Raw genomic sequence first — 72,089 nt, 5'->3', positions numbered from 1 at the left:
ACAGTTTTTCTGAATATTATGTGAAGTTTGGTAATTGGCCCTAAAGTTGACGCTACAAGCACAATAATTAAAAGAACTATTCAATAATTAATAGCTGGCTGACTTTTCCATTTGTTCCCCCATATTTATAAGGAAACTATTATATTAATAATTTCATATAATAAATTATCAAAAATATTGTAACTACAGTAAAATATTTTTATGGGATCTCAAAGCTTGCAGAATCTTTAGTTTTTAAAAATTTAAATGAATAGGCAATATTTTAATGACAAAATTGCATTTCATTTATTCATCAAAATAAACAGAAAATAGTACAAACTTTGCTAAAGTTCTGGGTTCTAGGTAAAGGCCCCTTTTACATTTATACGATGTTTAATCGAAAGAAACCACTTTAATTATTTATTTTATCAAAATGCGTTGACCCATCAATGTTCAATAAAAACATACACTGTCAGGCCAAGAAAAAGAGTCTCTGTGTGGATTTAAATAGGCAAAAGAAATGATAGAAGCTGTTTTATGGAAGACATCATGTACAGTAGCAGTGCCTAAGATAACAAACCCCTCGGAGTTCTCACACTACAGACCAATTGCTTTAACAGCGCAGTTGATGAAGGTCTTTGAGAGATTCGTATTAAACCATATTAAGCAGGTAATGAATGCTGCTGAGGATAAACTACAGTTTGCCTATAAAACTGGGGTTGGGGTAGATGATGCAATTATTTATCTCTTACACAAATCACTAAGTCATTTAGAGACTCATTTAGATAACATCGTCAGAATTACATTCTTTGATTTCTCGAGTGCATTTAATACTCTACAGCCTTCACTACTTAATGTAAGATGGAGAATGATGGAGAACATCAGAGTATTGTCAATTGGTTAACTGACTATCTCCTAAACAGACCACAGTATGTGAGAATGCATGACTGTGTATCTCAAGTAGTGAAGTGCAGTACTGGAGTCCCTCAAGGAAAGGCTTTAGCTCCTTTTTTGTTTACTCTTTATATATCAGACTTTCAGTGCAACTTTGAAACCTGTCACCTGCGGAAATGTTCTGATGACTCAGCAATTGTTGACTGTATAACAGACCGTGATGAGGGTGAGTATTGGGAGCTATTCGAGAGTTTTGTGGATTGGTGTGAGATAAACAGTTTTAGGCTAAATGCTAGCAAATTGAAGGAAATTGTGGTTGATTTTAGTAGATAATATAGATAATAGAGGGGCGGAAATTGAGACTGTAACATCATATAAGTAAAACTGGATTGTTCTGATAATACGATGCAAGTGTATAAGAAGGGTCAAAGTCGTATTCATCTGTTAAGACGACTAAGATCCTTTGGAGTATGTCAGGCACTAAAGACCTTCTACGATTCTGTGGTATCATCTGTGATCTTGAATGCTGTAATTTGTTGGGGAGGAGGATTGTTGGAAAAGGAAAAGAACAAATTAAACAAGCTCATGAAGACAACAGGTTCTGCTGTGGGGATTGTGTTACTCACAATAGAGGAGATTAGGCATGATAGAATGATTGATAAAATGGTCTCTATAATGAATCATGATTGTCACACCCTTCATGAAACAGTTTGAGCCATAGAGAGTTCATTTAGCTCAAGACTAATTCATCCCTGCTGTCACAAGGCGTGATTTAGAAAGTCCTTTTTACCAACTGCTATTAGACTGTACAATCAGTGCTATACGAGATGATGATGGATGATGATATATGTTGTATATGTTGTTGTATATAATCATAATGCCTTGCGGAAACTGATACTGGAAAATAATGGCTATTGTTGTGAATGTTTTTTTTAGGGGTTCAGGCACGAAGTGCTGAAAACCTATTGTAATTGTTAAGATTTGTATTATTAATATTATTATTCCGCCGAAAAACTAATCGGGCAGAAACCGTAAGGCCTAGAGACTTGAAACATCCAGGACCGATGTTGGCTACCCCTGATCTATAGATATGTTCAATTTGGATACATATTTTATTTAGCCTTTTTACAATTATTTTTAATAACTATTAGTGCAACCATACGCACACATGTGTTTGTGTGTATGTGTGAGTTATTGGCAGTGTTGTAGTTCTGGGAGCAATGGAAAAAATATATCTTGTCTAGGGCGCCAACAGAGTCCGGACTGGCCCTGAACTTTATGATACTCACACAGGGTCAATGGTCATAGCAGGTCCATCACTGAATTTAGGGGGTGCATGCATGGAGTTGTTACTCTTCATGGACACACAGCTGAATCCTGGAGATGGTCCATCACTGAATTTAGGGGGTGCATGCATGGAGTTGTTACTCTTCATGGACACACAGCTGAATCCTGAAGATTGTCCATCACTGAATTTAGGGGGTGCATGCATGGAGTTGTTACTCTTCATGGACACACAGCTGAATCCTGAAGATGGTCCATCACTGAATTTAGGGGGTGCATGCATGGAGTTGTTACTCTGCATGGACACACAGCTGAATCCTGAAGATGGTCCATCACTGAATTTAGGGGGTGCATGCATGGAGTTGTTACTCTTCATGGACACACAGCTGAATCCTGAAGATGGTCCATCACTGAATTTAGGGGGTGCATGCATGGAGTTGTTACTCTTCATGGACACACAGCTGAATCCTGAAGATGGTCCATCACTGAATTTAGGGGGTGCATGCATGGAGTTGTTACTCTGCATGGACACACAGCTGAATCCTGAAGATGGTCCATCACTGAATTTAGGGGGCGCATGCATGGAGTTGTTACTCTTCATGGACACACAGCTGAATCCTGAAGATGGTGCATCACTGAATTTAGGGGGTGCATGCATGGAGTTGTTACTCTGCATGGACACACAGCTGAATCCTGAAGATGGTCCACCACTGAATTTAGGGGGTGCATGCATGGAGTTGTTACTCTTCATGGACACACAGCTGGATACTGGAGATGCTGCTCTATGAGTGTGAAGAGGCGTCTCCTCCTCTCTCTCCTCACACACACTCATTTTACAGGTCCGGTTCTCCTCCTCTCTCTCCTCACACACACTCATTTTACAGGTACGGTTCTCCTCCTCTCTCTCCTCACACACACTCATTTTACAGGTACGGTTCTCCTCCTCCTCTCTCCTCACACACACTCATTTTACAGAAAGTTTGCTCCTTCTCTTCCTCCTTGATGAGAGACTTGATTCCAGACCTGTATGTTGACACAGAAAGCATGCACAAAACACAAATGAATTTCGACACATTTTAATTAAATGCCATTTTTTTTGTACATTTGGAGTGCTGTCAATACAGAGAACAACGACAAAAATCGGTGTTGCCTACACCGAGTTATCCTATTTTTAAAATTTGCACCCTGTTGACTTCAATGGGGCAAGTTTTAAACCTGCTTTTAGCCTCTTAACATCCTTGATGTGTCATTACAAGTGCACAGAAAATGTGAGTGATTCCTTCAGAGTGAACACGAGTGAGTCTGACTGCAGTAGATGTGAAAGATATGTATAAAAATGATGTTATTTAAGCCAGCGCAAATACCTGTGTTTACATCCTGTTTTCGGTTGAAGTCCAAAGTAGTCGATTGCCGAGTTCACGAGCGTGATCATAGGTAACTAAACCAGATTCTCTGACTAAACCCAGAGCCATAGAGAGAAAGAGTTGCGACACTCTTTGATGTCGCCGCTATGGCTGTCACGTGGTTCATGTAAGCCCCAATAGTTCCAAAACATACGCTGGCTGTCATGTTCTTCTATGGGACAGACAGCAGCGATTGCATTATTGAACGGTAAATATAAAATAAAACACACACCCAAGTACTTTTTCAGCTGTTATTGCATTTTGTTAATGTCAGTTTTGCATTTGGAGACAAGTTTTAGGCTATATTTTTGGAGGGAAAAGCTTATTGTTCATGTTCGCATGGGTAGTAACACTGGCTTTAGCGGCTCTAACTTAACTTTTCCATATCATTCATCTGATGATGTACGTCTCGTGATATTTATTTTAGCACAACTGGGCTGTATTAGGCTATTGATTCCCGTGATTTTGCTTATAAATTTTGATTCAGCCATTAGCCTACCTTCGTGATCACGCAAAGAGGTCTGCCGTGGCGGTCCGTTCAGAATTCGCTTAGAAGCTAGCTCACTTCTTCTGATGAAAGTGGCCACCCCAGGACCACAACGTGAAACATTATCATGTTAAGACTAAGAATATTATTTTAATATTAAGCCATACACATTATCAAAACTATAACAGATTAAAAACGAATTTAAGCATTGCTGATACAAATGAAGGTTTTCAAATAAAATATTTTTATTAAACAATGACAGACAACAAAAATGTGTGCTTGTGTGAGTGTGTGTGTGAACAAGAAAAACAAAAACCAGGGGCAGGTGATCCATGAAACAGACAGGACTGGTGATGGCCATAACAATCCTAGAGGTCCAGCATTGTTCTCACAAGCCGCTTCACTCAAGACAATAAAACATAATGAAAAGTTAGTATATCCCAAAAAATGTAATTAAATAAAAGTTGCTATAAAAGGTAGCAGCGATTCATTACCGAACTCTTAGCTGACGAAGTCGCGCTAGCTAACTAGCTAGCAGGCAGTGCTTGAGAATTGCTTGCAGTGCTTGAGAACATAAAATATAAATAATTACGCTGTGCATGTACAAATGAAGACCAGTATAAGCATCGCAAAGGGCCTCTGATACAAAATAGACAGTTGACAATTCAAAAGAGGTCGATATTTCAACAACTTAACTCTGGAACAACTCAACGCGCAGCAATGTAAGTGAATGGTGTCCAACGCCCAAATGACAGTGTTTGGAACTATTCCGATCTTCAAATCCCGGAAGTAGGCGGTTAAAAGCGCCGCCATTTTTTACAACGGAGGTCTATGGGAGTGTCGCAACTCTTTCTCTCTATGGCTCTGACTAAACCTATGCGCGTGAACTCGGCAATCGACTACTTTGGACTTCAACCGAAAACAGGATGTAAACACAGGTATTTGCGCTGGCTTAAATAACATCATTTTTATACATATCTTTCACATCTACTGCAGTCAGATTCACTCGTGTTCACTCTGAAGGAATCACTCACATTTTCTGTGCACTTGTAATGACACATCAAGGATGTTAAGAGGCTAAAAGCAGGTTTAAAACTTGCCCCATTGAAGTCAACAGGGTGCACATTTTAAAAATAGAATAACTCGGTGTTGGCAACACCGATTTTTGTCGTTGTTCTCTGTATTGACAGCACTCCAAATGTACAAAAAAATGAGCTCAATGTTAAAATTGACCGGAGTTCTCCTTTAACAGTTTTTCTCCAGTTAAAGGTGCTGTATGTAACTTTTTTTTATAAAATGAATCCTTTTTTTATTGCCCGTCTGTGAAGGGGTTGTAATCACACATTACAATGATCCACTTTTCGTGTTTTGCTATTACCTCTGAAGGCCAGTATTCCTATTTTTATGTGAAGTCTCCGGGTCGGATTTAGTGATGTGTCGTTCATGAACGATTCGTTCATTTTGAACAAATCTTTAATATGACTCGGGACTACCGAGTTGTCTCGGAGAATGATTCGTTCATTTTGTGTTGACCGCGCATGCGCATTACGCAACATATGGGTCAGTGACTCGTCAGTGTCTGACTCTGATCTGTCTGCTTGACCGGAAGCAGAAAAGATTAGTTCATCTTTCGAGTCTCGAGTTCGGGTTCGGGTCCGAGTCTTTCGTTCTTCCTGTCAGTCCCATAGAGGCTATGCTGTCAATACCGGAAACAGAAATGATTAGTTCATCTCTCGAGTCTCGAGTCTTCGGGTTCGAGTCCGAGTCTTTCGTTCTTCCTGTCAGTCCCATAGAGGCTATGCTGTCAGTACCGGAAGCAGAAAAGATTAGTTCATCTTTCGAGTCTCGAGTTCGGGTTCGGGTCCGAGTCTTTCGTTCTTCCTGTCAGTCCCATAGAGGCTATGCTGTCAGTACCGGAAACAGAAATGATTAGTTCATCTCTCGAGTCTCGAGTCTTCGGGTTCGAGTCCGAGTCTTTCGTTCTTCCTGTCAGTCCCATAGAGGCTATGCTGTCAGTACCGGAAACAGAAATGATTAGTTCATCTCTCGAGTCTTCGGGTTCGAGTCCGAGTCTTTCGTTCTTCCTGTCAGTCCCATAGAGGCTATGCTGTCAGTAGCGGAAACAGAAATGATTAGTTCATCTCTCGAGTCTTCGGGTTCGGGTCCGAGTCTTTCGTTCTTCCTGTCAGTCCCATAGAGGCTATGCTGTCAGTACCGGAAACAGAAATGATTAGTTCATCTCTCGAGTCTCGAGTCTTCGGGTTCGAGTCCGAGTCTTTCGTTCTTCCTGTCAGTCCCATAGAGGCTATGCTGTCAGTAACGGAAACAGAAATGATTAGTTCATCTCTCGAGTCTTCGGGTTCGAGTCCGAGTCTTTCGTTCTTCCTGTCAGTCCCATAGAGGCTATGCTGTCAGTAGCGGAAACAGAAATGATTAGTTCATCTCTCGAGTCTTCGGGTTCGGGTCCGAGTCTTTCGTTCTTCCTGTCAGACCCATAGAGGCTATGCTGTCAGTAGCGGAAACAGAAAAGATTAGTTCATCTCTCGAGTCTCGAGTCTTCGGGTTCGAGTCCGAGTCTTTCGTTCTTCCTGTCAGTCCCATAGAGGCTATGCTGTCAGTAGCGGAAACAGAAATGATTAGTTCATCTCTCGAGTCTCGAGTCTTCGGGTTCGAGTCCGAGTCTTTCGTTCTTCCTGTCAGACCCATAGAGGCTATGCTGTCAGTAGCGGAAACAGAAATGATTAGTTCATCTCTCGAGTCTTCGGGTTTGAGTCCGAGTCTTTCGTTCTTCCTGTCAGACCCATAGAGGCTATGCTGTCAGTAATGGAAACAGAAATGATTAGTTCATCTCTCGAGTCTTCGGGTTCGGGTTCGAGTCCGAGTCTTTCGTTCTTCCTGTCAGTCCCATAGAGGCTATGCTGTCAGTAACGGAAACAGAAATGATTAGTTCATCTCTCGAGTCTTCGGGTTCGGGTCCGAGTCTTTCGTTCTTCCTGTCAGTCCCATAGAGGCTATGCTGTCAGTACCGGAAACAGAAATGATTAGTTCATCTCTCGAGTCTCGAGTCTTCGGGTTCGAGTCCGAGTCTTTCGTTCTTCCTGTCAGTCCCATAGAGGCTATGCTGTCAGTAACGGAAACAGAAATGATTAGTTCATCTCTCGAGTCTTCGGGTTCGAGTCCGAGTCTTTCGTTCTTCCTGTCAGACCCATAGAGGCTATGCTGTCAGTAGCGGAAACAGAAAAGATTAGTTCATCTCTCGAGTCTCGAGTCTTCGGGTTCGAGTCCGAGTCTTTCGTTCTTCCTGTCAGTCCCATAGAGGCTATGCTGTCAGTAGCGGAAACAGAAATGATTAGTTCATCTCTCGAGTCTCGAGTCTTCGGGTTCGAGTCCGAGTCTTTCGTTCTTCCTGTCAGACCCATAGAGGCTATGCTGTCAGTAACAGAAACAGAAATGATTAGTTCATCTCTCGAGTCTCGAGTCTTCGGGTTCGAGTCCGAGTCTTTCGTTCTTCCTGTCAGACCCATAGAGGCTATGCTGTCAGTAGCGGAAACAGAAATGATTAGTTCATCTCTCGAGTCTTCGGGTTCGAGTCCGAGTCTTTCGTTCTTCCTGTCAGACCCATAGAGGCTATGCTGTCAGTAGCGGAAACAGAAATGATTAGTTCATCTCTCGAGTCTTCGGGTTCGGGTTCGAGTCCGAGTCTTTCGTTCTTCCTGTCAGTCCCATAGAGGCTATGCTGTCAGTAACGGAAACAGAAATGATTAGTTCATCTCTCGAGTCTTCGGGTTCGAGTCCGAGTCTTTCATTCTTCCTGTCAGTCCCATAGAGGCTATGCTGTCAGTAGCGGAAACAGAAATGATTAGTTCATCTCTCGAGTCTTCGGGTTCGGGTCCGAGTCTTTCGTTCTTCCTGTCAGACCCATAGAGGCTATGCTGTCAGTAACGGAAACAGAAATGATTAGTTCATCTCTCGAGTCTTCGGGTTCGAGTCCGAGTCTTTCATTCTTCCTGTCAGTCCCATAGAGGCTATGCTGTCAGTAACGGAAACAGAAATGATTAGTTCATCTCTCGAGTCTCGAGTCTTCGGGTTCGAGTCCGAGTCTTTCGTTCTTCCTGTCAGACCCATAGAGGCTATGCTGTCAGTAACGGAAACAGAAATGATTAGTTCATCTCTCGAGTCTTCGGGTTCGAGTCCGAGTCTTTCGTTCTTCCTGTCAGTCCCATAGAGGCTATGCTGTCAGTAGCGGAAACAGAAATGATTAGTTCATCTCTCGAGTCTTCGGGTTTGAGTCCTTCGTTCTTTTGTCACGTGACTTGTAACCGTATTGAACACTAATTCACAACCTTTTTACAAACAAGCGCGTAGTTATTTTTTTATTTTTGTTTTACTCTACAGTTACGTGATGCGTTTCTGTTCTGTTTTTAGGTGATTTATTATGGACAAAAAACATAGTGAATGACTCAAAAATATACATGAATCCAAAATACATAGGCCTAACACTTAATTTCAATTTTTTAAACTGATTTTTATTCATTAATAACACAAGGACAACAAAATAATATAACAACTCAATAGAGAAAAATAAAATACAGATGATATAAAATTAGTAATAGTCTAATTGACTTGAATTTGTGAAGTTAGATTTGAATAGTCAATATATTTCCCATATTTGTATATGTTTATGAAATTAACTGAAAATTATAATCCACATACAAGTCTCATCAAAGTGGTTTCCCCTATATTATATGGATAAAGCTTTGTATTAACCAACTCTTAAATATCACATTTAATGTTATAGAAAATAATCTTGAGAACAGAAACGCATCACGTAACTGTAAGAGTAAAAAAAAATATATAAAAAAAATAAATAACTACGCGCTTGTTTGTAAAAAGGTTGTGAATTAGTGTTCAATACGGTTACAAGTCACGTGACAAAAGAACGACTATGGGACTGACAGGAAGAACGAAAGACTCGGACTCGAACCCGAAGACTCGAGACTCGAGAGATGAACTAATCATTTCTGTTTCCGGTACTGACAGCATAGCCTCTATGGGACTGACAGGAAGAACGAAAGACTCGGACTCGAACCCGAAGACTCGAGAGATGAACTAATCATTTCTGTTTCCGGAGTCCGGACCGGACCTGTGTCACACGGCCCGGCCCGGCCCGGCCCGGCCCGGATCAGAGTCAGACACAAACGAGTCGACAACTAAAGTCTCGACACGAACCCGAAAACACGAGAGGAGGAGAACAAACGTGATAAATATGAAGTTGCAAAAGAAAGAACGTCTCGGATCAGGAGGTGAGGTCAAATGAACTAAAACTGCAATAGCCTGAACTTAAGACTCAACAACTAATCAATTAATTAAACATTTCAGTTTCTTATAATTCTTCTTATTATTTTTTACAAATGTAATCAACATTTTCACAAGTACTATATGTATTGGGCTATTTAACATGTAATTTTAATTATATTCTGCTGAAATGAACGAAATGAACGAAATGACTCGAAAAAAGATTCGTTCATTTTGCTGAACGAGACTCAAAGATCCGAGTCAGTAAAATGATCCGAACTTCCCACTACTAGCACTCGGATTTTCTGCGAAATCCACCGGATGTGACGTGAATGCGCGCTCCCGAGCCTCTCCGTTTTATATATACAGTCGGACAACGTTTGAGCACGAGCACGAGCGCTGTTGTTGCAATCTGAAACATCACCGCTAGAGGCCGCTGGATCCTACATACAGCACCTTTAATAGTGTTTGTTTGTAGAGCAACATGTCCGACATGTCGGCGACACTTTCAAACACAGCAGCCTCGTTTAAACGCTGGATTCACCTTCACTTTAATGACACTGCTGAACTCTAGCAGTTTTTCACAATCCATTTTTTCGTCTCGCATTAAGAAAATATGATGTTATTTATGTGTTGATTATCCCTCGACTACACTTCCTTTCCCCAGTCTCACTGCGCCACTGAACATTACAATAGGCTATCGATCATTTTAATAATAAAATAGTTTAAAGCCAACCAAGTATTTCAACATTAAACTAAAATTCTCCTGCTAAAGAAAAGAATAAGTGTAAGTTTAACCATTTTCGGCCAATTAATCAGTGTTACAGTTGACGTGAAGTAAGTTAGGCCTATCACGAAAATAACTTTCAACTTTATCATTTATTTGAGTTTGAGTTCGTCATAAGGTCTGTTTAGACACAAATACTCTATCGATATTACAGCTATACAAAGTTTAACGAACTTACTGTCACATGTGAAGCGATTGCTGATTTTCTATCTTCCGAAATGGCGTCTTTACAGTCATCGACTGCTTTCGGTTTCACTGTGAGCTCTCGTGAGAAGTGCTAGTAGTATCAGCTCCTCCTCGAATGGGTTCTTTTCATCTTCCGGGTTTGAAACGAGGAAATAAATTACAGCAGGGCCAATTGTATTGCGGTAAATGCGAGGCCATAATTATTGTTTGCATTCTCACTTGCACAATTTTTGTAAGAAGAGTTTGAAACAGCATTTGGAGATTGATTTGTTAATGGAAAGTATACACAAACAAAAATACTACAATTTAGAATTTCGGTAACAATTTGTTTTAATGGTCCCATTCTGTTGACTAAGTAACTTTGCAACTTCATGCCAACTATCAGGCATTAGAGTATTAGTTGACAGTCTGCTTAATATCTGCTAACACGTGTGCTATTATGTAATAGAATTCACTGTTGTCAACACTTCTATCGTAAGTTAAAAATAAACAAATCTGCATAAAGTAACTAAACATAAGTTATCTATTTTATTCGCCGATTAGTACTGTTGATATTGAGGAACATGTTGGATAAAAAGTGAGTTAAAATCAGCAACAACCTCAACATGTAAATGTATAATTCACAGAGGAAAGGTGAATCTTGTCTGGATGTTGCAGGAACAGATGAATGTGTGTGTGTTTATCCGGTGGAGAGTGGCTCATGAAGGCTTTGAGTGAGTATACTACAGAAATTAATAAAAAAAAATACATTTAAATCTTAGGTAGTAGTTTATTTAAATTACTGTATTTTAAACAGAGTTATTACAACACTCTTCCCTTACGAGCCCCTCCATCACTCCACCTGCTCTTTTGACACCCTCCATCACTCCACCTGCCCTTATGAGCCCCTCCATCACTCCACCTGCCCTTATGAGACCCTCCATCACTCCACCTGCCCTTATGAGCCCCTCCATCACTGATCTTATGAGACCCTCCATCACTCCACCTGCCCTTACGAGACCATCCATCACTCCACCTGCCCTTATGAGACCCTCCATCACTCCACCTGCCCTTATGCGTCCCTCCATCACTCCACCTCCCCTTATGAGTCCCTCCATCACTCCACCTGCCCTTATGAGCCCCTCCATCACTCCACCTCCCCTTATGAGTCCCTCCATCACTCCACCTGCCCTTACGAGACCATCCATAACTCCACCTGCCCTTATGAGCCCCTACATAACTCCACCTGCCCTTATGAGTCCCTCCATCACTCCACCTGCCCTTATGCGACCCTCCATCACTCCACCTGCCCTTATGAGCCCCTCCATCACTCCACCTGCCCTTATGAGACCATTAATCACTCCACCTGCCCTTATGAGCCCCTACATCACTCCACCTGCCCTTATGAGCTGCTACATCACTCCACCTGGCCTTATGAGCCCCTACATCACTCCACCTGCCCTTATGAGACCCTCCATCACTCCACCTGCCCTTATGAGACCTTCCATCACTCCACCTGCTCTTATGAGACCCTACATCACTCCACCTGCCCTTATGAGCCCCTACATCACTCCACCTGCCCTTATGAGCCCCTACATCACTCCACCTGCCCTTATGAGCCCCTCCATCACTCCACCTGCCCTTATGAGCCCCTCCATCACTCCACCTGCCCTTATGAGCCCCTACATCACTCCAACTGCCCTTATGAGCCCCTACATCACTCCACCTGCCCTTATGAGACCCTACATCACTCCACCTGCCCTTATGAGACCCTCCATCACTCCACCTGCCCTTATGAGACCCTCCATCACTCCACCTGCTCTTATGAGACCCTCCATCACTCCACCTGCCCTTATGAGACCCTCCATCACTCCACCTGCTCTTATGAGACCCTCCATCACTCCACCTGCTCTTATGAGACCCTCCATCACTCCACCTGCTCTTATGAGACCCTCCATAACTCCACCTGCCCTTATGAGCCCCTACATCACTCCACCTGCCCTTATGAGTCCCTCCATCACTCCACCTGCCCTTATGCGACCCTCCATCACTCCACCTGCCCTTATGAGCCCCTCCATCACTCCACCTGCCCTTATGAGCCCCTCCATCACTCCACCTGCCCTTATGCGACCCTCCATCACTCCACCTGCCCTTATGAGCCCCTCCATCACTCCACCTGCCCTTATGAGACCATTAATCACTCCACCTGCCCTTATGAGCCCCTACATCACTCCACCTGCCCTTATGAGCCCCTACATCACTCCACCTGGCCTTATGAGCCCCTACATCACTCCACCTGGCCTTATGAGCCCCTACATCACTCCACCTGCCCTTACGAGACCATCCATCACTCCACCTGCCCTTATGAGCTCCTACATCACTCCACCTGCCCTTATGAGTCCCTCCATCACTCCACCTGCCCTTACGAGACCATCCATCACTCCACCTGCCCTTTCATCACTCCACCTGCCCTTATGAGACCCTCCATCACTCCACCTGCCCTTATGAGTCCCTCCATCACTCCACCTGCCCTTACGAGACCATCCATCACTCCACCTGCCCTTCCATCACTCCACCTGCCCTTATGAGACCCTCCATCACTCCACCTGCCCTTATGAGTCCCTCCATCACTCCACCTGCCCTTACGAGACCATCCATCACTCCACCTGCCCTTTTGAGACCCTTCATCACTCCACCTGCCCTTATGAGACCCTCCATCACTCCACCTGCCCTTGTGAGACCCTCCATCACTCCACCTGCCCTTTTGAGACCCTTCATCACTCCACCTGCCCTTTTGGGACCCTCCATCACTCCACCTGGCCTCATGAGACCCTCCATCACTCCACCTGCCCTCATGAGACCCTCCATCACTCCACCTGCCCTTATGAGACCCTCCATCACTCCACCTGCCCTTATAAGTCCCTCCATCACTCCACCTGCCCTTATGAGACCCTCCATCACTCCACCTGCCCTTTTGGGACCCTCCATCACTCCACCTGGCCTCATGAGACCCTCCATCACTCCACCTGCCCTCATGAGACCCTCCATCACTCCACCTGCCCTTATGAGACCCTCCATCACTCCACCTGCCCTTATAAGTCCCTCCATCACTCCACCTGCCCTTATGAGCCCCTACATCACTCCACCTGGCCACATGAGACCCTCCATCACTCCAACTGCCCTTATGAGCCCCTCCATCACTCCACCTGCCCTTATGAGCCCCTCCATCACTCCACCTGCCCTTATGAGCCCCTCCATCACTCCAACTGCCCTTATGAGTCCCTCCATCACTCCACCTGCCCTTATGAGCCCCTCCATCACTCCACCTGCCCTTATAAGTCCCTCCATCACTCCACCTGCCCTTATGAGCCCCTACATCACTCCACCTGGCCTCATGAGACCCTCCTTCACTCCACCTGCCCTTATGAGTCCCTCCGTCACTCCAACTGCCCTTATGAGCCCCTCCATCACTCCACCTGCCCTTATGAGCCCCTCCATCACTCCAACTGCCCTTATGAGTCCCTCCGTCACTCCACCTGCCCTTATGAGCCCCTCCATCACTCCACCTGCCCTTATAAGTCCCTCCATCACTCCACCTGCCCTTATGAGCCCCTACATCACTCCACCTGGCCTCATGAGACCCTCCTTCACTCCACCTGCCCTTATGAGTCCCTCCATCACTCCACCTGCCCTTATGAGCCCCTACATCACTCCACCTGGCCTCATGAGACCCTCCTTCACTCCACCTGCCCTTATGCGTCCCTCCGTCACTCCAACTGCCCTTATGAGCCCCTCCATCACTCCACCTGCCCTTATGAGCCCCTCCATCACTCCAACTGCCCTTATGAGCCCCTCCATCACTCCACCGGCCCTTACGAGACCCTCCATCACTCCACCTGCCCTTATGAGACCCTCCATCACTCCACCTGCCGTTATGAGCCCCTACATCACTCCACCTGGCCTCATGAGACCCTCCTTCACTCCACTTGCCCTTATGAGTCCCTCCGTCACTCCAACTGCCCTTATGAGTCCCTCCATCACTCCACCTGCCCTTACGAGACTCTCCATCACTCCACCAGCCCTTATGATACCCTTAATCACTCCACCTGCCCTTATGAGACCCTCCATCACTCCACCGGCCCTCACGAGACCCTCCATCACTCCACCTGCCCTCACGAGACCCTCCATCACTCCACCTGCCCTAATGAGCCCCTCCATCACTCCACCTGCCGTTATGAGCCCCTACATCACTCCACCTGGCCTCATGAGACCCTCCTTCACTCCACCTGCCCTTATGAGTCCCTCCGTCACTCCAACTGCCCTTATGAGTCCCTCCGTCACTCCAACTGCCCTTATGAGTCCCTCCATCACTCCACCTGCCCTTATGAGCCCCTCCATCACTCCACCGGCCCTTACGAGACCCTTCATCACTCCACCTGCCCTTACAAGACCCTCCATCACTCCACCTGCCCTTATGAGACCCTCCATCACTCCACCTGCCGTTATGAGCCCCTCCATCACTCCACCGGCCCTTACGAGACCCTCCATCACTCCACCTGCCATTATGAGACCCTCCATCACTCCACCTGCCCTTATGAGACCCTCCATCACTCCACCTGCCCTTATAAGTCCCTCCATCACTCCACCTGCCCTTATGAGCCCCTACATCACTCCACCTGGCCACATGAGACCCTCCATCACTCCAACTGCCCTTATGAGCCCCTCCATCACTCCACCTGCCCTTATGAGCCCCTCCATCACTCCAACTGCCCTTATGAGTCCCTCCGTCACTCCACCTGCCCTTATGAGCCCCTCCATCACTCCACCTGCCCTTATAAGTCCCTCCATCACTCCACCTGCCCTTATGAGCCCCTACATCACTCCACCTGGCCTCATGAGACCCTCCTTCACTCCACCTGCCCTTATGAGTCCCTCCGTCACTCCAACTGCCCTTATGAGTCCCTACATCACTCCACCTGCCCTTATGAGCCCCTCCATCACTCCACCTGCCCTTATAAGTCCCTCCATCACTCCACCTGCCCTTATGAGCCCCTACATCACTCCACCTGGCCTCATGAGCCCCTCCATCACTCCACCTGCCCTTATGAGCCCCTCCATCACTCCAACTGCCCTTATGAGTCCCTCCGTCACTCCACCTGCCCTTATGAGCCCCTCCATCACTCCACCTGCCCTTATAAGTCCCTCCATCACTCCACCTGCCCTTATGAGCCCCTACATCACTCCACCTGGCCTCATGAGACCCTCCTTCACTCCACCTGCCCTTATGAGTCCCTCCATCACTCCACCTGCCCTTATGAGCCCCTACATCACTCCACCTGGCCTCATGAGACCCTCCTTCACTCCACCTGCCCTTTTGCGTCCCTCCGTCACTCCAACTGCCCTTATGAGCCCCTCCATCACTCCACCTGCCCTTATGAGCCCCTCCATCACTCCAACTGCCCTTATGAGCCCCTCCATCACTCCACCGGCCCTTACGAGACCCTCCATCACTCCACCTGCCCTTATGAGACCCTCCATCACTCCACCTGCCGTTATGAGCCCCTACATCACTCCACCTGGCCTCATGAGACCCTCCTTCACTCCACCTGCCCTTATGAGTCCCTCCGTCACTCCAACTGCCCTTATGAGTCCCTCCATCACTCCACCTGCCCTTATGAGCCCCTACATCACTCCACCTGGCCACATGAGACCCTCCATCACTCCAACTGCCCTTATGAGCCCCTCCATCACTCCACCTGCCCTTATGAGCCCCTCCATCACTCCACCTGCCCTTACGAGACCATCCATCACTCCACCTGCCCTTTTGAGACCCTTCATCACTCCACCTGCCCTTATGAGAACCTCCATCACTCCACCTGCCCTTGTGAGACCCTCCATCACTCCACCTGCCCTTTTGAGACCCTTCATCACTCCACCTGCCCTTTTGGGACCCTCCATCACTCCACCTGGCCTCATGAGACCCTCCATCACTCCACCTGCCCTCATGAGACCCTCCATCACTCCACCTGCCCTTATGAGACCCTCCATCACTCCACCTGCCCTTATAAGTCCCTCCATCACTCCACCTGCCCTTACGAGACCCTCCATCACTCCACCTGCCCTTATGAGACCCTCCATCACTCCACCTGCCGTTATGAGCCCCTACATCACTCCACCTGGCCTCATGAGACCCTCCTTCACTCCACCTGCCCTTATGAGTCCCTCCGTCACTCCAACTGCCCTTATGAGTCCCTCCATCACTCCACCTGCCCTTACGAGACTCTCCATCACTCCACCAGCCCTTATGATACCCTTAATCACTCCACCTGCCCTTATGAGACCCTCCATCACTCCACCGGCCCTCACGAGACCCTCCATCACTCCACCTGCCCTCACGAGACCCTCCATCACTCCACCTGCCCTAATGAGCCCCTCCATCACTCCACCTGCCGTTATGAGCCCCTACATCACTCCACCTGGCCTCATGAGACCCTCCTTCACTCCACCTGCCCTTATGAGTCCCTCCGTCACTCCAACTGCCCTTATGAGTCCCTCCGTCACTCCAACTGCCCTTATGAGTCCCTCCATCACTCCACCTGCCCTTATGAGCCCCTCCATCACTCCACCGGCCCTTACGAGACCCTTCATCACTCCACCTGCCCTTACAAGACCCTCCATCACTCCACCTGCCCTTATGAGACCCTCCATCACTCCACCTGCCGTTATGAGCCCCTCCATCACTCCACCGGCCCTTACGAGACCCTCCATCACTCCACCTGCCCTTATGAGACCCTCCATCACTCCACCTGCCCTTATGAGACCCTCCATCACTCCACCTGCCCTTATAAGTCCCTCCATCACTCCACCTGCCCTTATGAGCCCCTACATCACTCCACCTGGCCACATGAGACCCTCCATCACTCCAACTGCCCTTATGAGCCCCTCCATCACTCCACCTGCCCTTATGAGCCCCTCCATCACTCCAACTGCCCTTATGAGTCCCTCCGTCACTCCACCTGCCCTTATGAGCCCCTCCATCACTCCACCTGCCCTTATAAGTCCCTCCATCACTCCACCTGCCCTTATGAGCCCCTACATCACTCCACCTGGCCTCATGAGACCCTCCTTCACTCCACCTGCCCTTATGAGTCCCTCCGTCACTCCAACTGCCCTTATGAGCCCCTCCATCACTCCACCTGCCCTTATGAGCCCCTCCATCACTCCAACTGCCCTTATGAGTCCCTCCGTCACTCCACCTGCCCTTATGAGCCCCTCCATCACTCCACCTGCCCTTATAAGTCCCTCCATCACTCCACCTGCCCTTATGAGCCCCTACATCACTCCACCTGGCCTCATGAGACCCTCCTTCACTCCACCTGCCCTTATGAGTCCCTCCATCACTCCACCTGCCCTTATGAGCCCCTACATCACTCCACCTGGCCTCATGAGACCCTCCTTCACTCCACCTGCCCTTATGCGTCCCTCCGTCACTCCAACTGCCCTTATGAGCCCCTCCATCACTCCACCTGCCCTTATGAGCCCCTCCATCACTCCAACTGCCCTTATGAGCCCCTCCATCACTCCACCGGCCCTTACGAGACCCTCCATCACTCCACCTGCCCTTATGAGACCCTCCATCACTCCACCTGCCGTTATGAGCCCCTACATCACTCCACCTGGCCTCATGAGACCCTCCTTCACTCCACCTGCCCTTATGAGTCCCTCCGTCACTCCAACTGCCCTTATGAGTCCCTCCATCACTCCACCTGCCCTTATGAGCCCCTACATCACTCCACCTGGCCACATGAGACCCTCCATCACTCCAACTGCCCTTATGAGCCCCTCCATCACTCCACCTGCCCTTATGAGCCCCTCCATCACTCCACCTGCCCTTACGAGACCATCCATCACTCCACCTGCCCTTTTGAGACCCTTCATCACTCCACCTGCCCTTATGAGAACCTCCATCACTCCACCTGCCCTTGTGAGACCCTCCATCACTCCACCTGCCCTTTTGAGACCCTTCATCACTCCACCTGCCCTTTTGGGACCCTCCATCACTCCACCTGGCCTCATGAGACCCTCCATCACTCCACCTGCCCTCATGAGACCCTCCATCACTCCACCTGCCCTTATGAGACCCTCCATCACTCCACCTGCCCTTATAAGTCCCTCCATCACTCCACCTGCCCTTATGAGACCCTCCATCACTCCACCTGCCCTTTTGGGACCCTCCATCACTCCACCTGGCCTCATGAGACCCTCCATCACTCCACCTGCCCTCATGAGACCCTCCATCACTCCACCTGCCCTTATGAGACCCTCCATCACTCCACCTGCCCTTATAAGTCCCTCCATCACTCCACCTGCCCTTATGAGCCCCTACATCACTCCACCTGGCCACATGAGACCCTCCATCACTCCAACTGCCCTTATGAGCCCCTCCATCACTCCACCTGCCCTTATGAGCCCCTCCATCACTCCAACTGCCCTTATGAGTCCCTCCGTCACTCCACCTGCCCTTATGAGCCCCTCCATCACTCCACCTGCCCTTATAAGTCCCTCCATCACTCCACCTGCCCTTATGAGCCCCTACATCACTCCACCTGGCCTCATGAGACCCTCCTTCACTCCACCTGCCCTTATGAGTCCCTCCGTCACTCCAACTGCCCTTATGAGCCCCTCCATCACTCCACCTGCCCTTATGAGCCCCTCCATCACTCCAACTTCCCTTATGAGTCCCTCCGTCACTCCACCTGCCCTTATGAGCCCCTCCATCACTCCACCTGCCCTTATAAGTCCCTCCATCACTCCACCTGCCCTTATGAGCCCCTACATCACTCCACCTGGCCTCATGAGACCCTCCTTCACTCCACCTGCCCTTATGAGTCCCTCCATCACTCCACCTGCCCTTATGAGCCCCTACATCACTCCACCTGGCCTCATGAGACCCTCCTTCACTCCACCTGCCCTTATGCGTCCCTCCGTCACTCCAACTGCCCTTATGAGCCCCTCCATCACTCCACCTGCCCTTATGAGCCCCTCCATCACTCCAACTGCCCTTATGAGCCCCTCCATCACTCCACCGGCCCTTACGAGACCCTCCATCACTCCACCTGCCCTTATGAGACCCTCCATCACTCCACCTGCCGTTATGAGCCCCTACATCACTCCACCTGGCCTCATGAGACCCTCCTTCACTCCACCTGCCCTTATGAGTCCCTCCGTCACTCCAACTGCCCTTATGAGTCCCTCCATCACTCCACCTGCCCTTATGAGCCCCTCCATCACTCCACCGGCCCTTACGAGACCCTTCATCACTCCACCTGCCCTTACGAGACTCTCCATCACTCCACCAGCCCTTATGATACCCTTAATCACTCCACCTGCCCTTATGAGACCCTCCATCACTCCACCGGCCCTCACGAGACCCTCCATCACTCCACCTGCCCTCACGAGACCCTCCATCACTCCACCTGCCCTAATGAGCCCCTCCATCACTCCACCTGCCGTTATGAGCCCCTATATCACTCCACCTGGCCTCATGAGACCCTCCTTCACTCCACCTGCCCTTATGAGTCCCTCCGTCACTCCAACTGCCCTTATGAGTCCCTCCATCACTCCACCTGCCCTTATGAGCCCCTCCATCACTCCACCGGCCCTTACGAGACCCTTCATCACTCCACCTGCCCTTACGAGACCCTCCATCACTCCACCTGCCCTTATGAGACCCTCCATCACTCCACCTGCCGTTATGAGCCCCTCCATCACTCCACCGGCCCTTACGAGACCCTCCATCACTCCACCTGCCCTTATGAGACCCTCCATCACTCCACCTGCCGTTATGAGCCCCTACATCACTCCACCTGGCCTCATGAGACCCTCCTTCACTCCACCTGCCCTTATGAGTCCCTCCGTCACTCCAACTGCCCTTATGAGTCCCTCCATCACTCCACCTGCCCTTATGAGCCCCTCCATCACTCCACCGGCCCTTACGAGACCCTTCATCACTCCACCTGCCCTTACGAGACTCTCCATCACTCCACCAGCCCTTATGATACCCTTAATCACTCCACCTGCCCTTATGAGACCCTCCATCACCCCACCGGCCCTCACGAGACCCTCCATCACTCCACCTGCCCTCACGAGACCCTCCATCACTCCACCTGCCCTTATGAGCCCCTCCATCACTCCACCTCCCCTTATGAGACCCTCCATCACTCCACCTGCCCTTATGAGACCCTCCATCACTCCACCTCCCCTTATGAGACCCTCCATCACTCCACCTGCCCTTATGAGAACATCCATCATTCCACCTGCCCTTATGAGACCATCCATCACTCCACCTGCCCTTATGAGCCCCTACATCACTCCACCTGCCCTTATGAGACCCTCCATCACTCCACCTGCCCTTATGAGACCCTCCATCACTCCACCTGCCCTTATGAGACCCTCCATCACTCCACCTGCTCTTATGAGACCCTTGAGCATCAGTGTGTTTTCAGCATGTCAAAGGCTTGCTGTACTATGCTTCGCTCACAGAAGTGTTTGCTGTTGAGATGAGCCTCACAGGGTTCTGTACTGGATCTCTGTATGAGGTGATGAGGCTGATGGTGCACTCAGGCAAGGATAGCCTCGATGTCCCTTTCCCATTCATGATCAGATCCCAGTCTGACTGCAGTGATGAGGGACATGATGGACAGCAGAGAGAGGTGAAGGTGGTTACGGTGGTCAGCTGACTCATCAGAATAAAGCCACAGAATGAGAAGCGCTGTGTTGAGATGGCAGTAGGATGTGGCTTTTTGAGCCCCTAAAAGCAGTATGAATAAAGCTTGTTGTTTTATGTGTTGACTTGTATATACATTTATTCATTCTTTTACTCATTTATTCATGTTTCATATTGTTATCATCAGTAAATAAAATATAATTATTTAATGCATGCATTAATTTATTGCTTGACTGAAAATTGAGATGTATTCACTTTGGCTGCAATTGTCTAGTGTGTATTCATGCATATCTATGTCATATGATAAAACAAATTACATTTTGCTTGTTTTACTAAAATATATAATTTTCATCAACATCAAGATATTTACAGATAGATTAATTAAACCGGTCGCTCATATATTTTAAGTTGTTGCGCTTGTGATAACATCATAGGTCACATGATAATGTCAACATGGAAGATGTCCCGAATCCCCCGAAGCACATTCACACTTAACGTGATCAGGCTATAAAGTACCTAGCGCTCGTTAAGTAAGTACTTATTGAAATTAAGTACCTACTCAGTAACTATGCGGTTTCGAACACAGCCTCTATGTGTTAATGGTTCCCAAAGTTGCTCGGTTCAGACAAGTGTTCATTATAAATCAATACAGTAATCTTAACACATGGTATATTCGTAAACCATTTCAGTGTATCAGTATATTCACATTGAAATGTCCAAATGAGGATGTTAAAAAAAAATCATAAAAGTGCTACATGCAAATTGTGCATTATATCCAAAGTCTTCTGAAGCCATACGATAGCTTTGTATAAGAAGCTGATCCCAAGTCATGTTTTCTGTTTTTAGATTGACTTCAGAGCATTAAAGAAAACACAACCCAAAAACCAGCTTTTCACAAAAGTCACAACTTTATTGCACCAGGTATATCTATATTTATGTATTTGCAATACTGAATGACTTCTTTTCAGAAAAGGCATTAGATACAGAACCATCAATTCAAATATGACAAAGACACTGTTCTTCAGCGTCCAACCTCTTTGAAAATAACCTATCTCAAGTGAATTTCTAAGAGAATACAGACATCCTACAGAACGCATAGGGAAGTCTTTGTCTGGCTCCTGAACAAGACCTCAGAGCAGTCTTTCAAACACATATCTATTGTTTTATTAGAACTTCCCATTTACAATTCCACAGACCTTAAATACATTAGGCTTCCGTTTAGCAATGTGCATTTTAACATGTTTCAATAAGTATAATTCGCAATATGTTCTATTCATTTTTAAAAATTAAACCAAGGCAACTTTTCTAAAACCCAAGGAGTCGTGAAAGGGATGGTGTTTAACAACAAGAACGACTGGAGGGGGTCACAGAGAGCACAAGGTAAGACTGTACAATGTTCTAAATAGGAAAGCATCAACATTGGTTTACTCCTATGACAGCTCTTCAGTGGATAAGCATGTACATCATCATTTTGACCCAATGCACCGTTAACAGACGTGGAACATGACAGGGTGTTTACAGCTCACAGAGATGATGTTTGGACCAGCTTTTGGAGAGTCTTTCCCTGGACTAGAGCATCCATGGGATTGCTGTTGTTGCATAGAGAGTAGAAAAGAGGATGGGACACGCTAAATCAAAGACAAGGGGATACTCCGATTATTCAGGAATTCACCCCACCTGGCAAAACACAGTGGTTTGTGTTAAGGCCCATGTTTTTTTTTTTAGCTCACATGGATGAAATGTATTGCATTGTTGTATGCAGCACTGTGCATAAAAGACCACGTCGTCTGACTGGAAATGGTGACGTTTTGGGAAATCTGAAGAGATGCTTTATAGAGACAGCGGAAATTCCCACAAGAGACTCGTTTCACTTCAAAAATGTTATTGAATAGAGTTCTGTTTGATGAAAAAAAAAAAAAAAAAAAACACTGCAAAAGTTGGGGAGGATGGGCTAGTATTCAAGCAGGCAAGACATGAAAATATACAATCACAAGCAATAAATGTATTGCAATGTAAGACACCAGGGCCGTGTGCCTGTGGCAAACTAAAAGGCAACACAGGCAAAGAACTGCCTAATAGTGACCGGCTCAAATATGAAAAAGTAAAATAATCAAGTGAGCAAAAGTTCCCTAATGGGAACAATGATGTTATTTGTTGAGTCCAGACAAATTATGCTTAAAACCATTGGAGGGAGGGGCTTAATTTTCCTGTTTCTCCTCTCGACAGAAGCCCTCAGATCACGCATCACTGGCCATTACAGCCCGAATGATCGCCAAGTCTTGCCTCGATAAAACTGGCCCTGGTGAACATCTGTTCTTATTACAATAAGAATAACTGAGACCATCAAAGGTTAACAGGGTGCCGACTCTACAGTGTGCCACATCTGCTATGATTCGAAGATCATAATGGCACCTTTAGTGGCGTATATTTTGGATTTCAGACGGTGACTAAAGCCTCAGCCTCATCGCTTTATTTCACAGTACTGCTGCATTCTGGGTGGACTTCAGAGGAATCTGAGACAGATCCGACTGCTTCTGATCCAATAAGGCAACTGGTCTGGTCAGGGGAAACACACGGGATCCGCATTTCAAAACTGCAGAAAGACAGTGAAAGGGCTCGTTACAAACAGATAAGAACATTCTTGTTATTCTCCAAGTTCCCACTAATGGCTATGATCAATTTATATATTATATATATATAAAAAAAGTAATCCTGAAATTTTAAGTAAAAGGTAAAGTAAAGGTAAAGGTAAAGGTAAAGTAAAACAATTTTAAGTGCCTATTAGTAAAGACAAAGAGTTTGCTTTAAATTGGAATGGTTTAAAATCGCAAGACTTAAAGACATGCAAATGATAAACTTTAGTTGCGATGACACACTGGGCTGAATGGACACACACAATAATGTCAAAATGGCCGTCATGTGGAGTATTCATGTAAACGCAGCCAGTTACGTCTCAAGTGAAAGTAAACAGTTGGGTGTAAACCGGATGTGCATCAGTATAATGGATGTGTGTTTGCTCTTAAAGTGACAGCAGCCTAATAAACCTGCTGCTTTGTCATTAATGTGACTAGGCAAAATTTTATTTTTTATATTTAATTATTTAATTTCTGTACTAATTCTAACTACATGTTAAAAAAACTATTGTACCTGAAAAACTTAGATTTAAAGCATAATTATATTTTAATAATTAATATTTAATTAATAATCTAATTCATATTTTTGTCCTATTGTTTGTAATTTGCTGCTTTTTTCTTATTTTTAATAACTGAAATTAGATAAAAACACACAAAATAACTATATTGTGATATATATTGTTATCGTGAAATAAAATCCCATATCGGGAAAAAAAATTTTGTTCGTAGAGGTCAAGACACCTCTACTTGACTAGTGTCTGCAGTGTCATTAATGTGATTGGCCAAGTTGAGAGACCACTGTTTGAGCCATTTTTTATTTATTTTTTCATCAAAGAGATTGAAAATGTTTAACAGAAGTAAAACGGTAATTCTTTTTGTTCTTTGATAAATTTTTAATGTAAATTTAAGTCAAATCAAACATTAAAATGTGACAAATTTCACCTTTCAGTGGCGATAGCCCAGACTGCTCCGCCTGCCTCCCGGCGTGACCGACCACATGTTACGACGCTCTTGGATCTTCTGGAAGACGTTTCCATTCCTCCTCTTCTCCTTTTTGTATTTTTTCATTTTCTTCACCTAATCGAGAGGGAAATGAAATGACTCAGTTTATTGTGCTGTACTAGGTAATAAATAAAACACTGTGCACAGTATACATACATTTTGTTAAAAAAAAAAAAACGAAAAAGTAGTAAAATATTCCACCGACTAGCAGTCTAAGATGCAACCATAGTCATTTCCAGTCAAAATGAGTTTCCTGGTGTAAGTAATGCTCAAAAATATTGCAATATTGAAGTCCAAGTTGTAGTCCTCACTTTTCCACTGTCAAACTCCCTGTCCCACTCATCAAGGACAGTATCGTTTTTGGCATCGCGTACATCTTCTCTGGCGTCTCTGCTGATGGCCGACGGATCTCCATCCCAACTGAGAACTGGAGGAGGAAATTATTCAAAACAGTCAATATTTCAGGTCATGCTAAGAATTCAAGCATAGGTGCAACTGAGGACTATGATCTTAATTCCTCCCAAAAACTGCTTCATAAGAAAAGAAAGGTAAATTTAACAATTCAACTGCCAAGTATTTATTGTTTTTCCCATCTGAACAACGAAACAAGCACACACTGTCCCATTGAAATGCATCAGAACAGAAACAGAAATTGCCCATTAGCATTTGAGATATAGATAAACATGTTAAGATTCAGAAATAAATCCTAACCTCTCCAACTGTCAGGAAAGCTGAGAAGTTTTGCACACAAGGTTCGGTTGACTTCTGACCGACAACTCACCCTCAGTTCCATAGGCTTTATCTGAGGAGTTCTTGAGGAGCTCCTCCACAACATCACAGCTTTTCTTGCCGTCCCAGCCAATAGGAGCGGAGCACGAGCCTTTCCTCGACACGCCCTCGGCTTCCTGAAGGCTCTGCTTGCGCTTGTAGCCGTCCTGAACCTGGCTGTCCCAAACGAACACTGCAGCTGTTACAGAAAGGCCCAGAAGGTTAACTCTGAAATATGTCAGATATTGGTACACACCAAGAACCAAAGCCACTAAAAAAAACTGTAAGTGTGTTCTGGTGTATGTTCATTTGAAGTCCATTATGAATGTAATTCAGCCTAAAGTAAATAGTAAAGGGTGATGGATTGATGTGCTTCAAGCAGAGGAGCAGAAGCTTGTCCTGACAAAAACTTGCATTCTTTAAATCTTTTTGCAGTGCATAAGCGTCTTTTCATCCTTTTGGTTTTGTGGTGAAATATGACTTGGATGAATATAAGCCCATCAAGCAAAAACACCCTAGCTATTAGAAGTAAAGACTTAATAAAACCAAAAGCTTGATCAATAATAAGGGAAATGTTTGTTTCCACTGATCAATACCATCTAAAATACTAAAACCCCTCATATTGTCTATGATCTTACGGCAGCAAGTGTATTTATACCTGTATTGGGTTTACTAGGTTTCTCCATATCCGTATTTCCCATCTGACTAGGAGACTCGTCTCCATTGGTCTCTCGAAGCTCCCTGTGAAGTTCTTCTTCATTCCTCGGCTTTTCCTCCTCTTCTCTGAAGTCTTTGTGTTTCCTCTTTTTCTTCTTCTTCCTGGTCTCTTCTAGGTCCTTTGTCTTCGAGTTTGTACCACCAACCTCTTTTACAACAGCACTGGATGAAAAGAAGCAGCCATTTACCAGGTTAAATGAAGGTAGATGTACTGTACTTAAATGATATGCACATTCAAAGAGAAACGATATTAAACAGGAATTTAGAAACCACTGTAATTTTTTAAATAATGGTGCGGACTTAAACTACAAAATAAGTCATACAATAAAAGTTTAAAATGCCTTTTGGTTGGGTGCAAAGTTGTAGCAAAATTTGTGTAAAGCCCATTCGATTTTGATAAATACAGCCAATCAAATTGCTTGTGTCAATGGAGTACATTTTAAACGCTGTCAAATCATGCACATTAGAAATTTTCACCTTTGTCCAATGTCTGTGCTACTTCACTTCAGAAGTTATAAATGAGTGATGAAATGAGTTTGTACTAGGGGTGTAACGATACCCTACATATCGCAATACTGAACTCACGATACTCCAAAACATTTGTTAAAAGGTTAACAAAAAATTAACTCTTGATTCAAATGCTAAATTTGGTATTACATTGCGGCTGGAAATGAATAGGCTTGGACACCCAAAGCACAGGACAATAGAGACACCCGGAATAAAAATATTCATGATTCTGAAGCTGAAAAACAGAATTATTTTAGACGAATATGCTTTAACTCTGTCACTGACTAGATATATGGGACGACAGCTCTCGATCTGTGGTTAGAAGCAAAGTTTCTTGTTTGCTTGACATGTGGACTTAAATCCTTATCTTGTGCAAAATAAGCAAGCTGACATTCAGTGCAACCTGTGTCTTTGATTTAGAATATATACAAATGTCATTTACATCTTTTAGTTTGTCAAGAGATTTAAAGTGTTATAGTGCGCATGTGCAAAAGTACTCTGGTACGTAAGAACGAGCCTATGATTGAATCTGGAAATAAAGCAAAATAACTGAGGAAAAATGAGAAATATTCTCAGAATTTATAGCAAAACATCTAGCATTAATTAAGTCTCAAACAGATTCATTAAAATAAGTAATTACTCCTACAGCTGCGTGACCTCATTAACCAACATGGTTGAACGACCAATTTGCGATAATATGGTTTTGGGATACAGTCGTGACTAGCTAGTTGATTTCTTTAACGATGCATTGTGCTATGATAGTGAAGCAGCGAGTTACGCATTTGTATGGGAAACACACCCCTGATCGGACTCAACGGCAGTGGTTAAACTTTTCAATAACCAGCTTACCACTTTGAGACTGTGGCTCCATTGCTGAGCTCTTCCAGCGGCTCCGGGAGTTTGTGTTTCTTCTTCTTCTTCTTCGGGACGGGGTCAAGCGGAGGCACTGACTGAGGTTCGGTCTGACAATTCTCCGCTGCTTTAGACGACTTAACCTCATTTCCCTTGGCTTCTGAGGTGATGCTCCAAGTTTCTCCGAGACACCAGTCCTCATCTTGATGGGGCTCGATATGAGACGGCACACACTCCCTCCGGACCTCAAGACCATCTTCCTCCAGCTCTCGTTTCCTCTTCTTCTTCTTCCTCTTCTTCTGCCTGTGTTCAGTACTTGGCTTTGGTTCTTCTGGGGGTGAGGCTTTAGGGGCGTCCTGCTCTACTTCCGAATGTCGTCGTTTTAGTTTCTTTTTCTTCTTTCTTATCGTGGGACTGGCGAGCTCCTGGGGGAGTCTTGTAGATGAGGCAGACAGGATCGTCTCGCTCTGGATTGGTTTGTGTGTACGGGCCGGCTGGGGCTGAACGCCATTGGTCTGTGTGTAGAGAGCATGAGCGGGCGGCTTCAGAGTGGAGGAGGGCTGTTTAAGGGGACTTGAATCTTTAGGAAGGCGAGTTGAAGGTGGAGACTGCAGGTTGAGCGAATGAGTTGAAAATCTGGAGCAAAGGATAGAAACACTTTAATTGTTAGACGTTGAGATGACAGATGTACTTCGTATTTTATTTTACTATCGACCTGTTAATGTTACGAATAAGGGTAGAACTCCTTTTAAAAGGTATACATGTGAATTAAGTGTGGCACAATGGCCTTCATCATCACAGTATGCTAATGCCCATCTACAGCACAAGGGGATTTCATCAATATGCTGATGGAGGACTGTTGGGACACTCCGGGCACAGGATGGTTCTGTCTTCACAGGACATATGCTTTCAACTACATACTGTTTATTTACTAGAGTGTTCTAATATGTAATTATGCCATGTTTGGTCTCATCTGACAGCTTATAAACTGAACGTGGTGAACTTAATAGAGATTTTAAAGTATCCTATTCTAGGTACTATTGCTTAAACATGCATTGAGGAGAATATGTTCATGTTCTTCTCCCCCTCTTGATCTCCACCCATTTTGCCTCATCTTTTGGTTTCGGTGTTGGTATTCCTCTCATGTTTAACAATGCTTTGCTCAGGGTATAAGAAGGAAAGGTAACTGTTGATCTCTTGGAGAAAGGCTTTAACCCCTACCACTCCCGCACACTGGTGCGTAACCTCATACTGAGAAGTTTTTACGGCCTTGTCTGCACAACAGTGCATTATTTGTTACAACTAAGTTTTCTATACAGAATGTTGTTCCATTCTACTGTCTGTATATTTAAACATGTGACTTAATTTAAAGGCTTTGAGAATCTTTCCTTTTATCACTGATAATGTTTAAAGCTAAAGTGATTATAACTTTCATTATCTAAACTTTCAGGTTAAATCCTACGTTTTCCTATCAGTTCTAAGAAAGACCTTTGCATTTAAAGAATAAGAGGTCAAAGAATAACAACAACTTTAATGGAGTCAGATTAATTATATTGTAGTCAGATAAATATTTGAATTATACACATCATTATTGGTTCAAAATAGCAGCGTAAGCTTCCAGCCTTACAAGCAGGGCTTGGCATTGACAAATGTCACAATTTTATTAGATTTCGATTTAATGATTAATTGGCACATATCAGGTACACTACAGGTTATTTTAATGTTAACTAATGCTGTAAACTATACAGTTGGTAGATTACTATAATATCACAGCAAAAATGTACTGATTTGTATAGGCTACTTACATTTATATTGCACAACTTTTTTTATAATAATGTTCTAAATAACGTTTTAATGGCAATAATGTTTCTAATTGTTATTTGAAATGCAAACATTTAAATAGTGGCTGTCAAAAAAACGACGAATATATTCAAAAATATATTAAACACTGAAAAATAGGCTAAATAAAAATACAATGAATATACAATATAGAGTATATATTTGTCAAAATGCTCGTCTCTAGAATTTATTTTTCTAGCTAAATACCAAGTTCTTGGACATTGATTGGCTCTTCTGAGGTAAATGTAATGATTTAAGTTGTATTATATCTTTTAACACCTGATGTTCATTCATGTTTATTTCATACTAACTAGCATAAATTGTTTGAATTTCATAAAATTGACAGAATTTGTCAAATTGATAAACAGAACACCGCTCGGGTTCAGATCAGGGGGGCCATTCCTCCCACCCCTACAGATGTCACTGTCATTGCCCACGCGGGCATTGAAGTCAGTAGAACGACAGAGTCCCCAGTTGGAGCACTTCCCAGCACCCCTCCCAGAGACCCCAAGAGGGCCGGGTACTCTGCACTGTCGTTGGGCCCATAGGCGCACACAACAGTGAGAGACCTATCCCCGACCCGAGGGCACAGGGAAGCGACTCTCTCGTTCACCGGGGTGAACTCCAACACATGGCGGCTAAGCTGGGGGGCTATAAGCAAACCCACACCAGCCCACCACTCTCACCATGGGCAACTCCAGAGTGGTAAAGAGTCCATCCTCTCTCCAGGAGTGTGGTTCCAGAGCCCAAGCCGTGCGTGGAGGTGATCCCGACTATCTCTAGTCAGTACCTCTCAACCTCCTGCACAATCTGAGGATCCTTCCCCGCCAGAGAGGTGACGTTCCACGTCCCTAGAGCTAGTTTCCGTGTCCAGGGATCGAGTTGTCGAGGCCCCCTCCTTCGACTGCCATCCGATCCACTTTGCACCAGCCAACTCCAGGGTGGGGCCCCGGCTGCGCCATGCTGAGCGACGTCACGGTCCTTGTTTTTAATTCAGTCATAAAGGGTTTATGAACTGCTATTAGTCTGACCAGTCACCTAGGACCTGTTTGCCTTGGGAGACCCTACCAGGGGCATATAGGCCCAGACAACTTAGCTCCTAGGATCGTTCAGGTACTCAAACCCCTCCACCACGGTAAGGTGGAAGTTCAAAGAGGGGCAAATTCTGTCAATGTCCGAGCAGTGTTCAGTTATTGGACTTCTGTGCTAGTTACAGTTTGTCCATAACAAACACCATGTTCAAGCATAAGGGTGTCCATCAGTGCACATGGCACCAGGACACCCTAGGCCTGAGATCAATGACCGACTTTGTGGTCGTCTCATCCGAACTCTGGCCGTATGTCTTGGACACTCGGGTGAAGAGAGGGGCTAGAAGAACGCGTTCAGCAGGCGTAATGATATGACGCAGCGCCTGAAAATAGGTCTAATAGGTTAGACAAACTTAGTCCCGGTCACATTGGAAGTTACTGAGCTGGGGACTATTTTCAGGCGCTGCGTCATATCATTACGCCTGCTGGACTCATGGTACGGCAGTAAAGTTTCTTGATTATTACGCAGGAATGAGAGTATAGTTCCTAGCCATATCAGCCTAGAAAATCGCAACTTTACATTTTCCGTCGGTCTTAGTACACAATGTAACTACAGAAGAGTCAAGTTTTAAATAGGAAAAATATCTAAACTCTTTGGTAATTTTTTTGAGAGAGATGCTAATGGTCTTGTCTGATTCAATGATCTATGCTAAGCTATGCTAAAAGTGGTACCACCAGACCCAGAGTTCGGCTGAATGGATTAGAAAACGGTAAAACTCAACTGCTTAACTCTGGGGGAGTTGTAAAATGAGCCTATTTCCAAAAAAAAATTGGAGTATCCCTTTAATCAAACTAATTCCGTAACTTTTGCAAACCACATCCAACCAATTCCAATTGGACAAAATCAAGCCCCGCCCAACATTCGTTCATTTGAGAAGCCGCTTCTCTTAGATATATGCATCACAATAGGGAAGACTATCGCAACTTCCGTTTCATGCCGACTTTGACTGGAATCTGCTCTAAGCTCTACATATCAGAGAGAGAGTGTGTACCTGTGGTGCGGGTGAGTTGAGGCCTGGCTGAGAAGGTCACTGGACAGATGAAGAGATGAAGGGGGCGGAGCCTCAGTGCTGCTGCTCGGGCTCTGGCGGGGACTGGCCTGCAGTTATTGACATAAATAAAAACTTTGTGGTCTAAAAAAAATATAAAATAAAAAAACATAGCCATGAAACGTGACAATGACAAAGGGACCCATATGGGGGAAGAAATCATCAAAATCAAACCAAAAAAGAAGGAAATAAAAAAACAGTAGGAAGGGGGAAGGGAAAAGAAAGTGTAGCAGAGAAGAATTAGAAATTGTTAGAAATAAAAAAAACAAAATAAATTTTTAAAAGGACAGCAGTGCAGACTGCGAACCGACAAAACAGACATGAGCTGAGAAGTAAACGTATTATTATTACAGATTATAGGCCGTTATGAGCAAAGTCTTTCAACATCTGTTCGTTTACGAGGAATGAAGTGGACAAACATGGGAAGGCAAACAAACAAGCAGTCTTGAGCGCCACCGGCAGATGAAACGAGGGTGGATTGAGACTGACCTTCTTGGCGGACAGGGCGAGTCGTTTGGCGGGCGGGGGGGACATGGTGCTGACGGCCTCTGACGTGACGTTGGTCAGAGCCTGGGGTTTGAGCTTCAGCACCTTCTGCTCCTCTGAGTTCACACGCTCTGTGCTCTTAGCCGGAGACGACAGGGCGTTCACACCAGACGAGCCGCCAACAGGCGCGCTCCTCGTGCCAATAGACTCCTGAGAGAGAGAGAGAACACACACCGCAGGTGAGAGGAACATCAAACTGCGCTCATAATGTGAATACTCAATGAATATGTCGTGTTGACTAAACGAGGGGAAACATCTTCAGACTTGACGTTGGTATGCAGCGGAAAACGTGACTTCTGTTTACACAGTATACTAGGGCTGCACGATATATAAAATAAAACCGATATCGCGATATGACTTAGCGTAATTGTCAAACCGCTCAATTGTCAAAGGCAGTGATTTGATTAAACATGCGCTAGCACTGGTTTCAGAGTGAAGTGTGGCATTTACACACCCTGAAAGCATGAGCTGAATGCATGTAAATGAACACGGTGCTGAGCTTCACTCTGAAATATCTTTATTTGCCAGCAACCCGTCAAAATGAGTTACTGTTTGAAAACGAAGGAATTAAGACATATTAATATAGTACTTATGATAATTATTTGTAAAATAATTTTTGTTTCTCGATTTTTATTACTACAATATATTTCTTAATTTTGCTTATTATTTTTAATAATAAATCACAATAAAACCATAATTATTATTCTATAGTCAGAGTGAATTGGTAAAAAACAGTGGAAAACACCAAATTTTTCAACACTAGCAAAAATGTGATGTAGGATTTACTTAAAAAAATTCACTCAATTAAAAAGAAATGGCAAATAACGCATTGAAATAAAAACAAATCAAGTTGAAATACTGAAATATAATTATTTTGTAAAATGTTCTCAAAAAAAATCTTTATTTACAATTTCAAAATTATTATTTTTTATTAGCATGAAGCTTTTCCTAAATCGTTCAGCCCTCAAATAAGTTTGCCATTAAAAAGTCTTTTGGGTAAAAAGTATTTTTTCGACTTTTTTTAAATTTATTATTATTTTTATTTTCTATGCAGATGCAACAATCACCCCACTCACTGTAGAATGATTAACTCTTTCCAAATACAGCTGCTATTCAAGTCATCTGGTGAAACTTCCTGTATGTTTTAAATGATCAGAAAAAAAAAAAAAATTCACAATGTCAGTTCTCTCCAATATCGTGCAGCCCATGTCATCACACCGAAACTCTGGCAGGACAGTCAGTTCACTTTGCTGGACTAACTCCACCACTAAACCAGCACACACAGGTCGACGGGGACTTACTTTCGACTCTGAGGTGTCTGCCGAGGAGCTGTCAGACAGGGATTTGAGTGAGGTAGATGATGGCAGGCCTCGGCCCTCGCTGTTGGGTTTGGGGAGGCCGTTGGATGGAGCAGGGGTGCTGCTGCGGGACTGAGGCTGAGGTATGGGCTTCTTCACTTTCTTAAAGGACTCCTCGATCAGTGTGGGTCCACTGGACAGCTTGGGCAGGGCGTGAGACGTGCCTGTACCATTAGACATCTTCGGCGATTGGATCCCTGAACAGTTCCTGGCTACTGGAACTCCAAGACCTCCATCCACAGACTGGATCTTTCTCAGCTGAGCGGGATCAAGCTTCTGGAGGAGGAAAGATCATTTTTTTTTATGTTATGTTAGCATGTTGCTGTGCAGATGCAATGCTTCTCAAACAGTGGTTCCCAAGTGTGTGGTTCCCCCCCAGTAGAGTTGTCAAAAAGCACTAAAATTTAAAAATGTGACGATTTTGAGCGCTTTTAAATGGATTCTTAAACGCCTCTGATTGGCCATTGTGTTCACGCGCTCAACATATAGGTCTGTGATTGGTCGGTATTTATCCCCTGGCCAGGTTAAATTTACTGCTTAATCTTTAATGTTGTGGGCCGATTTTTCTGCTGGAGGTCCTGGACATCTTGTTCAGACACATGGCATCATGGATTCTATCAAATTTCATTCTTTCATTGATCCTTATACGACCTTCTAGCGTCATAAGGCTGAAGCCTGACCCAGTTTCTTAGAGGGGAAAGCACCCCGGACAGATGGCCAGTCCATGCATGTTTGACCCGTTTATAAAGTATGGGAGTAAATGGGGGTTTGGGACACGGTGCACATCCTTCAACGTAAATCAGTGGGATTTTGTTTAGCAATTCCTTTATGTTTTTACTAAAATCAAATCTCCAGATGGTGTCACACATGCCTACCTTTGTAACCTGTGGTGAAGACAAAGGTCCATTGAATGTGCTCTTCTTCGGCTGCTCCGGTGTCATGTTAGTTCTCCCAGAGTGCACCATGTTTTGCTTTGTATTTGAAGCCTCTGTATTTTTCTTTTCAGGGATCCTACAACACAAAAGATGTAACTGTAATAATGAAGCATATCTACTGGCTACTGAAATATGAACAGCAGATAAAAGAGCATGAATATTACCTCAGGTAAAAGAGGACATAGGCCTGCTGATTAAGGACAACCTTGATGTTACTGGAATGCACCATTGAGTCGTTCATCTGGTACCACTGCCCATTACTGGCCTATCAAAGGACATTTGCACCAGAATATTAACCAAACAACTTAAAAATGAAGATGACAACATGATCAACTTTTCCCCCAATGGGCTAATTATCCATCAAATGGATCAACAACGCAACGCATTGTCTCTCACCCAGCTCTTTGTGTCTTTCGATCAATGATTATTTGTGTGTAACTGGGGACTTCTGAGATTCTAGTCATCTATCAAAGGTTTTATGCTAACGATTAAAATACTGAAGTCATCTGTGGTCATTTTAGTAAAGTCAGCAGCTACAACTGTTTTTAGTCGCAACAGCTACAATTTATTTACCTTTATTTTACCAGGAAGCCTCATTGAGAATAAAATCTCTTTTACAATGAAGTCTTCTTAACTCTTCCGGGTCACCGGCGTGATCAAGTCACATGACCAGTTTAAGACGTCGAAGCATAAAAACAGTCACGTTGAGCGCTGCTGTCCACTTCTGTCGAAAGTGCTGGCTTGAAAATCTATTCTGTGTTTTGTGTTGATAGACCAAGTAAAAAAACGGAAAAAAATGTAAACTTTATATATCAAAAAATAAAAAAAATAGACGTGTTCGTAAAAGAACGCAAGATGGGATGTGACAGGCGTTGCATTTATTTTAAAAACTTCGTCGGTTTTTGTCATAAAACAAAACAGAGAAAAATGTGTGAATCTGCTGACTCTGCTCTTCAGGCTGCACATTTTAGGGAGTGGAGGAGGAGCCAACTGATCAAAGAAACAAAATGGAAAGGAGGGAGATTGACGGAGTAGACAAAGAGAGACATATATATATAGAGAGAGATGTTATTGCTAGTTTTTGGAAGAGTTTGAGTAGATTTTGAGAGTAGTTTAGGAGTAGTGTAGATAGTTTAGGAGTAGTTTAAGATGTATAGTTGTATGTATAGTTTGATTTTGTGTTCATTTTACCTTTTGTATGGTATATTTGCACTATTTAGGAACCCCTCTTACTCAAGGAATGAAAGCCCTGTAATGTAGCTGTCTGTGTAATTGTACATGAAGTGTTTTGTAGTCTATTGCCACACCTGCTTTTTGCTGTATATAGTTTGATTTGACCTTTTTTAATGTTGTATTTGCACTATTTGGGAACCCTCATATTCTGGGAATGCAAGGCCTTAAATATAGCTCTCTGTATAATTGTGTGCATAAACTGATTTAAAAAGTGCCAAAGCTAAAAAATTTTTTTTTTTAAATGCCTATGGCTACACCCGCTTTTTTTTTTAAAAAATCTTTTTTTTTTTGTATATAACTTAATTATATCTGAATTATACCTGTATATGTTGACATTTACAACTTGTGTTTACATTTTAAACCTTTTAAAATGCTACATTGAGCATGTTTGTGTTTTTTGTAGTAAAAAAGCTGTAATTTTTCTATTCGGATTTTGTGTTTTTTATGTGATTTTGGGTATGTTGATACATGAAAGTGAAAAACTAATTGTCTGGTCATATAGGTGATGTTGTGCTGAAAAAAATGATACCAAACATTGGTATGGTAAACATTTGTTTATGTCGCAAAATAAAAATAAAAAAAGCACTCAAAAACAGCCCAAGATTCCAATGAGTTAACTTGCATTGGTACAAAAACATAAAGACTTCGAAAATAGAGCCGGTAGATTGACAGCAGTGAAAGGTACAGTTTAGCAATTATTATACAAAAGACTTGACCACTCAATGCTGCGATTGGCCAATCAGAATCAAATTTCCAGAGAGCAATAACCAATAATAGTGACAGACTAGCAAGCATTAACACGTGTAAAATTTTACATTTATACACATTATTCTGTGTATTATATTACCTTGGCATTAAATTTCAGAAAACTAGAGTGTTTCTAATTAGTGTTGTCACGATACCAAAATTATCGTTTCGATACCAAGTCAAGAATTGCGATTACGATACTTATTCGATACTTTTCCTGAAAAGGGAGAAACACTCTCAAATATCATTGCTGTGCTTGATTTTAAAACCGGGACAACATTCTAATCATATAACACACTAATAAATGAACATATGAACAGCAGATATATTAAACATTTGAACAAAATATGAAATATCAAAATATAAAAAATAAATTAGAGCAATGACATTCAAGGTAAAAAAATAAAATAAATTTAGCAGCATTATCTCAGTTATCATAAGAAACATAAGAGTTACCGGTAATAACTTTATCTTGATTCTGAACTTTGAATAAAAATATGAACAGCGATTATATTAAACAAGGTTTAATATTGGTAACATATGATAAGCCTCATTGGTGATATATTTGACATATGGAGAGAGAGTTGTGGAAGGCCTATACTTCATGTTAAACATAAATATATAGCAGCAAAGACATTGTCAGCAGTGTTGACGGCAAAATGGGCTACAGAATATTTCGTTCTGTATTGAGAGGTGTAGTATTTGAAAATCGATAATATTTTTTTAAATTGCATTTATATCTGCATTTATGTCAAAACCTAGAGACTTTCAAACATCAATATGTCATTTATTAATATGTATTCATGTCAAAATGACATAGAAACATCTTTTCCTATTCAATTTTGCCTGGAAACGCTTCCAACACGCTTGCGTGACGCGTGAAAAATAGGCGTCGGTTCTATTTCTAGCATGCGCGTGTCAGGCAGTGTGCAAACTCTAACATGGGAGCCAAAATAAAAACGGACACGCCACGCATCCAGTGTGCTGCCGGCCTTACAAATCTGGAACGCGGTCATTTTTAGAAGTATCGATACTAATAAATTTAGGAATCGTGACGTTTTTAATTTACGAGAATCACAATACTTTTGAATTATCGGTGCACCGTGCAACACTATTTCTAATACAACGGCTAATGGAGTGATGGCAAATTTTGGAAAGTCATAGAAACACTATTGTAGATCAAATGCATGTAAACCTATTGTAGGAGACTCCAGCAAAAAGGAACCTTTAAAACATCATAATAAAGGGCACTTTAAAAAACAAAAGCAAAAACAATCTTTCTGAAATGATGAAATAAGCAGGTTTTCTCTAAAAGCCTTACCACACGGCGCTCACCTTGACGTAGCAGTAGTAGTGTCCAGCATGGCAGCTGTAGCCCGAGTGCACAAGCACAGCATAGAGGCCATACATCACAGGATCTCCAGTGCTCTGGGACATGTACGGGCGAATGTTCAGGAACTCTGGGTAGCCGACATCCTACCAGAAAACCATCAATCAATGGGTTGATCAAGACTAAAGGCCCGTTTGCGTGGCAGTGGCGTGTGTGGGCTAGGCTGATACCTTGGTAATTTTCCCTCCACTGAAGTTGGCGAACCGTTTAAGTGACAGCGTCAGCACATTCGATGTTCTGTGAACTGTGAACCGCTTAGACGCTGGAACTTTCTTCTTACATCTAAAGCAAGAAAAGAAACAACTAAAGAGATGCACATATGTTGTGAATGGTTGCTTACTGGATCAAGAGCTTGATTGGCCTGCACGAATATGTTTTGAGGATGTATAAATGTGGGTGTACAACTCACTTGGCACACATGTAGGCATTCTCGCCACTCAAAACATCAGGCTTGACGAATAGTTCCAGAGCGCGAACGATGTTGGCCGCTTGCTGAAATGGAGAGTTAATGTTATTCAGAGGAGGTTTCAGTCTGGGACAAAAGACATTCATCATCCTGACATGAACCAAAGGGCTTTGAAAAACACAAGTCAGAGGCTCACCCGAATCTCCAGAGCGATGTCCAGGTACGGGTCATACGTGTCTGACACGCTTTTACAAACAGAGCACTTCACTGCCAAAACAGAGAATGCAAAATAAAGACACTGGATTCTGACTTCATACCTCACAATTGCGAGTTTTTATATTGCACAGTCAGATAAAAAGCCAGGAATTGTGGGATGTAAACTCACAATTGCGAGAAAAAAGAAAATCTGAATTGTGAGATTAAAAGTTGCAATTGTCTTTTTTATTCCATGGCAGAAACAAGCTTCAATTGAATCCTGGGGGAAAATGTATCAGTTTCCATAAAATTACTAAGCAGCAAAATGGTTCAGCATTGATAAGAATAAGAAATGTTTCTTGAGAAGCAAATCAGCATATTAAAGGATCATGTGACACTGAAGACTCAGATTCACCCATCCATCGATCAGGCTGGGTGATACAGCTAAAATATCTCTCAATTATATCCTCATGCATTTTTATTATTGTTGTTGATTTATGATATCCATAATGTTTTAGCCTCTAAATTCATGTGGTGTTTGTGCTCACCTCTTGACCTCAAATAACCCCCGAAGATCTGATGGACCAGCGTGGTGGCCTGTGTCTGTCTGTCCAGCCTGTGAACAAAAAGGCTTGTGTCACTCCTCTGATCCAATGAAGCAAACTCTGTGGGTTTCACTCACAAACTCTTTGTACTCTTACTTGGGATATCCGTTCAAACAAGCTTTCTGCATGGCATCAATGGTGTAACGCAGGAACTCGTGAGCATCCTCTTGGCTCCCAAATCGAAAATGACGAGCAATTTCTGAAGGATTAAAATAAAATATATATAATCAGGTTATGTCAGAGGATAATGGGAGCAAGAAAAGAAACAGAAACTCCCAGGAGTAACAGTTTCATGACTCAACACTTAGTCACAGGCTACAACAGTAGTCATCAGCAGCACTTCCTGTAAAGTGCAAGTCATCCCATGATTTACTCAGTCTCAAGTCATCCTAGGTGTATATGACATTCTTCTTTCGGACGAATACAATCAGAGTTATATATAAAAATGTCCTGGCTCTTCCAAGCTTTATAATGGCAGTTTCTGTTTTTAAGTCCATAAAAGTGCATCTATCCATGATAAAAGATGATCTATCCATGATAAAAGATGATCTATCCATGATAAAAGTGCATCTATCCATCATGAAAGTGCATCTATCCATGATAAAAGTGCATCTATCCATCATGAAAGTGCATCTATCCATCATGAAAGTGCATCTATCCATCATGAAAGTGCATCTATCCATGATAAAAGTGCATCTATCCATCATGAAAGTGCATCTATCCATCATGAAAGTGCATCTATCCATCATAAAAGTGCATCTATCCATGATAAAAGTGCATCTATCCATCATGAAAGTGCATCTATCCATGATAAAAGTGCATCTATCCATCATGAAAGTGCATCTATCCATCATGAAAGTGCATCTATCCATCATGAAAGTGCATCTATCCATCATGAAAGTGAAAGTAGACTGTGTATGACTGTTTGGCCAGAAGCAAGAATTTTTACATTGTAACATGTTAAATTGAATGAATAATGTCATATACACCTAGGATGACTTGAGTGTGAGTAAATCATGGGCTAATTTTCATTTTTGGGTGAACTAACCCTTTAAAAAGGCATTTGAAAATGTTGCATGTTTGTTTGAACAAATTTGGCCAAGCGATCAGAGGAAGCTCTTACTTTTCAGATCTCGGATGAACGATACAGGTTTGATGGCATTGCCCGTGTTGGCAAAGGCTTGGATGATGTGGTTCTGCATTACGCAAATCATGCAAAATCCAGACTGGTGACCTGAAGGAGGCAAAAGAGGGATTTTACATCAGCAATCATAGTGAATTCCAGACAGGAAACATCCTATGGGACAAACCAGCTACACATGCATAGCTAGCTAAACATACAGTTAAAAGCATAGACATGGTGCCCAAACCCGAAATCGAATAATGTTCGGAAAGAAAATGACACATTCTACATATGGTGATTTCAATGCTTGTGTGATCTCTCGCAATTATACAGTTGGGTAATTATATTGTATATAATTTTTGGCCATCAGAGAGCTGCTATCAATATGCGGGGTATCCAAATAGATTTTAAACGTGAACGCGTGCTATTTACTTTCACTTTCGCATTCATGATCACAAATTATCCATGTATAGGGAGCGGCAGCTACTGACCGCACATTTTACAAGATAAGATATTTGTCAATGTCGCTCAGGATCTGTTGTGCACTGAATAGTCCTGTCAGTCATCTCTCTTTACTATCTTCACATGATAAGTGAAATCTGACTACTGCACTAATCCCAACCATGTCCCTCACGGGGCTCCGTAGAATGCGCTATTCATTTTCAGTGCCTTTACGAATTCAGATTTAGGCTTCGGTCACATCCCTAGTAACTACCCCCCTGTTGAGCACTAGTGTTCGCTACAACCACAATGCTGAAGGTCAGACATTCACATGAGCATACTAGCGTAGATTGTGCTGAGTGAAGTGCTTTCTCACAGGATCGGCTGTGCTCCTTTGAGAGGAGGTAGTTGGCCAGCGGGGGGGTGTAGGTGAGACACTGCACAGTGGAGTTGAGGAAGCAGGTGTTGCCCAGGTTGTGGAGTCCGGCTCCAACCCGATACACTCGCTCCCACTTCATGGACAGCTTGTTCCCCGGAAAGAGCATCTTCTGAGGAGCGGGGATCCCGTCGCTCTGGCCAACGCTCAGGCTCTCTGATACTGACGGAAAAGAGGAGACCAGTTTATTAGAAGAAAAATACCTTTACTTGCATTCTAAATCATAGGAAGATCAAATATAAAATCATATTGGTGATATGCATTGTTTAGTGAATTTTCACTGGCAAATTAAATAATTTCAACAGTAAACCATGCTATCAGGAATTTAACATGAGGGCAAAAGATTTCCACATGCAGATTTTGCAAACGAATTCGCTACGTTGACCAACTAAAAGCTTGGATTTTAAATTAGTTCTTTGTGAGCTGTGCTTCATATATCACTACACTGTGGACAGGAGAGGGAGGACCTTTTGTGCCCACAAAATTTCACTGAAACTTTGCTAATTTGACCGCACCTTTAAACTTACGAATAATTGAGTGTGTTTAAGTGTGCAGTTCAAGCTACCGAGGGTTTTCTGTAGTCAAGCTACAATCTGCATCGGTCAGTCTAAGAGTACATGACAATGTGTAAACGAATATTTGAAGGGTTAAAAACATCTAGTGCATCACCTCAGATAACGTGCACAACTTCGAGGGCAATTGACGTACTGGATGAACGCAAAATTCAATTGTTTTATCTAGGTCTGTCAGTCTGATTTAGGGAAATCTGGATTTCAGACACACAAAAGTGTTACATGACTTTAGAGGAAAAAAAAAAGAAAAGACACACTTTTATCCTGATAATTGTTTGTTTTTAACACCAAGGCTATTTTCTGGAGAAAGAAAAAACATACCTGTGTTAAACTACATAGAAATATAATGTTATATAATATTTTTATAATATCGTCACCTTCCTAAAATAATTGCCTAAGTCATTTTTTCATGTTTCTCAGAAAACACAAAAAACTGAACCAATAATTGAATATATGATATTTATTGATAATGTCACTCAAAAAGGTTATGGCAGAAGATGACTATTGACATACTAATAACAATGCATGTCAATTATGTAACGTAACAGAAATAAATGACTTAGGCAGATTTCTGAACATGCCTTTGTGACTTAGGCAATTTTAAATGTTCAACTCTGTCAACAATAAAACACTAACAAACAAACTAAACATCATTCTGAGGAGGCATGTGCATCTCCTCACTTCTACCTCCAGCTCTTCTTTGCTGGGGACTTAATCAAATAAGTTGGCAGAACTGTCTAAATCAGTTTGCGAATCAGTTTGAATGATTTGTTCGGTTTCCTGCACGCACTGATTCTGAATGGGTTTCACATTCGGACTCATAACAGGAAGATTTAAGAACATCAAGCGTCCGACTGTACTGGCCGTGGACCTACAGTACAGTCAAGTGAAAGCAAATCTGCAAATTAATTATTTTGTTTGCCAGCGATGAAGATCTTTATTAGTTGAACATCTTCGTATGCTGTCTGAATGAATGATTCCACAGGACGATACATTCGATTTCATTTCATTCAGGTAATACATTTTACAACCAAACAGATTATATACACATCATTTCTAGCTGTTTGATTCCAATACGGTACCCTATTCAAATATTTCTTAATTAGATCATGTAATGTGGAAAAAATTAGACGACAACTGTAGATTAAATATTGTTTAAATAGGCCGAAAAGAGTTAACCCTGTATGGCATGACTTTTTGTTTTTTTGGGGAAAAAAAGTCTTTTACCCCATTTTTTTGGGAGCTTGGGGGTCTCTGATAATATATCCATAATAAAATGTGCCCAACCCCACCCCTGAACTAGATATTGGTTTGTGCTACGTGGGTACTATTGTTGCTTTGTTCAACAATGTGCTACGAGGGTACTAAAACTCAAAGGTTTTCTACATAGGTGGAATAGGGAAAACATGCAATATGTGCATTAGAAAAGGTTTTATTTTGACAAACATCAATCACAAATGGTTTCAACCAATCACAAACATCAAACAATCAACAAAAAAAACTACTACTACTACTACTACTACTACTACTACTAATTACAACTAACACCCCATAACACCTCATGTATAAATGTTCATATTCATAAAAACATTTACACCAAACAAACACTACATACTCTCTCTCTCACTCACACACACACACACACGTTACTTTGCTGACTGACCCCTAACTGACCCCTGACCTCCTTACTGTCTCTCAAACCTGATTCAGGGATCCACTCTTCCTGACTCTCCTTAAGCTCACTGTCCTCACTCTCAGAAGGAATGACCCTAACCATGTTCATTTCACCCATAAAATGTTCTTGTGTCCATTTCCTGCAAGTATCAGTAGATCGCAAAAACATTGACTATTGATTCGCTCAAGTCATGTCAGAAAGATTGTAATTACGAGTTGAATGCACATGAACATCACCACAAAGTCGTAATTACGAGTGGGAAGCAATGGTGGAAGAAAATAGTTTTCAATCATGATAAATTTAATTCTGAATTCCGACAGTACAATTTAGTTTGTGTACGTATTATGTGTACTGTTAATGAAGAAGAGAGATAAAGTTTGCCAGAAAACACTACTCATTTAGCCAGTTTATGAGCTGATAGGCATGAGTGACCAAACTACATTTCCCATAATTCTCTGTGGCAGTATAATAATAATAATAATAACAACAACAATAATAATGAAACATAAATTGACACATAATGCACATTATTTGAGTTTTCCGAACTTGTAAAAACAAACTTCCCAGGAGAACTTGAATGCACCGTATGGTCCTCCTAACCCTATGATATTGCCTGAACAAAAGCGGTCTAACTGCACAGTGTTGCCCTGAGGCAACGAACAAAAAAACACAGTTTTAGTATATAAATAAAAACAAAATAAATCTTTAAACAATCAAACATACTTATTTACATACTGATGCACATGCATATATTTTTTAATATAAAGTTATTTTAACTTAAACATGTTAAAAAGTGATATTTATCTTAATTGGTGGCACTGTGTACCATGTGGCTTTGCTTCATGAAAGGACTGCTCCACCCCCAAACAAAAAGTCACACCCACTTCAGCCCCTCATTTCATTGAACAGACATGTCAGGGGATATTATATAGGCTATATTAAAAAATATATAAAAAAAATTAAAGGGGTGGTGTGAGGTCCAAAAGGTAGTTTGTTGCTTGAGGGCAACACCATGCCATAGAGGGTTAACAGACAGCCTAATGCTAGCTTCATTGACTTTGCTATTTTTATTGACTAAAATGTGGACTAAAAAAGACAAAAAACTATGCAATATTTATAGTCTAGCCTATATTATAGTAAACCTCATCACTTACCAATAGGGGGTAAGCCCTGAATCATGGAAATAACTTCAGAGGTTGAGTAGCTTTTCGATCTTCTTGATGCACCTGTCATCTTGAAAAGTTTGTAAAATTGCCTAAGTCTCATTGCCTTTTGACTTAGGCAAAATAAAACGGCCTAAGTCACACACTTGACATAGGCGATTATACTATAGGGGTAGAATTGCATGATCTGTTCAACTGAGGACGTGGGCGATTTTACCAGAGGTGGCCAGCATCATGAGGAGATGACTTATGCAAAAAAATCATTTTTGTAAAAAAATGACTTAGGCAATTATTTTAGGAAGGTGACGATATTGAATATAATAGATTTAAAGGGATAGTTCACCAAAAAAATTATAATTACTCGATTTACTCACCATCAAGCCATCCTAGGTGTATATGAAATTAATAATTAGTATTATTATAGCTAATAAAGTTTTAAATATGAATATTTTTCTAACACAACCTCATCGCTTCAGAAGGCCTTTATTAACCCCCCGGAGCAGTGTGGAGCACTTTAATGATGGATGGATGCACTTTTTTGGGCTTCAAATTTTGGCCTCTCATTCACTCCCATTATAAAGCTGGGAAGAGCCAGGATATATATTTTTTTTTAAATATAACTCCGAGTGTATTCATCTGAAAGAATAATGTCATTTACACCTAGAATGGCTTGAGAATGGGTAAATTATGGGGTAATTTTCCCTTTTGGGTGAACTATCTCTTTAAGACCCGTTTTTGGTAAAAAATAAATAAATAAATATTACAACTAAATTTGGAAAGTTTAAAAAGTATGAACAGAATAAAACGTATCTCAGAGAAGAAATATTAGAATCCAACAAAATATTTTAAGCCTGACTAAAATCTAATTTCTTAATTGTTACAAATCAAATTACAAATCAATTTTGATTTTGATTAACAATAATAAACAACCCTGAGAAATGTGCTTAAGAGCCACAGATCTGTATGCCTTAAAGTCTTGGGGATCTTACTTTGCCTCTTGATCTGAGCAGGTTCAGACGGTCTCTGTGCTGCTGCCCCATCATTCTTGGGATTCAGGATCACATATTTCGTTTTGAGGTTTTCCAGCTGGTAGCTGAAGCCTTTGCTGGCCGGCTCAAACTCGATCTTCTGCAGAAGCACTTTCTTGGCGGATGAAGCCAGCAACTTGTTGAGGTCGCCCTCATCGCTGGAGTCCTTGCGGCCCGGCTTCAGGGCCTCTTTGAGCTTGTCCACTATCGGCATTATGTGTCACTGATGAGGAAAAACAGACTTTAAAAAATTAGAAAAACTCATCTTTCAAACATGCATTACTTGTTTAGAAAATTCAGTATATAATAACTTGTAATAAACCAATGATTTTCCATTCTTCGAGAGTGAAGCTAGTATAAAGTTGATCCAGATCAACAAATCTGATTGGAAGTCATTCCAATGGATATCACAGGTTTATGTCAACCTTATCTGGCAAACCAAGCGAGACACGTCTGGAAAAACATGAGCCTGTAATAAATGTGTTAAACCAATCAAGCCATCAGTAACACAATACGTCATTTAACCACAATAACAGAGCTTTTGCTTGCTTTGACAGATAATAACACAAGGCTACATGAAACGCAACATCGTGTCTGAACAAAATCCCATAGGTGAGCAGTCAGGATGGGGCAGGTGTCTAGTTACATAACAGCCACTGCGCTGCTACTGGGCAAAAGTGCACACCCATCAGGCACTGCTGAGACTGAACAGAAGTCGATGCAACAGACACGGACAGGGCATCCAAATGACCAGGAACGATACTTGCATCAATACAGAAAACCACACCAATAAAGCACAACAGCAGATTGATTGCAGAATGATACACAAACATAGTTTTTTTTAATACATTTTCCTCTAGGTTGAAATATTACAAACCTTACTACATTGTTTCAATCATTAAGTACTGGAATAAACCATGAATGAGCATCAAACATCCCCTTATCTTTGACAAATGTCACTTGATATCAGATGGACCGCAGGGCAAACGGCTCTGGCCTTCACTGCGGCTGCTGTCCTCGAAGAGACCGGATGTGAGATCATTCCCAGTACAGTGAGATAATACTCCCTTCAAGCTAATGGACAGCTCATCTACCAGTGACTACACACACACTGTATGGACTAAAGTTTGGGAATCCTGACCATTACATAAATACACATAATAATATAGAGTTGGTCCGCCTTCGCAGCTGTAACAGCTCTCACTCCTCTGGGAAGGCTTTCCACTAGATTTTTGAGTGTTTTGTGGGAATTTTCACCCATTCATCCAGTAGAGCAGTAGCGCGTTTGTGAGGTCAGGCACTGATGTTGTAAGAGAAGGCCTGGCTCACATTCTCCATTCCTGTTCATCCCAAAGATGGGGTTGAGGACGGGGCTCTGTGCGGGCCAGTCAAGCTCTTCCACACCAAACTCATCCAAACACGGACCCTGCTTGTGCACTGGAGCGCAGTCATGCTGGAATACTGGGGCCATCCCTGAACTGTTCCCAGAAAGTTGGAAGAATAGCATTGTTCAAAATTATATATTTTTTTCCCTACACTGGCGGTAAGGAGCCTAGCTCAACCTAGGGCTGCTCGATTATGGAAAAAAAAATCATAATCATGATTATTTTGGTCAGTATTTAAATCACAATTATGTAACAAGATTATTTCACATGACTTTGGGAACGTGTTGCATTTATTAAAAAGACACCTTTCAACAATTCTTAAAAAAAAACATCGAAATTTGAACATTGATTGTACTTTTTGAACTATTGAAATAAATAATATAACAGATAATACTTAAATGAGTATTTTAATAATTCCCGCAGGTCTACCACTTATAATGCGGGAAATTCCCCCACAAACATTGATTCACTTTAGCATGTAGATTGTATGAGTAGCCTAAATTAATCCACACAGATTATAAAATCAAATCTATCATTTTAAAACTTTCTCCAAGACGCAATTTCACAAACTGCACGAGTGTTCAGCGGTGCTGCGTCTTCTCTCTCTCGTCTCTCAAAATGGGTTGGACAAAGCAAGCCTCGAAAACTAGGCTACACTCTCGCATTCAGGAGTCGGGACAATGACCGGATTAGCTCAACCCCACACCATAATCCCCCCTCCACCAAACTTGTCAATCCGGCAGGTAATGTTCTCCTGGCATCCACCAAACCCAGACTCGCCCATCAGACTGCCAAACAAAGTAAGCTTGATTCATCACTCTACAGAAACGCTTCCCACTTTCCAATAACACCACTCAGAGTTGACCATGGAATATCTAGCAGGGATGAAATTTCACGAATTGACTTATTGCACATGTGGCGTCCTACAAATGTTTGTAAAGGCACACTGCATGGATTGCATGGCTTTTAGAAAAATGCCGTAGAAAAAAACATTACTGGTGTGCAAAACAAAACCAAAACTATAATAGTTAATATTAACTAACAATTAAAAATATTTCTAAAGCACAAATTAATCTGTTACAGTGAATCAGGGAACTACACTGCGACCGAAATGGTCGCATATGCAACCTTTTGAAATGCCATTGCGACCCTAATTTTTAATGTATCACTGATTATTTTTGTACCTATGTTTTAGGCAATATGCTATGATTTACTATGAGCATTTATTAAAACAGAAATGTGTATTTTAAGAATACGTTTTATAACGTGCTCTGAGCATTCAACACATCAAGTTGGCTTCAGCCCCGCGACCGTTACTTAGATTAAAACGTACCATTGTATCAGTGCTGCGCAAGCTCTCTCTCTCTCACAAACACGGACGCGCGCACAGAGAGAGAAGATAATTGTAAAATGAAAATTGACGGGCTATAGTTTAAATTTTGTTCTTGCTTGTTTTTTTTTCTGTCAAAATGTCAGAAAGCATTTTGTATTATCCATCCGTGTTTTTTAAATTCGTTAAATGACGGACGTTTTACTGTTAACATAGCCCTCATTATATGTCGGATTCGTCAAACTTATACTTGATATTATTTTTAGAATAAGTGATTCGTTATGCTATTATTGGACTCCTGTCTATTCATTGTCAACTGTTTTCTATAAATATGTTTGCATTGGCTAACATTTATTCAGCAATTGCGTGTCCTGTTTAAAATGTGCAATGTTAAAATCCAAAGACAGCACATCACAAATAGAGGCCCTTTTCCCTGTGCTATTTAGTTTCATATTTGGATATTGGAATAATAAATTAAGTAGCCTATCTTAATTGTACACAATGTTCCTGTGTTTTTTTTTTTTTTTTTACTGTTTTCTAGGGGTTTCTTAATTTTTTGACAAGTTGACCAGCACACATTATATGCAATGCAATATAATGCATGTGTGTCCTATGTGTGACATATTTTGCATACAGGTAAAGTTGCCCAATATCAGTCATTTCTAAAGTAAAAAAAAAAAAAAGTGTTTTGGAAAATATCTCTTTATCTGATTTTCAGTAAATTTGTTTTCTATACAGAGATATCGACATCGGTAAATATCGGTATCGGCCATAACAGCAATATTAATATCGGTTATCGGTATCGGCCACAATTTTCACATCGGTGCATCACTACTTAAGAGTTCAGGAGTCTGCCCATCTGTGCCAACCATAGCATGTTGAAATCCATTTTGCTCTTTATTGTGTATGGTATTTTCTATTGCAGTAAATCTATCCCAACCAATGTTAAAGAAAACAAAAACAAGAAGGCATGTGGTTTAAAATATGGCAAGTAAAATAAAAAGCACATCTGTATGCAATACAGTTTCATTATTGTTCATTATTATTCAGAGCGGCTTACTATAAACAATTTGTGCGACCAAATCATGTTTTGCGCCAGTAACTGAAAAAGTTAGTAGCGCAAGTGCCACCAGTGGAAAAGGTTAGTGTAGTTCCCTGTGAATTTACCAATATATTATTAAAATCAAAAGTTGCTACTGTTAGGCTATTTAATGGAGTTCAGCTAAAATGAACTAATTATGAACAGCTGTATTTTTGCTAAACCCAAGTTAACGAAGACTAATAAATATTGTAGCAAATGCATTGCTCATTGTTAGTTTATGCATTAAATAACATCAAAATAATTCGGCCTTAATGTAAAAGTTGTTACAGTTTTTACATAATTCGGTTAGTACTTATAAATGACACCTTAAAATAAAGTGTGAGTAATAATAATTAACAACGTACTTACTATGGGGTTATAGGGTAGGATCAGGTTTGGGTTGAGGGTTAACTGCATGTATGCATAATTTACATGTAAATGTACATGTAACAAGGACACTGTAAAATAAAAGTGTTACCCATAATTCTTAATGTAAAAAATAATAATAATTACACAGAAAGACATTAAAAGAAAATGACATTTAAATGATAAAACAGTAAGATCAGATCCCACGCTATATTATATAACCCTATATTAAGTTTGTTAAAATTAATATTATCCAGTATTTAAATTACACTGTAACAAGGACACCTTAAAATACAAGTGAAATATTTTTTTTGTGTGTCGTTTGGTGCATCGAGGACACAGATGAGCAGTAAAGGCTGAGTTGAGTTCTGCATGGTCTTACTCATCAGGTCTAGTGCTGACGTACAGAGCCGAGCCGCACATGCATCAGAGACCCAAGGGCAGACTGACCTTCACGTGCACTCGTCCTGCACGAGCCCAAACACTGATGTAACACACACTCCTCCTCACCAGCATCTCGACCGCTCACACGCGTACACATATATTCAACAGCAGATCTTAGCAGGAATATAGATTTCCAGAATTTAATCAGCTTGTGCTCAAGGAAACTCAATCGCACAGAGAAATTACGTATCAAGTTTGAACGCTAGAATGATTTAATTGACAAAACAATAATAAAATGCAATATAACTTATAACTAAAAATATAAAAGGAACTCTAACATGTATATGAGTCACAAATCGGTGCTTGGGCCCTAAAAAGTGTCATATTTTGATACTATTATTAATATATTACATACAGACATAAACTGTCCTTCCCAGCAATATAGAGAGTCAGCCACAATCTACACGCAATAAAGACAAACCATTCGAGACATTTGCAAGTTTAGATTCCTATGGACTGTGAATAAATACAGGCTAGATGTCCACCTCATCCAGCGCTCTTTGTTTTCTGTCTCATATAGGATCCCGTCACTATTATGGTCTGAGAAACCAGCCGCTCAAACTGAACTGTGTGAAATACCGTTTGGCCGATTACATCAAAAGAGTGATTAATTCAGCACTGCCAGCTCTGATTCGACACGATGGCAAACGTACAGCTTGATTGCTGAAATACTGTCAAGAAAGACAACTCTCAGCGAGGTATAAAGTCTCCATCGCCAGACAAGTATTTATCAGTAGTATTTCACTGATGGTTTAGCCCCAGTTAACAGTCTAACGACATCCCACTTTAAACTACTTTCATTTATTTTAACTCAATTGACCTTCGCAGGGAGTTTGATTGACAGGCGATCTGACCAATCATAATCCGCCATCCGTCGAATCCGCCATTTTTGTCAGACAAAGCGGTTAGGAAAGTTAGTAGATTAACGTCGGAGGATTTGAACTTGAAAAACGGTGTACTGACGTCTTTCCACGGTTAAAACAACATTTGTTATACATTAATTAGAAGGAAGAGATGAACGGTTCACGAGAAGCTTTAACACAGTGATCTGTCAGACACATTAAAGAGCCACAAAACGCTATTTATTGTTTAAAGTTCATAAAAAAATGACCAAATTTGAAAGCTGAAACTGTTTCATATTAAAAGTAAGCTGGTTTGTCGGCGCGTTGTCAGTGTCTCTCTGCTCCGCGATGTACACTTCACTGCGTGAGAACATGGTGTGGCTTGAGAGAGGCGTGGCTTGTCGGACATAGCAACAGTAACTAAAGGGGGCGGGTCTTTGCGAATGGTCAATTGACCCTTAACAAAGACCGACAAGCCATGGCACTCTCAAGCCACACATCATGTTAAAAATACATCACGAAGCAAAGACGACACTGACAACGTCGACAGACAAGGCAGAGCAGATTAGGCTACTTTTAGTAGAAGAAAAAGTCTATCTTTAAAATGATAATTTAAGAATTTCAAACAATAAAGTCCGTTTTGTGCCTCTGTAAGGTGGCGTACAGATCGCTGTGGCGCTTCAGTTCTGAACCGATCCTCTTCACTACTAGTTATAGCACGAAACACACATGAACGAACGTCTGAGGGTATGTTGTTTCAACCGCGGAAAGACGTCAACAAACACAATGTTTCAAGTTTAAGTCCACCATCGCTAATCTACTACCACTCTCCTGTCTGGTTTGTCTGTCGGACAAAATGGCGGATTCTGCGTCTCGATTGGTTAGATCGCCTGTCAATCAAAGGTCAGTTTAGCCACCATTGTCATGAACATGAGAAATTAAGTAACTACGGCCACCAAAGTAAAACGACACACAAAAGAAACGCCGTTAGAACACAAGAACAAACTATAGGCTAGAGCAATTAGCATTGCACTCTCAAAAACAACATACTGCACTTTATGCCATTAAAGCGTTAGTTCACCCAAAAATGAAAACTCTGTCAGTAATTACTCTTCCTCATGTTGCTCCAACCCCGTAAGACTTTCGTTCATCTTCAGAACTCAAATTAAGATATTTGATGAAATCTGAGAGCTGTCTCCATAGGCTTCTATGTTATTGAAACTTGCTGGCCCAGAAACGTTATTAAAGACATTGTTAATATAGTCCGAGTGACTACAGTGGCTCAACCTAAAGTTTATCAAGCGACGAGAATACTTTTTGTGCGCAAAAAATAACGACTTTATTCAACTCTTCATTTTCTTCTGTGTGGGCCTCGAGTGAGTTCACGTAGTGTAACAGCGCAGCGCTTCTGGGTTGTACGTCAGAACGGAGGCTCACTATTGGCCAACGCTAGTCATGTGTGTGTGTGAGATGCGTGTGACGTACAACCCAGAAGCGCTGCGCTGTTACACTACGTGAACTCACTCAGACACAGAAGAAAATGAAGAGTTGAATAAAGTTGTTATTTTAGGGGGGGGGGGTTTGCGCACAAAAAGTATTCTCGTCGCTTGATAAACTTGAGGTTGAGCCACTGTAGTCACTTGGACTATTTTAAACATTGTCTTTACTAACATTTCTGTGCCGGCAAGTTTCAATAACAGAGAAGCCTATGGAGGAGCGAGACAGCTCAACAAAAATATCTTAATCTGTGTTACGAAGATGAACGAAAGGGTTACGGGGTTGGAGCAACATGAGGGAGAGTAATTACTGACAGTTTACATTTTTGGGCGAACTAACCCTTTAAAGCCCCTTTCACACTGAGATTGCAGAAAACACGCTGATAATTTGGGTAGTTTGATTTTGGTTTATTCACATTCAGTGATTTCCTGGAATCTGTGCGTGCGTTCACACACATCCCGTAAAGACACGTGACGTTTAATGACGTGAACGCTAGTGTTAAATTCCCCGGTCGAAGAGTCGCACGATTAGGCGAATACGTCACTGCGTTCCAGGACTGATCCCGGCAAAGCTCCCAGTTCCCCATCAATCCCGGGATGTGTTTGCGTTCACACAGAAGGCACTCAAGCAACTCTATGGCAATTCTCTGGGATCAACGCTCTGTGTGAAAGGGGCTTGAGAAAGTCTACAAAACAAAGTTATGAAATGTAAAAAAATTACAATTATTGCTGTTTCACCAACTTATATTGTATTCCTCAACATTATTGACTTACGCCATGAGAGATTTATATCAACATAAATGTTTCATTTATTTCTCCATATGGAACAGTATCTGGTTACACTTTATTTTAAGGTGTCCTTGTTACATATGTTACATGTACTTACCATAGTAATAACAGTAAATTATGCATAATTTTATGCAACTAACCCTCAACCAAACCCTAATCCTACAGTAAGTACATGTAGTTAATTATTATTACTCAGTATTTAAAATATATAATTACACTGTAACAATGACACCTTAATAAAGTTGTTACAGTGTAACTGTACATTAAAGTTCTGTATTAGTAATATTAATAAACATTATACTTACTATAGGGTTATTAGTATGGAAGCTTGTTACTTACCGCCACAGAATAAAACATTTTAAAAGATAATTGAGACTTTTTCCTCTCACAATGCGGACTTATTTTCTCGATATAAAGATATAGTCGCATTTGCAAGTTATAAAGTGCAGTTTTTTCCTATAATTACGAGTTTATAACTCGCATTTGTGAATTTATAAATCACTCAATTCTGCCTGTTTTCTTGCAATTTTGAGTTTATATCAGGTAATTCAGAGAGAGAAAAAAAGACACTATACATTTTTGATTTCATATCCTATGGTGGAAACAAGCTTCCATATGTTAGTTACATATAATTATGCATAATTTTCTGCAGTACATAAGTACATAAAGCCTTAGCCCAGTGTCTCGAAGTCTAAAGTGTAGCCCATATCCGGCTAAAAGCACGTGTCCAATGAGCACTCATGTGGCCTTTACTAATCCCTACTAGTCTTTCTAAACCACTTCATGTGTCTAACCGTCGTGTTTTACTCCTCTTTTAGACAGTTAGTTTATTAAAATACACTTAAAGTTTCTCTATTCGGTTTCTGAAGTCTCGAATCGTGTAAATGACAGCAGTTTTGGCCATTACAACACGTGCAGCTGAGCTCTAGGTAACGTTAGACAGCAGATGTGTGTTTTGTGACACAGCCTAGAAATGTATCATCTAAGTTACCATTACGCCGCGCAATATCCACACGCTCGTGGCAGTATTTCATGTATCTGAGGGTTTATTAGAGGTTATTATGATGCGGTTAATAGGGATTCAGTCCACAGAAACATGTGATGATCAAGGACACTTGCGAATCAACTCTACTCGCCAGCTCGGGTTGTTTACCACAAGACTACGCTATTAATGTCAATGTGGAGAGTGTGTTTTGCGCGGGTCGGGTCCGAATACGCGCCGCAGTCGCTAGTTACTTAAAGCTGCTAGTCACTCAAGCTAGCGAGCTAGTTTAGCATCTGCTTTAGCGTAAACAGAGCGGGTTTCTTCGACGCTTCGGCACGTTTGTGTATTTAACGCTGGGAAAATGTCGCGACAACCATCGCGGGCGGTTTACTGCCGATTTAAACGGCTGCACTTCCTGACCCGGACCGCCTCACAAAGCGAACGTGGCGTTCAAACTGCTGCAATGTGCTGCTTCTGACCCTCGCACAGGCGTTTTCTCGGGAATTAACAGTCATTTGTGTATCATTTCTCACCAAACGCATGCGAATAACATCAGATACGTACCCATCCGTGAACGATCGCGAATCGTTTGATGTGTTTTGATGTTAAGACTGTATTCCGCTACGAAGCCGTCATTTTGTTACGTTCTCTTCCCCCATGCTGCATTATGAAAGGGCGTGTGCAGGCGTGATTGACGTGACGGAGCGGCCAATCGGGGTTGAGAACGACCGTGACGACACACTTCATTCATCGCTACAGTGTCCAATCAGAGGGCGTAAATCGGTTGCTGTCTAACTTTTAACATGGATCCTTTCAATTCAAGAATTGCTTTCCTCGGACGGACGGAAGGTTGCCTTCTGTCACTGTGTTGCCAGGGATTTTTAAACTGGAGTCTACATAGGGGGCGCTAAAAAAAGAAAAGAAAGAAAGAGAGAAGGCTGAAAATGTTATAAATTAAATTAATTATAATAAATTAAATTAAATTCATTATATAAAAAAAAAAAAAAAAAAAAAAAAAAAAAAAATATATATATATATATATATATATATATATATATATATATATATATATATATAAATTCATTCGTTCATTCATTCAACATCAAAGTTTTTGTTTATATAATATACGTGCTTGTATATGTACAGTACCAGTCAAAAGTTTGGAAACATTACTATTTTTAATGTTTTTGAAAGAAGTCTCTTATGCTCATCAAGCCTGCAGTTAAAAAACCCAAAAAACAGTAATATTATGAAATATTATTACAATTTAAAATAATGGTTCTCTTTTTTAATATACTTTAAAATGTAATTTATTTTTGTGACGCAAAGCTGAATTTTCATCAGCAAGTACTCCAGTCTTTGGTGTCTTATGATCCTTCAGAAATCATTCTAATATGCTGATTTATGATCAATGTTGGAAACAGTTGTGCTGCTTAATATTTTTTTTATAACCTGAGATACTTTTTTCAGGATTATTTGATGAATAAAAAGTTAAAAAGAACTGTATTTATTTAGAATAGAAATCTTTTGTAACAATATACACTACCGTTCAAAAGTTTGGGAACAATAACTTTTTTTTTTTTAAGAAATTAGTACTTTAATTCAACAAGGATGCGTTAAATTGATAAAAGGTGATGGTAACGATTTAGAGATTGGCATGGGGTACTTTCCATAAGATCATCACTCAATGCAAATCAAACTAGCTTTTAGGCTAACTGAAATAAAACCATGCCAATCTCTAGGTATGGTGAAGGCTATGTGATGATGTGGGGCTATTTTAATTCCAAAGGCCAAGGGAACTTTATCAGGATGCATAGTATCCTGGATCCATGAAGTAACTGGCCTTTAAAAATAAAAATCTGCCTGCCTCTATGGGAATTTAACATAGGGGTGTACTCACTTATGCACCCTGTATTTTAAGGAAGAACATTTATTTATTTACGATACATTATTCATTCACAAAGAAAATTGGTGTCCTTAAAGGTTGGATTTTTCCTAATTTTTTAAATTAAGGCATTAAGTTCAATTTCCAAAATATGATTTTTTATTCCTCTTTTTAGTCAACTTTAGCATGGGTGTATTCACTTATGCATAGCACTGTATATATATATATATATATATATATATATATATATATATATATATATATATATATATATATAAAACACAAGTAGGAAAACAACAGCAGTGCCACTAGGGGTCGCAGTGCTCAGTGTGATTACAGCAGTTTCCCAGAGCATTTCAATGTCTCGTGTCAGATCAAACCAGGATGATTAATGGTGCAATTAGCTGAGTAAAATCGCTACTGATCAATAATAATATATATGTTTCTTATTCTGCGACACGTTGAAACATAATACCATTTAACAATACCTCAATATGTATTATTATGCCAGTAAAACAATCACTGTTCTTTAAAACACCATCGAGAAAGAAAAAGAAGAGGTGAAAAAACATTACTGAACAGATACTGAAAAATAATAATTAATTTGACATTTCTGCTCTTTTATTCATGAATACCATAACAGTTTAATGATCATTAATAAGCTTTAAAAGGCAAGTAAAGGCTTTAGCTCTCAGATAGTCTTCCCAAGTGGTTCCAGCACTGGAAATCTCACACTACTTGTTGCATTATTCATAAGGGAAATTAACACAAATGTACAAAAATATCATGGGGAAAAATGTTCTAAGACATAATAAGAATGCAGAGTCATAAAATGAAAGCGTTCACTAATTTTACCAATACTTTATTACCTTTAAGTTACAAAAGAAGAAGAAAGGATCAAGAAAGAAAGAAAGAACACTACACATACTGTATATTTTCTAGATGCATGATTTTGATATAAATTAAAAAATCCTGTATATATTCCATAAATTATTGCCAGATCTATGTATGTTTCTATATGCACAGTACAGTATAGAGTACAGTATAGAGTTCACATCTTACTGACAATATACATCCCTTACACACTAATAAACTCAGTTAATTTTACCAAGCAATGGTCTGGATACACTTATTCTGATTATTACCTATTCTGTTTTATTAATGTTTTCTCCATTTTAGAATAATAGTCAAGTCAAAACTATGAAATGTGGAAATTATGCAGTACAAAATGTTAAACAAAATCCAAACCAAGTTACATATTCTCTTAAAACCTTCATGAGTTCATATGCTGGATACCGGCTGGCTGCTATATATATTATAATTTGAGAGTCAAAAGTTTGTATATGATATTAAAAACCTTCTGCTTTAATGCTTTGAAATTGGTTTCGAGACAAATATAAATGCGTAGTGACTGTGTTTGAGGAACTAAAAAAAACAATGTTGTAATTCATTTCCTCTTTATTGGAGAGCAATAATATTACAAAACAACAACAACATTTGGGTTCTCAAAGTGCTTAAAAGAAACTTTTCTGCCTGTCATAAAAATATTTCAACAGTAGAGGTAAGATTCACTTGATATATTAACATGCAACCGAATGTACTGTATGTCATATCTGGGGTAATATTACAGCAACACAAATCACACTAAGATCAGAAGAACAATACAGAACACCAGATGATTTTCATTATATTCACTGCATAATTCATAATTCTCATCACATATTTACTACTTTAGAGTCAATGGTGATTTTAATTACTTGTACTTGCATTACTGTAATAATGTGAATAATACTGTATGGCTAAAAAAAAAAAATCATTAGAAACAACATAAATTAAATGTATGATATTAAAATTTGACTTTTGACCATTTAAACATATATATTTGTAATGTATATTACCACAATGAAAATTGGAGGAGGGGCATCTTTGTTTTTTCTTACACAAAATACGATTCATTATTTATATTATTACAAAAATATTACCATCTATATCTTTTTTTTTCTTTTGAATTTGGGGTGAGCCCTTCACGGCCCAGACATTTCATGGCATCATTTTCAGGAGATTTGCAGAATGAGTTGGTAGCTGTGTTTCTGAATGACTGATGAAACTGAGGGCTGGTTTATGGGTCCTCAATGTCCATGAAATCTTTTTTGGGCGGAGCGGACCCCCGGTACCAGGCGCAGCTGCTGTCGTTCCTCTTCACGCAGGTGAAGAGCTGGGCCTGAGTGCCCTGAACCGTCCCCTCCACAATCCAGTCCGTCCACAGGCACTCTGTGGGCTCGCTGATGGAGCAGGGGATGCTGGAGCACTGGACCACCTGCAGACACACAAGAGGAAGAGCCGTGAGACAGACAGACAGATAGACAGACAAGAGGAAGAGCCGTGAGACAGACAGACAGATAGACAAACAGATAGACAAGAGGAAGAGCCGTGAGACAGACAGACAGACAAGAGGAAGAGCCGTGAGACAGACAGACAGACAGACAGACAAGAGGAAGAGCCGTGAGACAGACAGACAGATAGACAAACAGATAGACAAGAGGAAGAGCCGTGAGACAGACAGACAGACAGACAAGAGGAAGAGCTGTGAGACAGATAGACAGACAGACAGACAGACAGACAGACAGACAAGAGGAAGAGCCGTGAGACAGACTGACAGACAGACAAGAGGAAGAGCTGTGAGACAGATAGACAGACAGACAGACAGACAGACAAGAGGAAGAGCCGTGAGACAGACAGACAGACAGACAGACAGACAGACAAGAGGAAGAGCCGTGAGACAGACAGACAGACAGACAGACAGACAGACAAGAGGTAGAGCCGTGAGACAGACAGACAGACAGACAGACAGACAAGAGGTAGAGCCGTGAGACAGACAGACAAGAGGAAGAGCTGTGAGACAGACAGACAGACAGACAGACAGACAAGAGGAAGAGCCGTGAGACAGACAGACAGACAGACAAGACAGACAAGAGGAAGAGCCGTGAGACAGACAGACAGACAGACAAGACAGACAAGAGGAAGAGCCGTGAGACAGACAGACAGACAGACAGACAGACAGACAAGAGGAAGAGCCGTGAGACAGACAGACAGACAGACAGACAGACAGACAGACAGACAGACATACAGACAGACAGACAGACAGATAGATAGATAGATAGATAGATAGATAGATAGATAGATAGATAGATAGATAGATAGATAGATAGATAGATAGACAGACTATACCTTGCAATCGCAGCCCATCTGATAGCGTTCACCCAAGCACTTTTTCTGTGTCAGACTCAGAGACTCCCAAGACTCGATGTAGTCGCAGAGATTCACACGCAGAGTGTCGTTCGAGTCCATTTTCCCTGTGCAGAGAGAGAGAGAGAGAGGATGCTGGAGTAAAGGTGTCGCTACACTCCTGCAGTTTACAGGAGCCAGAGCAGGGGCTGTTTCTTGAGTGCTCTTCCCCACAGTTTGTTAATTCCCTCTTACCTGTAATCAGGTATTCCTGTTTGCCATTGCTCTCAAGACTGACCCCGCACAGAGCAGAGGAGGGGCCCGTGAAGACGGTCTCGATCTCTCCCTCGGGGCCCTTAAACATCTAGTGAAAGAAGAGGATATGGTTTTCAGTATCTTGAAAACAATAAGGTGAATTTATTATAACATATGTATGTATTTATTTACACAAGTATTGTGAAGTCATTAGCAATAAGGAACAATGAAGCAACTCCGGCTCATTGCAAAAACAGGCCTGTGGCGAAATATTAGGTTGCTTGTTGCACATTTCACAACACTTTCAGAGTGAAATGTGCAGTGAGTGCAAAGACGCTTGTCCAGTGAGTGAAAAAAGAGATTTATATTAAAACGTGTCGTGTTTATCCAAAACAGATGAGCGTGAATCCGGCAGCATTTTAATGATGTTGTACGTATAGCAGTTGCCACCAACACTCAACATAACCGATAGTGTAAACAGGAGATACATATTCCTGCAGTTTTAGCTGGCTTCATCGAGTCTTTGAGGTATTTTATCGTGACTCGCAGTGCAGTGCTCTACCAGGTGAGGCTACGAGCGAGTTCACTTGGTCAGAAAAGTAATGCATATGGTGCTGGTTATGTGATACAAACATAAAAAAGTATTAGTTTACAAAATCATGCACTATGGTAAAAGTGTTTTGAGGTCATAACATTAGTACTGTGCAAGGAACCACTTAAAAATGTGTCTTTAATCTGCACATGCCATCATAATTTGTGTGAAAAGGATTAAAAGTTGTTGGTGTTTTACTGATTCTAGTGTGTATTTCAGTGTGTTTTCAACTGTATGTACAGGAACAAGTACAAATGTTGGTGGATTTTTAGATAATTGTATCACAGTAACGGTGTATATCTTATAATTACTGTTTTGTCCTTGGATTCGTGTAAGAATATTCTCCACTAACCTTGATCTGTTTGACGTCATATTGGATCATTTTGATTGGATAGCCATAGGCATCATTCCCGGTAACCACCTCCTTCCGTCCGACTACTTTGGCTCTGATGACTGAAAAAACAAACACATTCATTCAACCTGAAATGTTTCTGGCACGTTTTACCCCCCTCTCCCCTGTAGATGTGTGTTATCCTCCAAGCGTGGAGAGAGGTGATTTATCTGGTGTGTGTGCCACAGGTGCTGAGAGCGGGGCGTGTGTATGGACACACATGAGTGTTTGATTAGCGGAGGGCCGTGTGAGGAATGTGCTCTCAGGAAGCCAGTCAGCAGTCTGACTCTAGCAGGACGCCTGCCCCCCCGCTCGCTCGCCCGCTCGCTTTAATCTCCTCCCTCACACCGCCTGCTCCCCATTGAGCTGCTGACATACAAATACCAAACGCTCAGCCCAAACTCATCTCTCCGTAAGAAGCGAGTTCAGTGGGTAGAACCTCATGCTTTGAACACAATAGAGATTGAAAGACTATATATGTGCATGAGAGCTTCTTCCTCTAGCCCTCCGGTACTCGTCGCGTGTCGGTCAAAAATAATCGAAATTATATATTTTTTTATTTCAATGAAATTAATGTACTATATTTTAGTTCGATCATTTTTTTTATTTAATATTTTGTATTTTTAGGGGATTTTGTGGTCCTAAATTATATTTTACGCTGTATTTATAATGCATTTATTCTAGGCCCGTGCAACAATTAATCGCGATTAATCGCATCCAAAATAAAAGTCTGTGTTTACATAATATATGTGTGTGTACTGTGTATAATCATTTTGTGCATGTGCATGTATGTATATATTTAAGAAAAATGTGTTATTTATATATAAAATATTTACATATAATATAAATACAGGTATATACAGTGTATGCATGCACATTTTTCTTAAATATATACATGCATATGTGTGTATTTATATATACAAAATATTTATACACAGTACACACACATATATTATGTAAACACAAACTTTTTGAGCATAGACCTGAAAATTAAATTTCCAACTTAAACTCGTCGTAAATATTGAATGCTTATGAGCAAAGGCTTAAGTTTGATCTCTATTCAAAGACGACACTTGGCAGATTATTGCTGAAGTGAAAAAAGTTTTAAAAAGTAAACTTACATAAGTTACAGAATTTTACGTTTATTGTTATGAAAAATGTGCAAAAATACTATTTTAAATTTTTCACTCTAAAACTGTGAGAAAAATCAAAGCCATACATCTAAACAAGTTGTGTTCAAGATTTGAGCCTGATATCTTAAAAAAATGAGCTTTCAGTGAGATTTAGTTTGGCCGCAGTACCATAAGTTTTCACTAGATGGAATTCGTCTGTCATTCATTTCCAACGCGCTCATTTTTGATCGCACAAATGTGACTATTTTTTTCAGGACCATTTAGCCTGTTCGTCCATGATTTTTTTGTGTGTGTGTGTGTTCACATAGCAAGTGTCAAAACCTTTATCACATTTCGTACCATTCCAAAAAAAAAAAAAAAAAGTAAAATTTTTTAGGGCCAGCAGTGTTAGGTGGTTCCCCTAGTGCTCTACCAATCAGAATCAAGCATTTCAGAGAACTGTGTGCAAAAAACATAATAACATTTCACAGTATATTTCCTGTTTTTACTGTATTTTTTATAAAAAAAATGCAGCCTTGACTTCTTTTAAAAACATTTACTGACCTCAAACTTATAAACTGTACTGTATAGGAATAAGAGAGATCAAATATCCCTATAAAACTCTTCCCCTCATCTATCTTTAGAGTCTTCAGACCCTGTGCCCATACATACCATCCGCATATTCATCCGCAAACACAGAGCGTCTTATATAGGCCACACACTCAGAATGCCAAATACACCCACAGGGTCCCAGTCTCAAGTCAGGCATGCCTGTCTCATCAGTAACACACATACAGGGTTTATGCTGGTTCAGTCACAGCCTCCCTTTTCCACACATTCATTCCATCCCGAGGCGGAAGTTGGACACACAGTGTGGGTGCTGTGCTCAGGTATGTGAGGGGGAGCCCTACACATTATTCATTTACTGGTTCTGTAGGTCACACGGGAATACCGTAACACTTTCTAGAGTGCACGTGTCGACCAACTGCGTTCGCCCCCGAACAAATGGAGTATACGTGTTCGACTGTACGCATACACTAGCGTACTCGTAAATAATGAAGTATACTTTAGGCTTAACATGACAACAATGTACTAAAAAATGGAAAAGTTTTTCCTTTGTGTTATTCGCATACAGACGACAATGGATCCGCGGAATAACGGCTGAATATGCTGCATTATTCACGCCAGGCCAGTAGTTGGCGATAAAAAACACTTTGCATCGATAGACTGAACATGCGCATAATCTCAGTCTTTTCACAAATTCGCATTTTTGTAGTTTGCACGGAGACGATAATGGTACTGTTTTCAAAAACTTGTTGAAACCCATTTTAAGGCCAAATAAACGGACAAAAAGCATACAAAGTTGTCCATTTTTAGTTCAAAACGGTGTCGTGTAAATGAACCATCGATTTATTCAATAATTAATGACCTCTGCATCATTGATTCTGTTGTTGAACTGAATTGAATCAACACTGAACTAAATTTAGGTGAATGGCAACACTATTGTCGACTGTAGAGCTGCTTTATATTGAATGAACTGATGAACTTTCCAAGATTGACACTGTTATTGAACTGAACTTAATCAACACTGACCTAAATTGAGCTGAATAGTAGCATTAGTGTTTTCTGTTTAAAGCTGAAATTGAATTTCATAATTGAATAATTGTTTAATTTTACTAACATTAACACTGTTATTTCCCTGTTTTAAACTGCTTTGAAACAATCTGGACTGTATAAAGTGCTATGTGACTTGACTCTTTCCATCAGGCAAATATGATGTGGGAGTTTCAATCTGCCGGCATCATGATGTGCCACATACACGAATGAGACTGTCGATTCCTGTGGCGGGCAGCAGATGTTGTTTTCAACCAATCACTAAATGTACAGGTGGGCGTGCGGTCATTGGGGTCTGACTACAGTGACCCAAGTTTCACCATCCCAAGTCATGTAATGACCATCTAACTACACAATATTATGTTGCTAGCATGTGGCAATACTTTCTCAATTTCTGCAGTTGTAATCAGCCTGTTGACAGAGGTTTTACTCACAGGGCTACTATAGACAGTGGAAAATGCATAGGTCATGTAATGGCAGGGTATTCTAGGGACACCAAAGGTCAGAGGATCTGAGGCAGGTTACACACAATGACACAAGAAAGCTAAAATTAGGCGTAAGATTCTCCCCATCACTTCAACATTGTAGAAATGGAGATGTAGAAATGGGTCAACAAATGGGTCATTCCTATAGTTTGGTGGATTTTGGACTGAGCAGGTTTGTTAAAAACGATGTTAAAAACACAAAATGTGTAAAAAAAAAAAAAAATCTGAAAATGCTCAAGTATAACCTAATAACTCAGATAAAAAATATTTAAAAATATAAGGTATTTTCCACCCTGTTACATGACATCGATGTTTTAAGCTATAATGATGTCCATTACTATAGCTAGAAAAGAACAACATGCCAGCTAGCAGATGATTAACATTAAGGAGATCGATTTATAAAAATACATCTAAAAATGAATAAATAAACGCTTTCATGTCCAGTCTAAATTGACACAACAGGGTGGACATGTTTTATGCTATTCGGAAAGTCTTCTAAAAAATGAGGGAAAGAGGGAAAGGTTTATGACTAACACTTACTTTGTTCATGGAGTTGCTTTCCCTCTAAGGAAATGATGTCTCTTCTGCCAAGTCATGTGATTTAGGTTAAGATTTTAAAGGGAAAATAGCACCAATGTAACAGGGTGGACTGTTTGGGGGACATAAACTAATTTAATGGTTTCACTTATATATGAAGAGTTCAGAGTTCAGAGTTCAAATCTTCTTATGGAATGATCATTTATATCAAGCGCGTATATTTAAGTCCAGTAATTTCACTTAAATGACAATTAATAGGTAATTTTCATTGCCATTTAAGTGAAATTACTGAATTTAATATATACAAGCTTAATAAAAAAGATCATTCTAGAAGAAAATTACATCATATGCAATCAATTGTATTTTATGTCAAAGAGAATAAGTAAATAAATAACCTAATACTCAAAATTTATCATTTAGATATATATATATATATATATATATATATATATATATATATATATATATATATATATATATATATATATATATATTTATATGACATTTAATTTAAAGTGAAGTTGAGAAAACATGTTAGGGGACATGATAATTTGTTGAGTAATTCAAAATATATATATTTATTTAATTATTCTTAGGTACTAATCATAATGATTTTTTGGTTAATGGGGTACAACTATGCAATATATGACATGTAGAGTGGGATGTGTCCCAAACAAGTCAGGATTCAGCAGAACTTGTTATTAAGGGAAGTGATGAATTTATTTTTTGTTGCCAAGTAATGTCACACCTCGATGTATTATTATACAGAATTTAACAGGTGTGTGTAAAATTGTTTTATAATGACTTGTGGAAAGTGAATCATCCAATCAGAGTTTAACATCAGAATATTTTTTGTATGGTTTTGAGTCTTTTGTTTTAATTACATATTATATAATGTGAGACAAGTCATTCATTTATGAATAATCTCTTCAGGTTTTTTTGCTCATGAAGCCAAAAAAGAGAGGGAAAATAATCAAATGAGAGATGAAATACCTTTCATAATTCACTGGATTATATTGGCACAAAAACAGCAACTATATTGTGATTTATACCGTTACAATGATATATCTGCTACAATACTTAAGATATACCACCCATTTCCGGTCCTTGTTACACCAATAAGTAGTGAGTAATATAAATTAACATGTAATTACTATAGGGATAGTGTTAGGGTTTGGTTTACAGTTAGTTTCTTGTAATTATACATAATTTACTGTCACTACAGTTAGTACATGTAAGGTGTAACAAGAAAACTGTTAAATACAGTTATCATCCGCATTGATAATTGAGAATATTAAGCAAATGAAACGGAGCGAATGAAACTATCAAGATAAAAATAAAGACGGAAAACATGACAGGCATTTGGGAGCATGTTGTTATTCCCACTGATATAGCCTTATCATATTAATTAAAGCATAGCACATAAGCAATTGTAATATTCTGACTTCTGAGGTATTAGATCAACATTAGTTGCTCTGAACACAAGTGTATGACATCGGATACAGTTCTTCTGATACTTCTAGAGAATTTTCTAAATTTCAGATACAATGAAAGCCTTTTCTACACATGTATGAAACATTAAATAATAATAAAGGCAACAAACAAGCCTAATAACATTCCAGCAATAAGTAAAAAAAAAGTTTTTCTTTTACATTTGTAATTAATACAGACTGCAGTCTAAATGAAAAGTAATACCCCCTTTTTTAAAACTTAAACATAGTTGTTTCTGCATAGATTAGCTACGATATTTTAGAGAATAAAATATGTTGCCAGATGCTGTCTCATGTCACACACACATGCTATTGCTACCATCCGCACACGACAGAGAGTGTATTAGCGTAATCCAGACATGGCTATGGATGTGAAATAGTTAATGCATGGAATCTTACCGACATCCGCATTGCAATACGCTTGCTGAGGATGTTCAGGAGAGCAGCTGCAGGCTTCAGTCAACTCGGATCCGCTCAGGAACAACAGCAGAAGGCCAACGACAACACTCATCTTCACGACTGACTGCGACAAACGCGTGGATTTACTCAAACAAGCTGCGTCCAAAGACTTCAGAGAGGGTCAGATGAAGAGCTGACAGGAGTGAGAGGACTAACCTGAGGACAGTCTGAATGCTTATTCGCTCTCTCTCTGTGAATGGCCCTGCTTTATATTCCTCTCTTGAGCTCCGCCCATTTCTTGTCTGACTTCAAATGACTTTACTTTTTGCACTGACTTAGTCATCATGTACTCATTTAAGTGTTTAAGTCTCTTTTATTGATATTTTGTCTTTTTTTTTTATGTTAGTAGATTACAGTATGAGTAATATTTTAAGGTCAGTCTATTGCAGAAACAGTGTTGGGCAATGCTCTGACGTTTAGTTGGCCCTTGACCTCACAATGACCACTGACTTCCCTGTTTTAAACCCATTTCTAATGCGTAGTACAAGTGTTCACTTTTGAGCAATGTGTAACACATTCTAAAAGGTTCATATTTTCAGCATTATAGGTCATCAAGGGGCACGAGAATTATCCTAAAACTTAAAAGGTTTAATAACACCAATATTCTATGTGTTGAATAAGGACTTTACAGTCATACCACAATGTATTCAGACGCCTTCAACATTTCTCACATTATCAGAGTTTATTCACTATAGTTTAGAAAATAATACTAAAATATGACAATAACTCAAATCAGGTGATATTTCACTGGTTTTGTCCGTCCTTCTGTTAGACTGTCTCACAGATGAATTATGTTGAATATCTGTCAGCTGTTAAATTTAACTACACAATTAGATAATACCAGTTTAGATCAACCGATTACCAAGCAATGCTTCATTTAGTTCAGTCTGTGTGTAAAAAGAGCATTAGCAATTAAAGAAAAAACACTTCAGCAAAACATGCTCAGGTCAAAGTGTCTGAATCATATTTGGTCCCAAATTTGTATAAATGTTACTGGTATGAAGAGTTTTGGGGTATAATATGTCACAGTTTACTTTATTTGCTGTCCTCATTTACATAAATGAACTATAGTGTCCTGCACACACTAGTAAGAATATCACAAATGATATCTGGTGTCTGAATAATTTTTGGTTTGACTGTACGTTATATTATTAGCCAGTGTTGGGAGTAACCAGTACAATTGCGTACTTTTTTCAAGTTACTAGTAATGCATTACTTTTAAATTGTACAGCAAAATCTCTGTTACTTTTTCAAATAAGTAACGCAAGTAACTTTGTTTCCCCAAATTTGTATAAATGTTACTGGTAGTCACTGAATGAAGAATATTTGAGGGTACTATACGGTTATCCGGACCACACGTGACCACAACCGCTCTTGGTTGGTCGTAACCCCAGTGACGGGTAGGTTTAGGGGCGGGGTTGGGGTAGGTCATCACATGTGGTCCGGATAACCGTATAGTACCCATTTGAGTATAATATGTCACAGTTTACTTTATTTTGCTCTCCTCACTTACATAAATGAACTATCGTGTCCTGCACCCACTAGTGAAAAAATGTCCAAAATGATATCTGGTGTCTGAATCATTTTTGCTTTGACTGTAAATGTAACTTGTCGGCAGGGTAAAGTTTTCATGTGCGTGTCAAGATATCAATCTTACATTTTAAGTTTGTTCACAGAACGGGATGTACATCACAGAGATGTCTTGATGTCTGCATTTACTGCATCTGCAAGATGTATTTTTCATGCTCATCTGCAATATGTCTCTAAGATGTTTTGTGTCAGATGTTAAATAGACATTTGGAAAATGTCTTTACCGTGTTTATGACTTAGAATGGATCTAAAACTGTTTTTTCCAAGATGTTTATCAGATGTTTGTACAAAACTGATGTTTTTCGGATTAAGTTGTCTATAGCAGACATCTTAGAGACGTGTCTGTGCTGGATATCATCTTGCCCTTGGTTGACACACACATGCACGTTTGACATTGAGATAAACTGTGTGTCACACAAGTGCATTTGATCATGGCGTAAAGGAGAATTTCGGATTTTGAGTCCATCAATCAGAATTTCCCAGCTTCCCATATTAAGGGTCACCTAGGCTACGTTACAATAGCTATCCGTCTGTCATCATATGGTGTGACGTGGGAAGAAACGTGCTCCGTCTCTTTGTCACTTCTCGCTGATTTTTTTTTTCTGCTGAATCGTCTTTTTTAAATGCATGTGTCATTTTTAAGATGTGTTACCGTTATTGCAACAAGATATTCTCTATGCCTCTGTGTTTGAAATGGTAAGTTTGAATTCTTAATGTTCTTGACAAGAAAAGAAGAACCAAAAGTGTATGAAAAGTGTATGTAGAGAATTTCCTGCATTAAAGATACAGTGAAAGCCTTTTCTACACATGTATAAAACATGAAATGTAATAAAGGCACTAAACCCAAATAAAATTCCAGCAATAAGTCATTTAATTAAAAGAAAAGTTTGTATTTAAAATACTATATGATAGACTTTTTCTGCTGATTCATCTTTTTTAAATGTAAGTGTCATTTTTAAGATGTGTTGCTGTTATTGCAACAAGATATTCTCTACGCCAAATAGTAAGTCTGAATTCTTAATTTTCTCAAGAAGAAAAAGTCCTTCAATATGTAAAGATTTTATTAGTTTAATTTAATCTAAAGAGAGAAATAATGCACTCATTTATAAGTGGAACACCAGTGTGTTGTCTATCATGATATAGAGAATGCACAGTTTCTTTAAGTAAAGAGAATTAAGCAACTCAGATCAGGTGGAAGTAGATGAAGGAAGTCCATCTTGCATTATTCTCTGTTGAAATCACAAGTGTGATCCAGATTCAGGGAAACACTTCTGCATCACTACTCCACCCACTCCTTACTTTCTCTCTCTCTTCTGGACTTTCTTTATAGTAGTGATGCGGGCCTTAGCAAACACCACAAATAAATGTGGCAAATGTGGTGCTTCCAGACAAATGAAGAAATCAGACATATCTCTGCATGCTTTACTACTTCAAGTTATGTCTGACTAGATGTCGGCTGTAGATAGATGGATCCTCTCCTAAAATGAGGGGAATTTTCAAAAGACTAATTCTGTGTCATTTTTCCTCAAGGCTAATCTCCCATGCCTCAGAATGTGTTCTTGTGGTCCACCCTTGCTTTATTAGTGTGAGAAGCCATTGTGTCATGGTTTTAAGACTCTTTCATTACTTGTACATCATAACAAATGTCTGTAAATACAGTTTTTATGATTTTGGTGGCTGCTCAGTTACACTGTGCAGTAAAACTATCATTGCTCATTCTCATAAGTGGGTATTTTGACTGGCATACCGGATTTAAAACTTGTTCACACCTGTTTCATGCATTCTGTAATGGTTTCGTTTTCACTGTGTTTCCTGCGTTTTGTCTGAGTTCCCGCTCATTAGTTCTATGTTTCTGTCAGGAATCTGGGTGACTTTTTCCTTGCCATGTTTGTGCTTTCTGCATTTCAAAGAGAAAGAGCATTTCATGACAGTCTCTCAATTCAGTCACCATGAAATCAAAAATTTCTTTTGATGATAAGTGGTTTATCTGTGCACATGAATATTTTTGTGAAAAACAAATACCTTGTAATCTTTAATCGAAAGATTAAATGACGTAATTTACAACATTCAAGTATCGTCAAGTTATGTTTATCACAAATTTTACTGATAAATTGAAAAACCCCATAGGAAAATCTTGAGGGAACCACTGGCGAATCAGTCTTCTGGGTTTTTACGTCATCCTTACACCACTCTATTCCCCATAAAGTCCCGCCCTTCATTTTTGTCTTGTTCCAGAAGTTGTTACACTCGGATATACGTCACTGTCGGGAAGAAAAGACTGTTCTAACCTCTGCAGTCCTAATATAGTCTGTCTGTCTGTGATGGAAAATGGTGAGACCTGCACTCAAGTACAAGTTCAGCTCTCAAGCACAAGATGCTGAAAAAAAGCAGTGATGAATTTCCAGCTGATGAATGATAGTGACAGCCAATCAGAATCCATCCTGCTTTAAAGAGCTCAGGTATTTAAAGCAGCAAATGACAAAACTGTAGTGCGGAGTTATACACAGAATGTTATAATGTGTTGGTGTGGATGCAAATATCATTATAGTTATCTTTATAGTTATGGTTCTCAGTGTGAACAGGCCTTTACACCCATACTCCTTTTGACATTCATGACCTCAAAAGTCTTATCTGTAAGACAAAAAGTATTTAATCTAGATTTTCCACCAAAATGTGAATGATCCATGCAAAATTCGCCTCCACTAGGATGTTGTGGTTTGTTTCCAGGCCGTTATTATGCAGCAACTATGGAATTGTTAGGTGGTTGCCCTGTCTACAGTCTGTGGTCTCTCGCTACTGCCCAAAAATGCATACAATTTGAGGTATTATTCATGTCCGTCGAATAAATATGGGATGAGTTACAAAAGTTGATGGGGTTAGGTTTGTTCAGATCCTCAGTCCTAAGTATGAGCAAAAGTAATAGAGATATTGCACTTGTTTTTACACAATACTAATGATGTGTAATTTGATGGTCTCAAAGGGTCTCAAACACTTCAGGAGTTTCAAAGTTGCGATCTGATTTGTTGACCTCTACAGGATGGCTGGGAGACGTGTGTGTCGCATTCTTTAACAGTCCGCCTGGAAACAAAGCAATCGTGAAGCCAAACCCCCTCATGGAAGAAGAAAGCCATTGTGTTTACAGCTGTGACAATGAATGCTTACCAGGATCAACTTCATTTCATTTCATTTTTTATTTATTTAGATGGGACAGTGCATATTAATGAATGTACACTAGAAGTTAATGTAAATACGCCAGATTTAGCATAATGCTAATTTCCATCCGTAGTCCCAGACATAGATACCCTGGAAATCCAGAGTTCTCGCGAGAGCACAAGTTGAATTTGCTCAGCGAGTTTACTCTGGCGTTGAGTAATGATGCTCATTAAATATGCCCTTGTATCCAAGCTGCACCAATCACATCGGGTTATCTGATATAGGATATAGGCGGGCCAGAGGCGAGCTAAACAGACGACGACAGAGCTGTGACATCAAAGTCATTAGTAAACATTGTGTAACGAAGTTCAGATGTTACGGGAAGAAGGAGGCGGGAACCGGCGAACATTCAAACATTTTAATGATAAAAAATAAATCAACAACAAAACGAAAGTAAAAGATAGCAGCCCCTCACTGACGACTGCTGACAAAACAAAACAAAACAAAACAAAACAAAACAAAACAAAACAAAACAAAAGTTCAGGCCTGTCCTCTCTCGCTCTTCACTGTCGTCGCTCCTCCTTTATGCTTCCGCTCCTCCGTGAGAGATACGAGACCGGTGCGTCTCGCAGGTGTCGCTCATCAGAGTAATCGCGCCACCGCCCTCGTGCCGCTCTCTCACGGCCCTCGTGCCGCTCTCTCACGGCCCTCGGCCTCGTCCTGCTCGCCACACATTGCAAGATGGCTATGGATGAACACCAGTTGTTTGAAACGGCTTTGGACGCTACAATGAACGAGTTAGACTTGGCTTTTTATCTAAAAGAGGAACAGTCGAATCGTTCCTTTGCAAGAAGGACGTTTTTGCTGTTTTGCCGACCGGATACGGCAAGAGTCTGATCTACCAGTTAGCTCCGCTGGTAGCTAAGTATGGGGCTTGTTGTTGTGATTGGTCGTAGGGTTATCCAGTTGCGTGAAGTGAGATTTTCAAATGCATGTTTGGTGCCGCCCCTCGAGCTGGCCGAGTTTCATTAGTCGATGCCAGACCATTAATCTTTCAGATTTAGGTCTGGATTTACAGGCTAAGACAACAAAACAAACAAACAAAAAAAAAAACATACATAACAACTAATATAGACATATAGAGCTAAAAAAAAACATTAAAAGTACCTATACTATATAAAGTACTTATTATAATTATTAAGGTGCGTAAATGCCTGTGCATAGACATCCCAAAGTGCTTGTTATAAATATATAA

At 41.0% G+C, this 72,089-nt stretch overlaps 3 protein-coding genes across 5 annotated transcripts in view; all 3 read right to left on the bottom strand.

The window, feature by feature from the left end:
• Positions 1–10,389, bottom strand: part of LOC307166749 (uncharacterized protein) — a 206,856-nt gene extending 196,467 nt beyond the window's left edge. For all 3 annotated transcript variants that reach the window (XM_079885370.1, XM_079885371.1, XM_079885372.1), the window contains exons 1-2: positions 10,308–10,389; positions 2,163–3,180 (exon numbers count right to left, since the gene is read on the bottom strand). In XM_079885370.1, coding sequence (XP_079741496.1) covers positions 2,163–3,079 — 917 coding nt within the window. In that variant the 5' untranslated portion in view covers positions 3,080–3,180; positions 10,308–10,389. The remainder of the gene's footprint in view (positions 1–2,162; positions 3,181–10,307) is intronic.
• An 11,515-nt stretch (positions 10,390–21,904) lies between these two features.
• On the bottom strand, positions 21,905–54,735 carry usp36 (ubiquitin specific peptidase 36). The gene is made up of 21 exons (XM_079880366.1): positions 54,611–54,735; positions 45,290–45,551; positions 40,831–41,052; positions 40,014–40,124; positions 38,987–39,089; positions 38,834–38,901; positions 38,287–38,357; positions 38,094–38,176; positions 37,855–37,966; positions 37,630–37,770; positions 34,479–34,579; positions 34,255–34,390; positions 33,323–33,655; positions 31,965–32,171; positions 31,419–31,525; positions 27,497–28,135; positions 26,082–26,302; positions 25,437–25,622; positions 24,967–25,082; positions 24,596–24,730; positions 21,905–23,613 (listed from the first exon to the last, which is right to left on the bottom strand). The coding sequence occupies exons 2-20, from the start codon at positions 45,540–45,542 to the stop codon at positions 24,599–24,601; spliced, it is 3,342 nt and encodes a 1,113-aa protein (XP_079736492.1). The 5' UTR covers positions 45,543–45,551; positions 54,611–54,735; the 3' UTR covers positions 21,905–23,613; positions 24,596–24,598.
• Positions 54,736–56,784: 2,049 nt separating this feature from the next.
• On the bottom strand, positions 56,785–66,320 carry timp2b (TIMP metallopeptidase inhibitor 2b). Its single transcript, XM_079871842.1, has 5 exons — positions 66,032–66,320; positions 60,356–60,456; positions 59,412–59,520; positions 59,160–59,284; positions 56,785–58,248 (listed from the first exon to the last, which is right to left on the bottom strand). The coding sequence occupies exons 1-5, from the start codon at positions 66,141–66,143 to the stop codon at positions 58,051–58,053; spliced, it is 645 nt and encodes a 214-aa protein (XP_079727968.1). The 5' UTR covers positions 66,144–66,320; the 3' UTR covers positions 56,785–58,050.
• Positions 66,321–72,089: the final 5,769 nt, after the last annotated feature.

This window comes from Squalius cephalus (genome assembly GCF_949319135.1).
Source record: "Squalius cephalus genome assembly, chromosome: 1".
Classification (NCBI taxonomy): Eukaryota; Metazoa; Chordata; class Actinopteri; order Cypriniformes; family Leuciscidae; genus Squalius; species Squalius cephalus.
This window is presented reverse-complemented; position numbering and strand designations above follow the sequence as displayed.

Bases quoted from the DNA above. Each gene is read 5' to 3' on its own strand.
- usp36 (XM_079880366.1), bottom strand. From the start codon at position 45,542: ATGCCGATAGTGGACAAGCTCAAAGAGGCCCTGAAGCCGGGCCGCAAG. The intron at 40,125-40,830 runs GTGAGAAAGCAC...TGCCTCCTTCAG, and splicing joins AAAGGAGCACAGCCGATCCT to GTCACCAGTCTGGATTTTGC. The intron at 34,580-37,629 runs GTGAGCGCCGTG...GTCCTTTGATAG, and splicing joins ACTACTACTGCTACGTCAAG to GCCAGTAATGGGCAGTGGTA.
- timp2b (XM_079871842.1), bottom strand. From the start codon at position 66,143: ATGAGTGTTGTCGTTGGCCTTCTGCTGTTGTTCCTGAGCGGATCCGAG. The intron at 60,457-66,031 runs GTAAGATTCCAT...TTGTTTTTTCAG, and splicing joins GTATTGCAATGCGGATGTCG to TCATCAGAGCCAAAGTAGTC. The intron at 59,285-59,411 runs GTAAGAGGGAAT...CTCTCTGCACAG, and splicing joins ACAGGAATACCTGATTACAG to GGAAAATGGACTCGAACGAC.